The 72089-nt window shown below is 42.3% G+C and overlaps 1 protein-coding gene across 1 annotated transcript; it reads right to left on the reverse strand.

Annotated features, from left to right (window-relative positions):
• Positions 1-35709: 35709 nt before the first annotated feature.
• LOC147429621 (tubulin beta-1 chain) lies at positions 35710-37854 on the reverse strand. The gene is made up of 3 exons (XM_086495885.1): positions 37356-37854; positions 36663-36932; positions 35710-36544 (listed from the first exon to the last, which is right to left on the reverse strand). The coding sequence occupies exons 1-3, from the start codon at positions 37747-37749 to the stop codon at positions 35877-35879; spliced, it is 1332 nt and encodes a 443-aa protein (XP_086352011.1). The 5' UTR covers positions 37750-37854; the 3' UTR covers positions 35710-35876.
• Positions 37855-72089: the final 34235 nt, after the last annotated feature.

The raw sequence follows: 72089 nt of genomic DNA on the forward strand, positions 1-72089 counted from the left end.
TGATGGAAGTGGGATACTCACTAACTCTCCCCCTTGCATATTGAAATGCTACAAAAACTTTTGAATGTAGGATTCTTGAGACAATTCAAGAATTCCACGCTTTCTATCTCTCTTGATATGCATACCAAGGATATCATGTGCTTGGCCTAAATCTTTCATAGCAAAGTTATCACTTAAGTTCTGCTTCAAATTGACAATCTCTGAAATGGACTTTCTTAGCAATTAACATGTCATCTATATATAGGATGAGAATCATGAGTAACCAGCACTAATCTTTTGAGTGTACCAGTAGCGATCCTCTTGACTCCTCTTATACCCTGAGACTTCATGAAAGCATCAAACTTTTGATACCACTGTCTTGAACCTTTCTTCAAGGCCTAGAGGGATTTATTGAGTCTACACACCATGTTCTCATGACCTGGATGTTCAAAACCTTCAGGTTGTTTCATGTAAACATCCTCTATGATATCCCCATGAAGAGAAACGGTCTTCGCATCCATTTGGACAAGTTCCATGTCCTCCAAGGCTACTAAACCAAGAACAACATGTAGAGCGGTCATATTGACAACAGATGAGAAGATTTCTTCAAAATCGACTCCCTTCTGCTGCTTGAAACCTTTAGAAACCTACCTTGCCTTGTACTTAGTCTTGGGATCACTAGATGTGTGTTTCAACTTGTAGACCCATTTGCATGGTAAGGCATGTTTGCCCTCTAAAAATTAAACTAAATCCCATGTTTTGTTCTTCATGATCGAGTCGTATTCTGATTACATAGCTTGCTCCCACTTAATGCTATCATCCATGTTCATAGCTTCTTGGAAGCAAGTAGATTCACTGCAGTCAGTCAGCATAATCAATCCCCGGCTGAAACATATCACGCGGATGTGAGACTCTAAAATGGCTATAATTGCTCTCTATCTAAATCTTTGTGCACTGCTCTAGTCTGCTTGCCATAGGCCAAGCTATGCATGCACAAAGCATGGTCCGGGATGCAAGTAGGTAGTAGGAGAAAGACCTCGCCCAAAGAGGATGATGTGTGAGTGCTCCGAGATGCCCTCAGATCAGCCCGCACTCGTGTCTGCTTAGGGATGCAGACAAGACAACTTGCATGCACAAATCAGCCCCACACAGTCTCTTTCTTCTCTCTCTCTCCTCTCACTCTCCAAGCAAGTATGTCAAAACCTATCCTAGAAAAATAGTCTCTTTGTTCTGGATTTTCGGCCTAGCTGTACTCTAGATAAGCTCACAATTTATTCTACAAAGTTGTAGATCTCAAAGTGAGCTACATTTTGATCAAAAAAACTTTTGAGATCAGAGCTTGCTAGCTCAAGTTATGGCCAAAATAGTGAACTGTTGTCAAACTGCCAAAACTGAGTGACCTACTTCTCTCTCTATCCGTAAGCTTATAGAAAGCTCAATATCTCTCCCCTTGTGTCTTGTGACATGCAAGCCCCTTGCCACCTTGATGAGTGAGCTCTATGTGTTGAGCTAACAATGCCTCCATAGCCATGGAAGCATTTTAGCTTGAATCGGTTACTGATGTAGCAAATGTGAAGCTTGTCAAGAAAAGAGAAATGCCGAGAGAGGAGCACTGCAACCAAAGCTCTGATACCAATTATTGGGATCTCCCGGGACGGAGGTGTGTGTGTGTGTGAGTGCAGGAGAGAAGAAGAAGACACACACAATATTGGTGGAGCTCTCAGTGGTTCAAATGTAAACCACACTCCTTATTTTATCTATATATCCAAACAATAATATCCGTTAGTGATGGATTAGTGAGTGGGTTACAGCCACATGGCCTTTATCCCAACAACTAACAAGAGTCTTGGTATGTCTATAGACGGTGAGTAGGACACCGTTTGCGTGGCATTTTAAAGACGAAATCCTTGAGGTTGTGTTTGAGATGATGGACATAAATTGGATTAGAGAACCACTGGGACGAAAAGTGATTTTGTGAGTTGCAAATACGTTAGATGTGTGTGGAGATGCTTCTTTTGTATGTTTATATGTAAATAAGCAACTAAATAAGCTCTTAAACACGCGAATAAGCTTACTAATCGCGAAACAAAGAGTGCATAAATTGCCACAAATCTACCATCAATTAGAAGAGAACCAGGAGGGGAATACTCACAATCAATCATTGGAGCAATGCCCTGCGATTGATGTGCTCCATGAGCTTCACAATGCACTTCAAAGAAGAGGAAAGAGTAGTCACACAAAAACGTTAAGTTATCTCCACTTAATAATAATCCTCCTTTACAAAAATAAGCCTTATGCTTATAAACCTAGCCTTGAGAAGGTTGTGGGTTCAAATATTATACAAATTGGAAGCCCACGGTCCCATTCTCCTCATAGACGGACCCATTTATTGAATTACACAAGCAAGTAAGCCTTTTAGCTTTTAGAATATAAGAAAAACCAATCCCGTATTTTCCCATGGGTTAAAATCCAGCTTTTAAGATGTAATTCTTGTAGCCTGCAACCACTTGGTCTACTTTCTTCCATTTGATAGCTTTGTAGCTTCTATATCATTCCATTCTAGGCTCATTCCTTCCCAAATACTCAGTATCTACTTTGTATGTGCTCTTGTTTTGTATTTCCCAGAACACTCCTCCCTTCCTAAATTGGTGACCATCTTCGGACACCGTGTTTTGTGGCACCTGGTGACTATTGAAGTGATTGTAATGGGAGTTTTGAAATGTTGAAGGCTTGAACTTCTTGGGTAGTCAATTTGTGTCAGAGAAGAACCACTCTCTTCTTGAATAGTGTGTTGGATTGATTGGAGCTATGAGTGGTTGTAGAAGTGTGATGCCTTGTGTGGTTATGGTTGATATTTGCTTGAAGCTCCGCTCTCCATAATGAGATTATTATGCTTTAAAAAAGAAAAAAAATCTTTAGTGCTAGTAGACACCGAATTTGACTGAGGGGAAAAAACCCAGTGACTTGTCCATCTTATTGCATATGTACATATACTGGGGTTTTCTTGAGAGTGTTTGCATTAGCAGTGATAGTGCAAGGCTTAGCTAATAAAGAGTGCTTAATGCATGCGTCCAAGAGTGGGACACCCTATTTATGCCACACAGTCAATATATTGGAAAATGTTAGCGAGTCGCCGCGACGGACGTCTGCAGCATAGCTTTCTGGGACTAACATAATGTCAATACTCAGGGAAAGTGACTCGGATGGGGCACGGAGACTCTATGAGATCGTCAATCTTACGTAGTGAACCTTACCAAGCTAACATAACAACTCTACAAGCAAATCAACACTCAATGATCATGGAAATCTACCTATGTCCTTTCTCATAGCTTTAGGTCATCACGCCATTTCGGCACTCGAACGGACTCGAAATGCAATGAAACTTTAGGAGGAGGTTTAGGACACCTAGGGGCACTATCCTAGCAAGTCTGGCGGCAATCCAACAAGGTACCAAAATCACGATCCATCATGAAAAAGGTCATGAAAACTACAACATAACTATTTAGAACTGTCGTCCTATGGTCTATGACCACTCTCCTATGGTCAAAACGACTTAAAAAAACGATTTAACACTCAAATCTGTAATTATAGCTCACAGACGAGTAGTTGTGAACCACGGCAAAACTGACAATGCTTACACTTAAATTAAAGAGCAGAGAGAGAGGAACACAATGCAAGTTTCTGAATCAAAAACGGATTACCAAATCATTAGCTACGATGATTACAAGTTTGGAGCAGCTCGTAGCTTGAGCGTACGTTTTTTGAGCTCCCACTTCTTCTAAAGATAAGCCTCCTTTCACATTTAAAAACCTTCTCTTCTAGTTTCGAAGGAGTATCTTGGTAATCGAGGCGGCATGAGTTAAAGTTATTGACCTTTATACCTAGGGCATTCTAAATGGCTAGTGGCTGGTTTACATAGACCTTTACAAATATCATTACAGCATTACAACTCAGGGAATTAATCCATTACTCTAGAATCAGGATTTACACAGAGTATCACTACACTAGCTGGGACAAAATAATAGACTACAAATGTGGTGTCCGGCTACATTCCGACCTATTGGGCACCCGTTTGATTTATCCTCAAACATTTCCCCTTCCTAATTCGTGTCGTCCCTTGACACGACCTTGTACAGTCTTGTCATAGGGTTGTCTTCAGTGTTGTCTTCAAGGTTGGTCTTCAGCTTGGGAAGTGCTTTGTCGTTGATGACACTCCCCCCTTCCTTGAGTGATTCATATCTTTCGTGTTGTTGATACATGATTTGAGCGTGATTTTTGAGGCAACTTTTGTTCTTGTTGCACATTCTCCTCTTTGTTGCTAGTCTTGGCCACCAGGAAGATGGATGTTGATGTGTCTGAGCTTACAGAACTGAACCTCTTTGGGGCGTGGACTTTATGATGGATTTTCTTTCAAGGTCCGTGCAATTTGAGTTGTCTACAATAGGCCACCAATGTTGAAGCACTGTGTGAGCTACTTTTGATTGTTGTGGATAGCTCGCTTGCTAAATTTCTCATTGCTTGTTGTTGTGGGCCATTCTTTGACTGGCCATTGTTTGATGGAGCTTTATTGTCGCCCTTGAAGATAAAAGATGCTCTTGATAAGCATATGGAGACCTGCAGTGTTTGCTCCAAGTTGTTGTCGATTGATTTGGGTAGCCATTTCTTTATTGCTGATGTAGAAGGAATATATACAAGAATTCGATGATGAGGGTTTCTAGATTAGGGTCTTAAAACCTAGATGATCAAAGGGAAAAAACCCAGTGGGAAAAAAGCCCAAAATACCCTTCAAATTTTCCAAAATTCCCAAAATACCCCTGGCTATGAGATTAAATTTCTCCAAAGATAAACAAATTTGTAGCTTTTCAGAAGAAGACGATTGTCTATCAATACAAGAATCTGATGCTAAATTTAGAATTTGAGTTGGTTATGTAAGCTTTGGAGATGAATTGCTTCATTATTTTTAGACATAATTGCTTTTTTTTGCGAGGGAATTTGTGACAAATTACATGCTAAGCACTCAGAAACGATCCTCAATTGTAAAAAAGGAATAAAGATTAGAAAGTCTCCAACAATCCAACCAAAATAGATACAGGGTTCTTTTGGGAATTCCCACAAATCAGAGGAGTATTTCGGTAATTTTTCCTAGATGTAATTATGGGCCGGCACCCACATGTGCGTTCTTGCGAGAGAAGAGGAGGGAGAGGGGGCCTTTTGTTGAGCCTGTAAAATCAAGGGAGGAGGTGGGGCCGGCAGAGAGGCAATACCGGGTTCATCGAGGGGTGAAGGGGAAAGTTTAATTATATTATATAGATAATATGGACATTCCTTGAGCTTAAAGCTCATACAAAGCAGTATCCACATTGTACCAAGCCTCACCAATATCGTCATGATATGGTATTCTATAGTTTTTGCTTTACCTTTGAAAATATTGGCCTTTCAATTGATAGCAAATCTGTAGTGCTAATAGCACTTGAGTATCGCTAGCCAATTGGCAATGTTGAGGTCCAATTGAAGCCAAGAGAGTCTTTTGAGATGTGGATCGTGGTGTCACAATGAGCAATGCCCAATAATCGTAGACTATTTTGTGAGTGAATGCAGAACAGGGGGGGAGGGACTTTCGAAATGTGATAGAATGTATGTGGCACTAGGTTTGTTTTAAAATATGATCAACCATGACAGCATCTAGAAGGCACGTGGCAATAGCCAAGGGGTTTGGCGTAAGTGAGTGTATGCTTAGTGAGGTATCTCTCCAAATATGATGACATGTGCTTACATCTTCAATAGACACAAACGCTAAATTTGGAAAGCTTTTTTTGGATGAACTCCCTATTTGACATGTGGTCTTCTGGGATGCATTGATCATTGCAGGGTACACAAACAAAGCAAGCCCAAAAAGTAGCGAGTGGTCGTGTTTGCGACAAATATGTAGGAAAATACCTATCTAATTGTCAAAGAGCTTTTGAAGTGACCAGGCAAAGAAGCACTAGGTTGTTTTGATCGAATGCAAAGGGAGGATACCTCTTGAATGTGATTGCCTATGCTTGCATCTGGAAAGTATGTGGCACTATGTGTCTTTGTGATGCAAAATGAGGGCCTCTCCCCAAATGAAGTCAACTATGAAAATTTTGACAACATCAATAAGTTGTAAAGAGCTACCAACCTCATGCTAGATCTCCTTCATAATGTTGTCACTCGGAGTGAATTGAAATTTAAGGTTATGCCGAATGCAGGTAAGGCCACAAAGTAGTGGTTTGATTTTCTATTTGCATGCAATTACCTATGCTTGCATCTTAAAGGCATTATAAGTTATGCAAGAAGTCGATTGAGGAAAATAATTCATGATAAGAGGGGATCTTGAACAAAAACATCGTGATTGGGTGAGGAAGCTGTAGGTTGTCTTCATCATATGTATAGTGAGGGCCTCTATCCAAATGTAACCATCTATGCATGCATCTTAAAGAGACATAGATGGATAAATATATGCAAGGTGGATTACTTGAAAGGGGAAAATATTTCAACAACCTGTTGATCAGTATGTATGCCAAGTGCAGTGTACATATGTTTTTATTCGATAAATATTCAATTTGTTCTCTACCCACCATTCACCAACATTCCAATCACCCCCACCCACCTCATACTAAGGATGTCCAATTGTGTCTGAGCTGGCATGCATCACCAAGTTTCTCAGTTGACATCAGGTAGCATTGTACAGTGACAGAGCATGGATTGGATATGTATAGAAATAGACACATATACACAATATACATGTACTACTGGTAAGAGCGAGCGAAACCCGTCGATAGGCGGATCGCACGAGCCTGTGTGTGTGTGTGTGTGTGTGTGTGTGTGTGTGTGTGTGTGTGTGTGTGTGTGTGTAGAGAGAGAGAGAGAGAGAGAGAGAGAGAGAGAGAGAGACCTATGTGGGAAGTTTTTGTAAGACACATGAAAGAAATCAATTGAACACAATAAGCATCTATACTATACTTATGCAGCTTAAAAATTTCAAGCAAGAAGAAGACATCCATGTGCCATGCATTGGTTCACTTCACAAAAGTTTAAACCAAACATCTAATGTAAAATGCAAAAGTGAAGGGTCATATTTGACATGCATAGGGAAATGAAAAGCCTTTCAAAATGAAAAGACAAAAGACTTTCAACTATACATAGAATAAATGTATAAATTTAGTTTCACTCCAATTAAGCAAGCAAACATAATTTTGGTAGAGATTTTGTTATTTAATAAAAAATTAATTTTTAATGATATATTTGGCTTTGTTTTATCAAGGGGATTTTTTCAATATCAATATTCATACCTTTTATAAATTTAGCGGTTGAGAAAAAGGAGAAGGTTCGCATGTTCGCGAATCAATTTAAGTCGGTCTCGCTTTGAGGGCATGTATTCAAAGGTAGGGGTTGTTATCTACATTATTGAGAGAGAGAGAGAGAGAGAGAGAGAGAGAGAAATTTTACGATTGAGCTCATGGGGACTCTTACTCACTAGGGACACCCTTGCCCTTAAAACATTGTTATTTTCTTAATATTATCATGTATTTTCAAAAGAGTAGCTAATATTTTTTTCATATAAAACAAGAAAAATATCTTGAAATGGGTAAAATGTTTGAAAAAAAACAACCCTAACATTGGCATCTCAAATGGGGAGAGATATTTCCCAATTGGCGGGCCTTTTATCAAGACTAAGTTATTAAATCCTTTTTATTTTTGAGAGTTAAACCATGTGCCACCCAAAAAAATCTATAAAATTTCTATATTATAATGGACACACACACACACACACACACACACACATACACACACTAACTAATGTCAAACATATGTCCCTAGAAAAAAAGGAGAAGGTTTGATTGTTTGTGAGTCGACTTCATTTTGTATCGCTTTGGGGACATGCATGCAAATGATAGGTTGTTTTACATGTCATTGGCCATAAGATATATTTATTTATTTATTTTATTATTTTATTTTATTTTTATTTTTTTACGATTGAGCTCATGGGGACTCCTACTCACCAAAGACACCCTTGCCTTTCAAATTTCCAAGAAATTGTTATTCTCTTAATATTATCATGTACTTTTAAAAGAGTAGCTAACATTTTTTCCCACACAAAACAAGAAAAATGCCTTAAAATGGGTCAATGTCTAACAAAAACCCAACCCTAACATTGGCATCTTAAATGGGGAGAGAGATTCCCAATTTACGGGCCTTTTATTAGTTGAGAGTTATTTGATCCTTTTTATTTTTTAGGGTTCAACTATGTGCCACCCTAAAAAATCTATAAATTTTCACATACACACACACATATGTATATATACACTAACTAATGTCAAACATCTATCCCTAGAAAAAAAGGAGAAGGTTGGTCTGTTTGTGAGTCGACTTCATTCTGTATCGCTTTGGGGACATGCATGCAAATGATGGGGTTGTTACACATGTCATTGGTCATGAGAGAGAGAGAGAGAGAGAGAGAGAGAGAGAGAGATTGTTCCATCAAGTTCATGGGGATTCCTACTCACCAAGGGGACCCTTGCCAATTTCCAAGAAATTATTATTTTCTTGGAATTATAGTGTATTTCTGAGAGAGTGGCTAACATTTTCTCCCATAGAAAACAAAAAAATATCTTAAAATGGGTATGTTTTCTCCCATATTTTTTTGTTTTCTCCCATAGAAAACAAAAAAATACCTTAAAATGGGTAAAATGTATGTAAAAATTTAACCGTGACACTAGCATCCCAAATGAGAAGAGAGATTGCCCAGTTGACAGGCTTTTTACCTGTTCAAATATATTTTATCTCCTTCTATTTTTAGGAGTTAAACTATGTGCCACCCTTTAAAATTCATAAATTCTCTCAATTATGACGAGCCTAAGGATATATATATATATATATATATATATAAGAGAGAGAGAGAGAGAGAGAGAGAGAGAGAGAGAGAGAGAGAGAGAGAGAGACCGGTGCCAACTTCTAAAGTTCTGAGTAATTATGTGTGTGTGTGTGTGTGTGTGTGTGAGAGAGAGAGAGAGAGAGAGAGAGAGAGAGAGCTCTACAAAAATTGACGCGAGAAGGATCGTGTGTGGGTGTATTTTCATCCTTTGAGCCAGCAGTGGTGTTTACGAGAGAGAGAGAGAGAGAGAGAGAGAGAGAGAGAGAGAGAGAGAGAGAGAGAGAGATTCCAAGACGAGGGATGGAGGGAAGCGTTGAAGGCGAGAAAAATCAAAGCGGAAGACAAGCGAACCCAAGGTGGGATGTGCCAATCCGAAGAATCCAAAGTGAGGGAATAGGTGGGAAAAAGGCAAGCAAACCCACGTCGGTGTGTGCACAAATCCAAAGTGGAACAAGAAAATCCGAGGTAGCAAAGGCGGAACTAGGAGAAAAATCTTGATGATATTTGAAGGTTTTTACCGTGAATTTCTCTAGGATTTGTGCTAAGCTTGGGTTTTTTTCTCGCCTTCCAAGTATAATTTATGGCTAAGTTTCAAAATTGATTGGTAGGATTACACTAAACCTAAATTTACTTTGAGCATGCGCATACAATACAATGCTTTTTTCACAAAAGTTTAAAAACCGACGAGCAAAATCAATGTGAAAGACAAGTGTTTTTGCTAGGGAACCCAAGGCGGCATGCACAAATCCAATGTGGCGAGAAAATTTGAGATGGCAAAAAGGGGGAGCGAACCCAAGGTAGCATGCACGAATTTGAAGTGGCACGAGCAAAACCGAGGTGGCAAAGGCAAGAGGCAGAGAAAATTTACACTAAATTTCTGTAGGCTTTGTGTTAAACTTGGTTTTTTTTCTTGCCTTCAAGTTAGAATTTTGTTGCTAAATCTATAGTAGCTTCAAAAGAATACAATCCCGTCAAGTTAATATAAATTCTCTCACTCACAATTGTGAGTATAGCCAAAAAAAAGAGAATTTATGGCTAAATCTCAAAATTTATAGGTAAACCTAGGTTTACTTTGAGCATTTGCACACAATACAATGTTTTTTCAAAAAAGTTTAAAAACCCACTTATTGAAAAATTAAAGGCAATTTTGCTATGTTTCATCAATGATTTTTCCCTAAAATTTGTAGGTTTTCTCATCTTCAAAACTAGAATTTAAAGGTGGATTTCAAATTTTCATATGTGAGAATACACAAAACTTGTGTTTTTCTTTCAAGCATCTGATAGCCACTCATATACACAATGCTTCTACTGAGACACTTGGTAAACATGCATATGAAAAATTTTAGACGCAATCTACTTCTACTATATGAGCATTGGAAGCTATGTATTTGAAAACAAATCCGAGGTTTAACGTTGAGCACAAGCAAAACCGAAGCAGAAGGTGAGTGAACCCAAGGCGGCATGACCGAATCCAAAGCAGCACGAGGAATCCGAGGTGGGAGGGCAAATATGCCGCATGCCTTCAAGGTGCAAGTGTACGTGATTGCATTTGGAAAGATGGCATCTCTCTGCATCTGCTGAAAACAACTCTTTTTCTTCCTAACCCTGACCCTGTTGGATATATCCTGCAATCAAATGCACTTCATGAGACAACATGCACCTCGAGAGATGCCCTCGCTTCACATCAGCTGAAAACAACCGAGAGCATATGTGATTGCATTTGGAGAGACACCCTTGCTTCGCATCCACTGAAAAACGCCCAGAGCTCCTTAACCCTGCCCATCCCGCAAATCATTTGAAGAGATGACATCCTGGAGAGGAAGCTCCTCAAGTACTTTTTGCGCTTTATGAAGTGCACCACATTTGGCATACATGTCGACCAACACGACATTTTCTTTCAACAACCCCTTTTGGACGTATCCAACAATCAATGCACTCCATGAGACAACATGCATCTTGGGAGACACCCTCGCTTTGCATCAGCTAGTAACAGCCCAGAGCATATATGATTGCATCTGGAGAGACACCCTCCCTCTGCATTCACTAAAAAAATGCCACTTCTATACATATCTTGCAATCAATGCACTCCTTGCGTAACCCGGCGACACGCTTGTGTAATGCCACATGCTGTCAAGGTGCAAGTGTACGTGATTGTAGTTGGAGAGATGCCCTCTCTCTGCATCTGTTGGAAATAGCTCTCTCTCTCTTCCTGGCCCTGACCTTGGCCCTGTTGCACATATCCTATGATCAATGCACTCCATTAGACAACATGCATCTTGAGAGACACCCTCGCTTCACATCAGCTGAAAACAGCCGAGATCATATGTGGTTTCATCTGGAGAGACACCCTTGCTTCACATCCGTTGAAAAACGCCCATAACTACTTGGCCCTCCCATCCCGCAATCATTGCATTTCAAGAGGAGACGACATCCCGGACAGGAATCTCCTCAAGTAATTTTTGCATTTTATGGAGTTCACCATATTTGGCATACATGTCAGTCAAGGCAGTGCCAAGCACGACGTCTTTCAACAACCCCTATTGGACATATCCTGCAATCAATGCACTCCATGAGACAACATGAATCTGAAGAGACACCCTCGCTTTGCATCAGATGAAAACAACCCACAGCGTATGTGATTGCATCTGGAGAGACTTCTTGGCCTCGCATCCGCTTAAAAATGCCCAGAGCTCCTTTTCCATGAGACAACATGCATCTGAAGGGGCGATGATAAATTTCGAGCACTGCTACCTATGTGGCAGCAACCATTGCCATTAAAAAGCTCAACATTTTTTAAATCAACGGCGACTGTTAGTGCCACGTAGGGAACTAGCGCTCGAAATTTAACCGCAGGTCATCTGAAGAAACACCCTCGCTTGCATCAGCTGAAAACAGCCCAGAGCGTATGTGATTGCATCTGGAGAACCATCCTTGCTTCGCATCCGCTGAAAAATTCCCAGAGCTCCTTTTCCCTTATCATTTCACAATCAATGCATTTCAAGAGACGACATCTCGGACAAGCAGCTCCTCAAGCACGTTTTGTGCTTTATGAAGTGTACCACATTTGGATATATCCTGCAATTCATGCACTCCTTGTGTAACCCGACCACATGCTTGTGTAATGCCATATGACTTCAAGGTGCAATTGTACGTGATTGCATTTGGAGAAAGGCCCTCTCTCTACATCTGCTGAAAATAGCTCTTTTTCTTCTTGACCTAACCCTGTTGGACATATCCCGCAATCAATGCACTCCATAAGTCAACATGCATCTGGAGAGACATCCTCGCTTCGCATCAGCTGAAAACAACCCTAAGCGTATGTGATTGTGTAATGCCACATGCCTTCAAGGCGCAATTGTCAGTGATCTCTTTTTCTTCTTGACCCTAACCCTATTGGATATATCTTGCAATCAATGCACTCCATGAGACAACATGCATCTGGAGAGACACCCTGGCTTTGCATTAACTAACAACATCCAAGAGCGTATGTGATTGCATTTGGAGAGACACCCTTGCTTCGCATCCGCTACTACTAAAAGCCACATTTAAACATATCTTGCAATTCATGCAGTCCTTGTGTAACCCGACGACACGCTTGTGTAATGCCACATGGCTTCAAGGTGCAATTGTCGGTGACTGCATTTCGAAAGATGCCCTCTCTCTGCATCTGCTGAAAACAACTCTTGTTCTTCTTCACCCTGAGCCTGTTGGACGTATCCTGCAATCAATGCAGTCCATGAGTCAACATGCATCTGGAGAGACACCCTCGCTTTGCATCCGCTAAAAACTGCCCATAGCTCCTTGGCCCTACCCATCCCGCAATCATTTAGTGCAACGCATTCGGCTTTACCACTTGGATATCCTCGGCGACCTTTCAAAAAAGGCTCAATGTGACAGTGTTTTCGATGGCCACACACAAATTACCTACCCCAATCTCACACAGGCATAACTAAGCCAAGTTGCTAATCTCGACTTTCTTCCTCCTCCTCCTCCTCCTCCTCCTCCTCCTCCTCTCTCTCTCTCTCTCTCTCCCCCCCCCCCCCCCTCCCCGTCCGTGTGCGCGCACGCATGTGCATGTGATAGATTGGTCTTCAGTTTATCAATCAAATTAGATTCCTTGAATACGTCATTGAGAAATCGGATAGGGTGCATCAACAGCCATTCTTCTTCTTCTTCTTCCTCTCTCTCTCTCTCTCTCTATTTGAGGTCTCTTGGAATTGTTCCTAAGCCGTGAAAAACTTCTTTTCTTCTTCTTCTCCCCCTCACCGCCCCACCCCTCTCTCTCTCTCTCTCTCTCTCTCTCTCTCTCTCTCTCTCTCTCTCTCTCTGACATTTCATATAACATTTCATTTCTCCATCCAAGTTCAAGACTCATTGGACATGGATCTATGAGGTCTCTTGGGATTGTTCCTTTGACGTTGCAAATGCAAGTCTTCTTCTTCTTCTCTCTGTCTCTCTCTCTCGTGCTCGGCTCTCATGGTGGGTGCATCAATAGCTAGTCACCAAACCCATTGCTGCATCCAGCACATCCGGGTGCCAAGTTGCATATTAGTGATGGTGCAATACGTAGTCCTCTGATTCGAATACACAAAGAGACTTGTGAGGTCTGGTGACTTGCTTGGAGTACTTGTGGATTTCATTTTGAGCATGACACACATCATCTTAACAGCTACATGGGTTCTTTGCAACTGATTGGATAGTGTATTGGCTACCGTTCTCGCTACTATTGCATTAAAAAAGCACACAATCTACCATATCCCTTGCTCTGATGAGAACAATAGCTTCCTCACCACATGTAAAGTATGAGGTTTCCTTCAAGGTCGCTTAATCCACTGAGCTCCTATGCCGGTACAGACCTCCCTTGCAAACTTTCCTTGAGTAGTATCGCTCAAGCAAACATCAAGAGCTGTCATACCTTCCCTACAGCTACTGCCTTTGGAGGTGTTTTCTGGCTTACATCATCCAGCTTCGGAGAGAGTACTCTAAGCTACACCTCACATCTGCAAAAAGACAGGGCGTTGCCATGCATCTTCCTTTTACATCTGATGAAATAATTGGCATATAGTACAGTGTATCTCAAAGATATCAGGTGAACGGGTGGCGTTAGTGGCTAGGGCATCACTCTTCTTCACCTCTACCACTACCCCTTTAAATAATTGGTGGCTATTTTCTCAATTGCAAATCGCATTCTCATCAGCCCTGTTGGCCATAACACTAATGAGAATTGTTCCCCTTCCGAGAGAGAGAGAGAGAGAGAGAGAGAGAGAGAGAGAGAGAGCTCCCTGTAGACAATCAAGCTCCTTGCATCGAATTCATGAGAGACACAATATGCTTGTGATGCTTGCGAAAAGAGAGAGATAAACGATAACTTCTAAATACTTGTACCTCTACGTATGTAGACATAGGCCAAAAATAAGGATATCTGCAAGTAGTGAGCAGTGGCTAGCACTATGATACAGAGCCACGCAAAGAATGGTGTGAGCTAGTTTGTGGTTTGTGTGTATATAGAGTGTGCATCTCCTGTAACAAAGATAAGCAGGAGAGAGAGAGAGAGAGTCGTTACCTGCTTGCAAGAGAGGCAACACATCTGTGTATATAATGTGCATCTTCCTGTATCTAAATGCAGACAGGAGCGGAAGAGAGAGAGAGAGAGAGAGAGAGAGTGAGTCGTTACCTGCTTGCAAGGGAAGGAGGCCAGTTGTATTTGTCACCTGAGAGAGTCGTTACCTGCTCGCCAATATAGTCGAGGACTCGAGGAGCTGCTGGTCAATACGGCTGGATGCGTTTTTTTCCCCTATTTTGTTCGTAGCCTTCGGCTCACAGCACACTGTCTTGGCTCAAGCCTATGTCACACTGGGGCGGTCTCCCAAGCTCTTTTTGGCTTTCTAAAAGAAACCCGTTAGGTTTTAGAAACCAGTTAGTGTTGGGCTAGGTTAGGGGCTAGGTTAGGGGGCTTGATAGTTTTCAGTGCATGATAAAGACTTACCTTTCATTTCACATCCTTTGTTTATTTTTCTTTGCATTCTATTGTTTCAGGCAACATTGGCAACATTTACTTTCTCTGCATGCTTGAAAATGACTTTAGAGATCAAAACATTAAACGAAATATTCATAGGAGTTTGATCTTATGATGCAATACTTTCCCATGGTTTATCAGGAATAGGTAGTGGTTGCAATAACCCTGGTGCCTTTTGCCTGTCAAACTTGACCTTCTGGCAAATTAGGCAGTCTCGCACAAAGGCATCCACATCTCTTCTCACTGTAGGCCAGTAGAAGAATTTCTCAACCGCTTTAATTGTAGCATCGATACCACGATGCCCTGCATACGGTGGGACATGACTCTCTTCCATAACTTTGTGTCGCAATGGCTTTGTGACACACAATCTGCCATGCATCATCATGAACCCATCTTTGAGAAGATAGTGTTCATGACGTTGTCCATCCATTAGCTGCTCGAAGACCCTTGCAAAATCTTCATCATTTGCATATTGTTCTCTCATATCATCAAGTTCATGATGATAAGGAATTGACACAGCTGAAATTTGTGGCTTCCTTGACAAGGCATCAGCGACAACGTTCTTCTTGCCTTCCACATGCACAATCTGAAAATGGAACATGGACAAGATATTTGCCCATCGCATATGCTTCTCAAATAACTTTGTCTGTGTCAAGAAGTATCGCAAGGTCTGATGGTCCGTTTGGACAACGAAATCTGCACCTAGCGGGTAGTGTTTCCAACTTAAGAGCGCATGAATCACAACCAGTAACTCTTTCTCATAGACCTTCATGGTCATCTCTGGCCCTTGCAAAATTCTGCTCTCATAGGCTACTACCCTGCCATCTTGCATTAGCACTGCACCAATGCTACTACCACAGGCGTCACACTGGACCACAAATGACTTCCTAAGATCTGGCAACACAATGACTGGATCTGAAGTCATCTTTTCCTTTAAGAGATTAAAAGCTGAAATCTCTTTCTGTGTCCATCTAAAGGTGACTGCCTTCTTTTGAAGAGCATGTAAAGGTGAAGCAATCTCAGCGAAATTTCAGATAAACCTTCTGTAATAGGAGCATAGTCCCAAGAAGCTTCGGACATCGTGCACCGTCTTCAAATCTGGCCATGACTTGATCGCTTCAACTTTAGCAGGATCCATTCTGACACCATCCTTTGAGACAATGTGTCCGAGAAAATGAATCTCTTCCAAAAAAAATTCACTTTTCTTTGCATTGATGAGCAACTTATGACTGCGTAGCTCTTTGAACACAATGGCCAAGTGATGCCTATGCTCCTCTTCATTCTTTGAGTAGACTTATCATGTCATCAAAGAATGTACCAACAAACTGCTGGTGTGGACGGAAAATTCTGTCCATCATCCTATTGAACGTAGCAGGAGCATTTGTGAGACCAAAGGGCATCACTAAAAATTCGTAAAGGCCAAACGTTGTTCTAAAAGCAGTCTTGTGCACATCCTCTGATCTAATGCGGATCTGATGGTACCCACTCTTTAGATCTATCCTGCTAAACATAGCTGCTCCTTCTAATTTGTCCAGAATGTCATCAATTCTAGGTATAGGGAACCTATTCTTGATGGTATTCTTGTTCAGTGCACGGTAGTCGATGCACATACGCCATGAGCCATCCTTTTTCTGCACCAACAACTCTGGAGAACAGAATGGGGATGAACTGGGCTGAATCAGCCCCTTTTCTAACAGCTCCTGTACTTGGCCCATTATCTCTTTCTGCTGAGCCGCACTAACCCTGTACGGAGGCTTATTTGGTGGGCTACTGCCTGGCACCAAATCTATCGCATGGTCCTCGGGTCTCTCTGGCGGTAATTGAGACGGTAATGAATCGGAAAAACAGTCACTATACTGTTGTAAAAACATTGACCTTTCTTTATCTAGCACAGATAAATTTGATTCATCACAATCTGACACTTCACTTGCAAAAACTAAGTACGCAGAAAGATGCTTTTTCATTACAGAAGTAATAGCAGAAGCTGATACAGTGGGAATAGACTCCCCTTTAAGCTTTACATCCAAAATGTGAGTCTTTCCCCTGCTCTGTACAGTGATCTTTTTGTTGTAGGCATCCATGATTCCCTGTACACGAAATAGCCAAGGAATACCTAACAACACATCACATCCGTCCAGTGGTATGATGTAAAATTCTTCAACATCTACATAGGACTGGATATGTAGGCGCAACTTTCCGATAATGGGTGTCACAGCCTCTGTATGGCCAAGACATGCCAAACCTGCCTCTGCTGTATACCCCATCTCCTCAGGTCTGATTCCCAACTTTGAAGCCAATTCTGGGGAAATGAAGTTGGCTTTGGCACCTGGATCAAAGAAGATAAGAACTGTTTGATCCCTGACCTTTCCCCATGCTCTGCAAAGCTCACTTGCATCTGAATTTGGCTTGTCGCCCACAATATCTGGCACTAGACCAGCCATGGGCTTCTTTCCTTTCTTGTCCTCCTTGTCTTCAGAATCAGCTGGCCTTTTCTTTGTAGGACAATTGTAAGCAATGTGGCCAGGCTGCTCACAGATGAAGCATTTGTTCTCTGACCTCAGGACCTTCTTTTGCTCTTCCGACTTGCGGGGAAAACGTCTTTTCCATGTCTTTGCAGGTCCCTTTTCTGATTCAGCCGTAGCTTTGCCTTTCCCCGCATTGGCTGGCTCCTGAGTCCCTTTAGGAACCTCATTGGAAACGTGCTTCTTCGCTGAATTTTTCTTGGCTGATCCTTTCTTGACGCAAGTATTGAATTCAAAATCTTCTCCCTTGAGCAAACCATTGTCAGTGTTTGCTACCTCGATGAGCTGCGTCAAAGTAGTGACTTTGGTCTTCGCACAGTACTTTCTCAATCCTTTGGGTAGGCCACAACAGTATTTTTCAATCTGTTCTGTCAATGGCACAAACCTATAGGAAGTTACTGGAAGTAGAGCTTTCCAAAACTTCCGATTGTAGTCATCCACATTCTTGCAAGTGGCAGCATTAAGCTGGTGCCATTCTGTCATGACATCTGCTTCAAAATCATCAGATAGCCATGCTGCTGCAAAAATCTGCTTGAAATAAATCCATGTGGACGGAGCTTGCCCTTCAAGCAATAAAGTTGTCCACCATTGTCCCGCATTCCCTGTCAAGAAACTGGCTGCCTTGCGGACCTTTGAAGCCTCTGTAAAGTTTCCCCCTGCATAGGCCTTGTCAAACTGCTGGAGGAATGAGAGAGCCTTCTTCCTGTCATCAAACCCTGTAAAGGTCGTGAATGTCATACCTTTGCCACCTTCTTTGTATGGAGTTGGCCTCTCCAGCGGCGTTAAATTGTCATATGGAAGTGACTGAAACATGGGAACACTGTTAGGGTTCATTTGTGTTCCCTGACCGCAATTAAGTTGACCTGGAAATGCCATATTTGGCTGCTGATTTGTAATTCCAGCCATACCAAAATTTGCCTGTGGCATCCCAAATTGGCCCTGACTGCTTTGAAACCCTGGTAGCATGCCTGTGACACCATACATGGGGTTAGGCATCATTGTTTGAGCACCCCCGAACACTGTTCATGGCGTGTAAAACTGATTTCCAGGTGCATGACCAGCCATGCTTTGGAATACCGATCCACCTCCAAAATAGCCAGGGTGTACTGAAGGTGGTGGGAAGACTTGTTGCATAGCCTGTAGGTTGCTTCCCTGCCCATTAGAACCAGCTATAGGCTGCTGAAAAGTGGATGGCTGAACTGGTACAGCTTGAAAGACTGGCATCTCAGTCACCTGTTCTTGCACCTTAGGCACAGGTTGTGGAGATTGCATGTTCTCCGTCAAGTGTACAGGTGTTTCCATCGACTCTGCAGTATGAATCACCTATGTTCGAGCCTTAACAGGCTTTTGAATATGATCCAGTGACCCAACTTGCTGAGACGGAAGAGAAGGTTGCAGAAAGGCTAAAAACCTTGGGTTCTGCATTACTTGTGTGAACATAGCCACAACAATAGCCAACTGGGTCCTGGATATATCATCATCCGTCTGTGGTGGTCTTGAAGACTCACCTACTTCATGTGTCTATTGACCCTGTAAAGAAGAAACCTCTTCAGTCACATCATCTGGTCTGTCATCCATAATTGCAATTCCCTGTGTCTGGTCTATGATCCCATGTGTCTTCAAGCCCAAACTGACCAAGGCTCACTTCTATGGGAAAAAGTGATTTAATCCCGGCAATGGAACCATGAAACCGGCCTGTACTTTCAAAAAGGACGGTAGACTTTAGACTTAAACCTTATTTGCTTTCACCCATTTAATTTGTCGCCCACTTTACCTGTACTTTCAAGACACAACAAAGGGAAGAGGGATACAGGCTGCTAGATTGCACCTGTATGAGTAGACCGACACCAGATTGGCCCCTAACTAAGGCGCCCCTTTCGGTATTTCTTTATTGTTTAAGAGAGGGAATAAACGTTGTGGTTCCCTAAAAGCTGCCCCGCACAAGCTTGGCTGAATTTCAACTGTTCCGGCCCGATTTCGACAGCATAACTGTACTAGGACACTTCACAGTCAGTATTCCCACGCATTGACTGACTTTACCGACGCATACGGGCACTTTGCAAAACCTGGCGAGAATCTGCAGCACGCTGAATTCTCGGTTTTTAGCCCCGAAAATGCGCCAGATCACCTGTACAGCGGTCCCCTCGCGTCCCCGAACCTCCTGGGGGTATTAGGGACCGTTTAGGGCCAAAACCCTTAACCTGCAAAAATACACAGCAGGCTGTAATTTACTGTTTCGGGCTCCGTTTCGCATGCCGATCGCATCCGTAGCAAGTCCTCGAGCTCCCGCACCTGTAGGGCTACTTGCCCTTTGAATTGGAGGAGATTTCTAGCGTGAAACCTCTCCGAATTCACCTTTACCTGCGGGGGATTAGCCGCTAGCTAATCCAGTACCTGTGCAAGAGACTCTTGCCTCGGCAATCGCGCATGAACCCACACAACTGTACATTGGTCAATTGAAAAGCCCACTAGAGGGGCATAACATACTGCCATAGGGGAGAGAGAGGGCAGTGCGTAGTGTGTAGGGCATCACTCCTGGCACCGCACTATACATAGGAGGGAAAGGAAGCACTCCATAGCTCTTAACCTGTGACAAAAATCTGCAAATGAGCCTCTTCCCCCTTCAAATTCAGCGCCACCTTCTCTTGCATGAGGAAAGTGCACAGAAATGTGCCACTTGGCACATTTACAAGTCATTTCCCGTTTCGGGGTTGCCGCCTAAAAATCTCCCAACCGGTTGCCCAGTTGACTTCACGGCAGAGTAAGAAAATGTTCCCCTTATCATTCCGGAGGTAATGACGCAAACACATTTTCAAGTCCCAAAATAGCAGTTCCCTAAATTTTAGGAGATGCTACCATTGTATCTTTCTAGGTCATCTGACCCCCTTTGTACACTGTAGCCACACCCAGAACTGAAATGTAGCCTCTGTAGCAAAGGATTCCACTTTGGCTAGTCAATGACCCCACTTTGGCTAACCATAGTCCTTGTCCAACCTTAGTGCTCTCTTGCCCTCAGGCCTGGACTCCCTCTGAACAGTTCCAGACTAGCTATGCAATGCAGGGTAGTTAGATTTCCTGAGGGGTGTTTCCAAAAAGTGAAAGTAAATAAATAATAAGAAAGAAATCAACAAAAAGGATAGATAGTAGTCACACGCTGGTGACATAGACCACTCTCGCCGACGAGAGTGGGGCCTTCGGAGGAGGGTTTTACAACGTCTCTGGTGTCGTATCTCTCTTCTCTCTCTATCTCTCAGTCTCATACACTTGCACGCACAGTGTCCCTTCACTTTGTTTGTGATCATAGCACTTTCCATTAAGAACAAAAGGCTCTCCCTTCCATAAGAACAAAAGGAACCTTGAGCACAGTTCGGAGCACTCATCTTGAGCAAAGAGCAGACAATCATTCCGCTGCTGATGAAGATTTTGCAAGGATCTTTGAACGGTTATAAGAGGGGCAACAACACGAGCACAACCACCTCAGAGACAGTTTTATGATGATGCATGGCAGACTTTGTGTCATTAGGCCACTACGACATAAGGTCATGGAAGAGAGTCATGTCCCACCATATGCAGGGCATCGTGGCATTGATGCAACAGTTAAAGCGGTAGAGACATTCTTCTATTGGCCTACCTTCAGGAGAGATGTGAATGCCTTTGTGCGAGCATGCATAGTTTGCCAAAAGGTCAAAGTTTGACAGGCAAAAGGCACCAAGGTTGTTACAACCACTGCCAATTCCAGATAAGCCATGGGAAAGCATTGCTATGGACTTTATCTTTGATCTTCCAAGGACGCCAACAGGGAATGAGGATATATGGACCAATATCTGCAGGTTCAGCAAGCAGGCCCATTTTATCCCTGTCAGGAAGAAGATAAAATCTGATCAGATGGCACGCTTGTTCATGTACAATGTGTTTAAGTACCATGGTATGCCACAATCGATTATCAGTGATCGTGATCCTCGCATGACCAGTTTGTTCTGGAGAGGATTGTTTGAGAACATGGACACTACGCTCAAGTTCTCGTCTTCGTTTCATCCACAAACTGATGGACAGTCAGAAGAGGCTAATTCTACTGTCTTGGATCTACTGAAATGTTATATGTCAGATAATAAGGGCAAGTGGGAACAATATTTGCCTATGCTTGAGTATGCATACAATAATACGGTGCATTCGTCTACTGGCAAAGCACCTTTTGAGATTGTTGAAGGCGGCAAAAAGGTTCCTCCCATTCTGCATACAAAGGACAAGATCTTTGAGGCATATCGATATGTTGAGAACATGGATGAGATGTATAAGAAGATTAAAGTTGCCTTGGACAAGACTCAAGCAAAGCAGAAAAAGGTTGTTGATCGTCACCGTTGTGAATTGCTGTTATCACCTGGTGATTGGGTTCTTTAAGGTTCGAAATGGCAAGGTTAAAGAAGATGAAGGGCAAGGAACGGCTGTTTCCTAAGCTCAGCATACGTTACTATGGGCCTTTTCAAGTGCTTGACAAGATCAGCAATGTGGCTTACAAGCTGAAATTGCCTGATGCATGGAAGATTCATAATGCGTTTCACCTGAGTCTTCTAAGACCCTTCGTGGGTGATGTGCCAGAAGATATGCCAGATGAAGATCAACTAGAAGTTGAGGAACTTGATGAGATCCTGGTACCTGAGCAAGTTTTGGCATATAAGGACAGAAAAGTTAAAGGACAAGTTGCAAGACGCTATTTGGTGAAGTTCAAGAACTATCCGCCTATGGATGCAAAGTGGATGGAAGAGCATGAATTGTCAGAGTCACCAAATGTATTGCGGCTTTACCTTGAAGCCTTTGGGTTACAGCCTACTTATGCCCCAACCCAACGTGTGCAAAGGAGGGGTAATGATAGAGCTAGTACATCAAATGTACATATGAATTCAGTGTAATAGATGGAAATGACAAAAGTATGAAGGCCTCATTAAGTCATTTGTATCTATGTGTTAAGACCTTTCTTGCGGATACATGCGATGATAAAAGAGTGTTAATAGCACAAGATCATCAGCGGCGTGTATTTATGGTATGCAATCGAGGACGTTTGCGATTTCAAGAGGGGGGTATGTCACGGGGACGTGGCAATTGTTAACTATGTCACAAGGACGTGGCAACTCCTAACTTTAGTTGTTGGTTTCTTTCCAATGGGTTTTGTTTTATTTTTGAGACCCTCTTCTTGAAGTACCAAACGGTCGGACATTGTATGGCCAATGTGAACGGTAGGTTCACCCGCAGACGGATAGTGGTCGGCACTGGAATTCGTATGGTAAGAGGATTTCTAAGCTCAGAGCAAGATCATATAGGTCCCCCCAGTCGCACTTAGCAAGTTGGTGGTAGGAAGTGAACTCAATAAAGGGCTAAAGTCAAGGTGTGACTACTGACAGAAAGTATCCAACAGTTGGGCCACATTGCACTTTTGGATGCGGTCCCAATGAGGATAGATGGTCAGATGACCACAAGGAGCCCAACGGAATCATTTCCTAAAATTTAGGGAACTACTATTTTGGGCCATGAAATGTGTTCGCGTCATTACCTCCGGTATGACTAGGGAAACATTTTACAGCTCTGCCGCGGAGTCAACTGGGCGACCAATCGGGAGATTTTTAAGCAGCGAACCCGAAACGGGAAAATGCTTGTAAATGCGCCGAGTGGCACACTTTGGTGCACTTTCCTCATGCAAGAAGAGTTGGCGTTGAATTTGATGCTGGGAGAGGCCTCATTTTCTCTCTGCCCACAACATAGTTACCCGGAACGCGGAACGGGAACGGCGACGGGATCCCCGCGGAACGGGGGAACGGCTAGGGGTTCGGAACGGGAACGGCGCGGAACGGGAGGTATAAAAAACACCCAAATAGTGCATTTTTTAGCTTCTTGTGTTTAAATACAAGGAGTATTAGAGTGCTTTGACTCTAATACTCACAAAAAACTCGTTTTGAAGACCATTCAATCTTGCTATGACTAGATGATGTGAGAGAGAGAGAGAGAGGGAGAGAGACTCGAGAGAGTGAGAGGGAGAGGGAGAGATTTGAGAGAGTGGGAGGGAGAGGAAGAGAGCTTGAAGGCTTAAAGCCTTGAGCCTTGAGAGAGTGAGTCTTGAGAGGGAGAGATCTTGAGAGTGTGAGAGGGAGAGAGCTTGAGCCTTGAGGATTAGCTTGTGGAGAGAAAGGGGGAGGGGGGTGCATTTTATGAGTCCTTGAGGCTTGCACACTTCAAAAAGAAGCCCAAACATTTACTTCAATTTTTTCAATTTTTGCCAAATTTGTTTGTAGCCGTTGGCCGTTCCAGGGGCATTCCGGAACGTTTTGGGGGCGTTCGGAACGTTCAGGAACGGCCGTTCCGGTTTGCACTGGCCACCTGAAACGTCAAACGTTTCGGGACGTTTCGGAAAGTTCGGGAAGGGAACGGCCGCCCCGGAACGCCGGAACGGGGGCTAGGGGGCGTTCCCCGGTAACTATGGCCCACAGGTTAAGAGCTATGGAGTGCTTCCTTTCCCCCTTATGTACAGTGCGGTGCCAGGAGTGATACCCTGCACGCTACGCACTGCTCTCTCTCTCCCCTACGAGTAGTATGTTATGCCCCACTAGTGGGCTTTTCATTTGACCAATGTACAGTTATGTGGGTTCATGCGCAATTACCGAGGCAAGAGCCTCTTGCACAGGTACTGTATTAGCTAGCGGCTAATCCCCCGCAGGTACAGGTGAATTCGGAGAGGTTTCACGTCAAAAATCTCGTCCGATTCAAAGGGCAAGTAGCCCTACAAGTGCGGGAGCTCGAGGTCTTGCTACAGATGCGACCGGCACGCGAAACAGAGCCCAAAACAGGGAATTACAGCCTGCTGTGTATTTTTTGCAGGTTTAGGGTTTCGGCCCTAAACGGACCCTAACACCCCCAGGAGGTTCGGGGACGCGAGGGGACCGCGATGTACAGGTGAACTGGTGCATTTTTGGGGCAGAAAACAGAGAATTCAGCATGCTGCAGATTCTCGCCAGGTTTTGAAAAGTGTCCGTATGCGTCGGGAAAGTCACCTATTGCGTGGGGATACTGACTGTGAAGCGTCCTAGTACAGTTATGCTGCCGAAATCGGGCCAGAACAGGTGTTTCTTAGCCTAGATTGTGCGGGGCAGCTCGTAGGAGATCACAGGTTTTATTCCCTCTGTTAAAGAATAAATAAATACCGGAAGGGCCGCCAATTTTGGGGCCTACAGGTTGTCGATGTCTGCTCGAAGCATTCTAGCTTCCGAGCCGTGTGTGTACTTAGGTGTTAATTCCCCGTTACAGGTTACCTTCGCAAAATACTCTGTGTGTCTAAAGTAAAGAATTTCGGGTGAAAGCCAACTCTTACCGCCCCACGGGCCGGTTTCAAAGACACCCTGGCTTTGCATCAACTGAAAACAACCCAAAGCATATGAGATTGCACCTGGAGAGACACCCTCGCTTCGCATCCACTGCTGCAAAAAGCCACATTTCGACATATCCTACAATCCATTAGGAAGCGAATGGGGTGTAGGAGGGTCCCTTTATTTGCCATGAGCTTATGGAGGTGATTAACATTTTGACGAATAGGTGTACGCCATGTGTGCAAGAATGGTGGGTGTGTAAGATATGTGTAAGAGTGGTCAAAGGATGCACTCTTCCCTCCGAAAAGGTGGACAATTTTACGATTTTCGGCCTTCCATAACTCCTACATATGATCTCCGATTTGAACGGAGATCATCGATCTGCAATCTACACGTTGAGCTCTTTCCATAGATATGCTACATGATATGGTTTTACCTGCTAGATTTTAAATTCCATTTTGCGGGAAAACTTTGAATTCAAATAAACTAGCCGTTTTGCCTGTATGAATTCAAGAGTTGTCCTTTCATTACTTTCTTAATACTAAAGGTTTGACTTCCTTAAATAAAGAGGCCCTCCTAGACCCCATTCTCTTCCTAATGCCATGCACTCCTTGTGTAGCCCGACGGCACGCTTGTGTAATGCCGCATGCCTTCAAGGTGCAAGTGTACGTGATTGCATTTGGAAAGATGACATCTCTCTGCATCTGCTGAAAACAACTCTTTTTCTTCCTGTCCCTGACCCTGTTGGACATATCCTGCAATCAAATGCACTTCATGAGACAATATGCACCTCGAGAGATGCCCTCGCTTCACATCAGCTGAAAACAACCGAGAGCATATGTGATTGCATTTGGAGAGACACCCTTGCTTCGCATCCACTGAAAAACGCCCAGAGCTCCTTAACCCTGCCCATCCCGCAAATCATTTGAAGAGATGACATCCTGGAGAGGAAGCTCCTCAAGTACTTTTTGCGCTTTATGAAGTGCACCACATTTGGCATACATGTCGACCAACACGACATTTTCTTTCAACAACCCCTTTTGGACGTATCCAACAATCAATGCACTCCATGAGACAACATGCATCTTGGGAGACACCCTCACTTTGCATCAGCTAGTAACAGCCCAGAGCATATATGATTGCATCTGGAGAGACACCCTCCCTCTGCATTCACTAAAAAAATGCCACTTCTATACATATCCTGCAATCAATGCACTCCTTGCGTAACCCGGGGACACGCTTGTGTAATGCCACATGCTGTCAAGGTGCAAGTGTACGTGATTGTAGTTGGAGAGATGCCCTCTCTCTGCATCTGTTGGAAATAGCTCTCTCTCTCTTCCTGGCCCTGACCTTGGCCCTGTTGCACATATCCTATGATCAATGCACTCCATTAGACAACATGCATCTTGAGAGACACCCTCGCTTCACATCAGCTGAAAACAGCCGAGATCATATGTGGTTTCATCTGGAGAGACACCCTCGCTTCACATCCGTTGAAAAACGCCCATAACTACTTGACCCTCCCATCCCGCAATCATTCAATTTCAAGAGGAGACGACATCCCGGACAGGAATCTCCTCAAGTAATTTTTGCATTTTATGGAGTGCACCATATTTGGCATACATGTCAGTCAAGGCAGTGCCAAGCACGACGTCTTTCAACAACCCCTATTGGACATATCCTGCAATCAATGCACTCCATGAGACAACATGAATCTGAAGAGACACCCTCGCTTTGCATCAGATGAAAACAACCCACAGCTTATGTGATTGCATCTGGAGAGACATCCTCGCCTCGCATCCGCTTAAAAATGCCCAGAGCTCCTTTTCCATGAGACAACATGCATCTGAAGGGGCGATGATAAATTTCGAGCAATGCTACCTATGTGGCAGCAACCATTGCCATTAAAAAGCTCAACATTTTTTAAATCAACGGCGACTGTTAGTGCCACGTAGGGAACTAGCGCTCGAAATTTAACCGCAGGTCATCTGAAGAGACACCCTCGCTTTGCATCAGCTGAAAACAGCCGAGAGCGTATGTGATTGCATCTGGAGAACCATCCTCGCTTCGCATCCGCTGAAAAATTCCAAGAGCTCCTTTTCCCTTATCATTTCACAATCAATGCATTTCAAGAGACGACATCTCGGACAAGCAGCTCCTCAAGCACGTTTTGTGCTTTATGAAGTGTACCACATTTGGACATATCCTGCAATTCATGCACTCCTTGTGTAACCCGACCACATGCTTGTGTAATGCCATATGCCTTCAAGGTGCAATTGTACGTGATTGCATTTGCAGAAAGGCCCTCTCTCTACATCTGCTGAAAATAGCTCTTTTTCTTCTTGACCTAACCCTGTTGGACATATCTTGCAATCAATGCACTCCATGAGTCAACATGCATCTGGAGAGACATCCTCGCTTCGCATCAGCTGAAAACAACCCTAAGCGTATGTGATTGTGTAATGCCACATGCCTTCAAGGCGCAATTGTAAGCGATCTCTTTTTCTTCTTGACCCTAACCCTATTGGACATATCTTGCAATCAATGCACTCCATGAGACAACATGCATCTGGAGAGACACCCTGGCTTTGCATTAACTAACAACATCCAAGAGCGTATGTGATTGCATTTGGAGAGACACCCTTGCTTCGCATCCGCTACTACTAAAAGCCACATTTAAACATATTCTGCAATTCATGCAGTCCTTGTGTAACCCAACGACACGCTTGTGTAATGCCACATGGCTTCAAGGTGCAATTGTCCGTGATTGCATTTGGAAAGATGCCCTCTCTCTGCATCTGCTGAAAACAACTCTTTTTCTTCTTCACCCTTAGCCTGTTGGACATATCCTGCAATCAATGCAGTCCATGAGTCAACATGCATCTGGAGAGACACCCTCGCTTTGCATCCGCTAAAAACTGCCCATAGCTCCTTGGCCCTACCCATCCCGCAATCATTGCATTTGAAGAGACGACATCCCAGACAGGAAGCACCTCAAGCACTTTTTGCGCTTTACGAAGTGCACCACATTTGGCATACATGTCGACCAAGGGAGTGCCAAGCCTGATGTTTTGGTTCAACAACCCCTATTGGACATATTCTGCAATCAATGCACTCCATGAGACAACATGTATCTCGAGAGACACCCTCGCTTTGCATCTGCTGAAAAACGCCCAGAGATCCTTGGTCCTGCCCATCCTGCAATCATTGCATTTCAAGAGACGACATCCCATTTAGTGCAACGCATACGGCTTTACCACTTGGATATCCTCGGCGACCTTTCAAAAAAGGCTCAATGTGACAGTGTTTTCGATGGCCACACACAAATTACCTACCCCAATGTCACATAGGCATAACTAAGCCAAGTTGCTAATCTCGACTTTCTTCCTCCTCCTCCTCCTCCTCCTCCTCCTCTCTCTCTCTCTCTCTCTCTCTCTCTCTCTCTCTCTCTCTCTCTCTCTCTCTCTCTCTCTCTCTCTCTCTCTCTCTCTCTCTCTCTCTCTCTCTCTCTCTCTCTCCCCCCCCCTCCCCGTCCGTGTGCGCGCGCGCATGTGCATGTGATAGATTGGTCTTCAGTTTATCAATCAAATTAGATTCCTTGAATACGTCATTGAGAAATCGGATAGGGTGCATTAACAGCCATTCTTCTTCTTCTTCTTCTTCCTCTCTCTCTCTCTCTCTATTTGAGGTCTCTTGGAATTGTTGCTAAGCCGTGAAAAACTTCTTTTCTTCTTCTTCTCCCCCTCACCGCCCCACCCCTCTCTCTCTCTCTCTCTCTCTCTCTCTCTCTCTCTCTCTCTCTCTCTCTCTCTCTCTCTCTCTCTCACATTTCATATAACATTTCATTTCTCCATCCAAGTTCAAGACTCATTGGACATGGATCTATGAGGTCTCTTGGGATTGTTCCTTTGACGTTGCAAATGCAAGTCTTCTTCTTCTTCTCTCTGTCTCTCTCTCTCGTGCTCGGCTCTCATGGTGGGTGCATCAATAGCTAGTCACCAAACCCATTGCTGCATCCAGCACATCCGGGTGCCAAGTTGCATATTAGTGATGGTGCAATACGTAGTCCTCTGATTCGAATACACAAAGAGACTTGTGAGGTCTGGTGACTTGCTTGGAGTACTTGTGGATTTCATTTTGAGCATGACACACATCATCTTAACAGCTACATGGGTTCTTTGCAACTGATTGGATAGTGTATTGGCTACCGTTCTCGCTACTATTGCATTAAAAAAGCACACAATCTACCATATCCCTTGCTCTGATGAGAACAATAGCTTCCTCACCACATGTAAAGTATGAGGTTTCCTTCAAGGTCGCTTAATCCACTGAGCTCCTATGCCGGTACAGACCTCCCTTGCAAACTTTCCTTGAGTAGTATCGCTCAAGCAAACATCAAGAGCTGTCATACCTTCCCTACAGCTACTGCCTTTGGAGGTGTTTTCTGGCTTACATCATCCAGCTTCGGAGAGAGTACTCTAAGCTACACCTCACATCTGCAAAAAGACAGGGCGTTTCCATGCATCTTCCTTTTACATCTGATGAAATAATTGGCATATAGTACAGTGTATCTCAAAGATATCAGGTGAACGGGTGGCGTTAGTGGCTAGGGCATCACTCTTCTTCACCTCTACCACTACCCCTTTAAATAATTGGTGGCTATTTTCTCAATTGCAAATCGCATTCTCATCAGCCCTGTTGGCCATAACACTAATGAGAATTGTTCCCCTTCCGAGAGAGAGAGAGAGAGAGAGAGAGAGAGAGAGAGAGAGAGAGAGAGAGAGAGAGAGCTCCCTGTAGACAATCAAGCTCCTTGCATCGAATTCATGAGAGACACAATATGCTTGTGATGCTTGCGAAAAGAGAGAGATAAACGATAACTTCTAAATACTTGTACCTCTACGTATGTAGACATAGGCCAAAAATAAGGATATCTGCAAGTAGTGAGCAGTGGCTAGCACTATGATACAGAGCCACGCAAAGAATGGTGTGAGCTAGTTTGTGGTTTGTGTGTATATAGAGTGTGCATCTCCTGTAACAAAGATAAGCAGGAGAGAGAGAGAGAGAGAGAGAGAGTCGTTACCTGCTTGCAAGAGAGGTAACACATCTGTGTATATAATGTGCATCTTCCTGCATCAAAATGCAGACAGGAGCGGAAGAGAGAGAGAGAGAGAGAGAGAGTGAGTCGTTACCTGCTTGCAAGGGAAGGAGGCCAGTTGTATTTGTCACCTGAGAGAGTCGTTACCTGCTCGCCAATATAGTCGAGGACTCGAGGAGCTGCTGGTCAATACGGCTGGATGCGTTTTTTTCCCTACTTTGTTCGTAGCTTTGGGCTCACAGCACACTGTCTTGGCTCAAGCCTATGTCACACCGGGGGCGGTCTCCCAAGCTCTTTTTAGCTTTCTAAAAGAAACCCCTTAGTTTTTAGAAACTAGTTATTGTTGGGTTAGGTTAGGGGGCTTAACAGTTTTCAGTGCATGATAAAGACTTACCTTTCATTTCACATTTTTTGTTTATTTTTCTTTGCATTCTATTGTTTAAGTTAACATTGGCAACATTTACTTTCTCTGCATGCTTGAAAATGACTTTAGAGATCAAAACATTAAACAAAATATTCATAGGAGTTTGATCTTATGATGCAATCTTTTAAAAAGTCTTTTTGTTTAAGTGGCAAGTTTTCTCCTTATACAAATACAAAATGAAAATATTCGTAGAAATTTTTAAATTTGTAAAATATTCGAACTATTTTTTAGTATATTATATTGGGTTTTTTTACTTTGCCATCCTTTGCAACCGGCTAAGTTCGATTTTCAATTGGTTTAAGCTTAAGCTCAGGCACATCTTTCTCAAACAGTGAGGTATTGATAAACGATTCTCTCATTTGAGGATTTCAAAAAACAAAACTACTTCACTAAATTGTTTAATTATTTTTTATTCTTATTTGAAAGCATTAAAATATTCTTTTGTTTTGATTTTTAATGTGTCTTTTTATTCTACTTCCTTTTTGTTTTATTGTGTTTCAAAATACTAATGTGCAATGTGCACCATTTATCTTATTATTGGGGCCCTTTCATAATATATAAGCCATTTGTTTTAAAAAGCCATCGTGATCCTTTCACTTGTTTGGAAGGAGGCCGGCTGTTTTGTGTCACACCAGGTAATATTATAAATGTCACAGCCACAGGACATCAAATCGACGATAGCCAAATGGTGGGCTTTTCGGTTTCCACGCTGCATGTCACTGTTCAAGCCCTATCGGTGCTCTTCCCATGGTCACTTTATGCAGCTGGCCACAACCTTCAAAAGTGGGATGGGCAACATAGGCCGTCCCTCTCACAACGCTCGTGGCCACCTGCAGCTTTTGGCGTGCGCGAATACATGCATGCCAACTCAGCTTGGCCTGCTTGTGCCTGTCCCAGTGTGACATAGGCCTCAATCGCATGTGGCCGTTTCTCTCTCCCTCTTTTGGAATGTAGCTTTCATCTCACAGCTTGAGCCACTTGTAAAGGGCACTCCCTCATCACTATATCACACAGACATGGTCAAATGGGATCAATGGTGGAGGAGAAAAAGGCGACGTGCGTCAATTATGGACTGTCAGATATGAGGTTGCCTCGAATTTACAAATTTGTCCCGAATTTACTAATCGGCCCACATTTACAATATGACATACTCAAATCGCCTATATTTCAACGTATGCATAAGGGCATAGTGGTTAGTGCACATGGCTCGTGGTAGGGAGGTCGGGGGTTCGAGACATGGGGTGCAGATCGACCCGAATTTACAAGCTTGCCCGAATTTACTTTGCTTCCCGAATTTACCAAACACCCCTAATTTACCAAATGCGCATCCAACGGCCCAGATCACCTCAGTCGTCGATCCCATTTGAGCATGCCCGTGCGAGATAGTGTGGAGGAGGGCCCTCCCCTCCGCCATATTATGTTAAGTAAATACAAGAATTTTTGGGCATTTCCCCATGTAGGAAACTTAGAAAGGGCCCTTTTCCCTTGTTTTTCGCATAGTGTTCAACATCATGAGCTTCTGCAGAGGAGGCACCATGTACCTAGCTAGATGCGGTTTGGGGTAGGGGACTCCCAGCCCCCGGGGGGGGGGGGGAAGGAGCTCTTTTTCTACCATTAACTTTTCTAATTCCGCCCTCAAAATATACACCCATGTCATGTGGCTAAAATCACCCATCATGTCCTCTTGCCAACAATTTTCTTGGCTTTCCATTATGGAACTATTCAATGAAACATTTATATTGCATCCCTCAAAATGTACACCCATGTCATGTGGCTAAAATCACCCATGGTGTCCTCTTGCCAAAAACTTTATTGGCTTTCCATTATGGAATTATTCAATGAAAGATTCATATTGCATCCCTTGATCTTACTAATTGACGCTAAGTTTTTACACTCGGGGCCATGTATGTGCATGTACATACATATACATGTACATGTATATACATTTACAATTGGGGCCATGTATGTGCATGTACATATATATACATGTACATGTATATACATTTGATCTTTTACAATTGCATGCCCACATATATGCTTTGAGTAGTTGTCGAAAGGGACTGTCGATGGCTATCACAACAAGTTTTAGCATTTTCTCACCCACGAAAAAATGGTGTAAATATCAACATTCATACATATGCCCATGAAAATGAATTTTTATACCTATTCTTAATGTGAATCTTACATTTGTAACTGGTGCTAATTTTTGTCACCCCCATTTTTTACATTGGAAATTTTTTTATGTACCTAATTCACACTAGTAACCACAAATATTTTCTCTATGTAAAAAATTTTCATGTAAAAATATTATGAGTAAAAATACACAATACAAAAATATACTTTCTCATACACTTCATTTTTCACCCCTTAGCACACCCGGGATATCCGGGTTGCAATAAGCGATTTCTGAAGTGATAATCACTCATTACATATGTTAATTAATCTCCATTACTTACTGCCTTAAGGTATGAAGAAGAACTTATGTCATATTCTATATGTTGGCATATACACCATCGCTTGTTGGTAGACTCCATGCTACTCTATTTGTTGAAAGGCATTCTATGCCATCTTGTCCATTGATAAACTCTCCCACAAAGAAGAGTTGTATGTTTCTTTTATGCTCTTGTGAGAGGAGCAACTTAATACTACACACTCCTTTGACTTGGCATTGAAGAGCTAAGTTCACATCAGGATCTAGATTCACAATGATATTATCATATGATACATATACATTTTTTTGTAAAAGGACCTTCGAGTAGAAGATTGTCCTCACCCCAATAGTCTCTCAAGCTAGATAACTGCCACTCTTTTAGTACTGTAGTTTTTTTCTTCAAGGGACTCTCGACGATTCCCTTCTTGTCAATTGCACGAAGACAAGGACATGGAGAAAGTCTGTGTGCACTCTCAAAAATATCCACAGCTCTCTTTTTTGAAGTTGAGAGTACTAAGCATATTGTGTGCTAGTTTTCACAATTTAAAGATTACTTGGAATGATACATGGAGAGTAAATGGACCATTTGTAGAAATTCAATGTATAATATTATTTATACATATATATATATATATATATATATATCAAGAATTATTCTCAATATGTAGCCGATCATGAAGATAGTATGTTTCTTATGTTAACAAAACCTGGATGAATTTTTTTAATCCTCATATTATTTTACAACTAATTTGTATGTTATGGAGCCACGAGAGACAATAAGTAGTGATCTACAATCAAGTTTTTTAGAAATTTAAATAAATAGACTCATAATTCTATATGAATTTAATTGACAAGTACACAAATTTTCTATTGTATAATCAAAAAATGTACAAAAGAATCTTAGCTTTCACTAAAATGTCATCAACATGCTTGCCAATTGTAAGATTTCGAATCTAAATAGGGAGAGAATTGTAATAAACTATGGAATAATGTATATTCAAATTTGTTAGAAAGTACCATCAGTAAATTTCCATTGGAGAAAAAGACACAAGAAGTTGTCAATACAAAAGCCAAAAAAATATCTTTCTCAAGCTTTTGTTAATACAAAATGCCAAAAATCTTATCCACAAACTACAATTAAAAAAACTCCTTAATGCTCTCTAAAGCGAGTGGGAATGCCATCTTCTTGACTCACACTATTGCCAATTGGACACCATCCTTCCAAGATGATATTGCATACACTCCAATCATACCAAGTGCTCTCTACATCTTCTAAAGTCCAACCTAGCATACGTGAAGAGAGAGAGAGAGAGAGAGAGCGAGAGAGAGAGAGAGAGAGAGCTTCTCTGTGAGAAAAAAGGAGAGAAATTGTCATTTTTTTTCCTTCTTAATTGTTCTCACTGTTTTTAAAAAAACATTTTTAAGGAGAAAACTGAATCAAATAAGTTTTTTTTTAAGTGTTGAGAAGGATGTGGTTCTCACATGCTATGATCTCCTCGTTGTGGCTTCGGCCTTCCCGCCTAGCAAGAGCGTTTGCACACGCTGAGCCAAGAACTCTACGGCCTTCTTCTTCCAAAGGCTCTTGCCCACGCTGCGGCCTGTCGGCTGTCGGTCCCTTGTACTCTAACCAAGCGGCCATGCTCGCCATGAGAGAGAGAGAGAGAGAGAGAGAGAGAGAGAGAGAGAGAGAGAGAAGACATGCAATAAGCCATGCAAAAGCAAGCCCCTTCTCCTTCCCTCTTCCATGGCCTTCCCCTCCCCTAGCTCTGATACCAGTGTAAGACAAGGGGAACTAGAACCTAAGAGTCCACCACCCAACCCTTTGCCCTAGTTGGACTCCCTTTGCCTTAGTTGGCTTTAACTTGTCCTGACAAATACTATCAAGCATTCGCAAAAACTTTATACTAAGAATGCTAATAAGCGCATCACAAAGCACACGAGTTGAACGAAATTGATTATGTTATGCTTCAAATTGAAAAGAGAAAAATTAAAAGCGTTCATACAAATATTTTTGTAAAGTGTGCTCTTTGTAAAGTGTGATCATAAAAACAAAGAGCACACTTTACAAAAATTCAAGATTATTGTTGTAATAAGCAATAGCAAAGGAGCATGCTTGATTCCATTCCAAAGGATCTAAATCGTCCTTGAAAAGATCTATGTCAAAAATAGAAGAGCAACATCTCCACTCTAGAACTTCATGGTATAGGACTCTCTCTATGATATATCGGGTGTAAAAAGGACGCATTTGGTAAGGCATCACATTAGACTAGCGATGGAATCTATCAATGCAAGAGCAAAGATCAAGTATTTCCATTTTTTACTCTCAATTTAACATTCAGTTTATAATTGAGTATCATAACACAAGGAGCATCTCTATTGAGTCTTCTCCTCTCCTCTCTCATGTGGATTTGTTGGGAGGAACAAGGGCTTTGAAGGTTGTTTATATACTCTAAATGCATTTACTTATCTATAATATTTACTCGTCTTTTACTGTCCATTAAGTTCAGCATTAGTTAAAATCAAAGCAACTCTATATTTGCACGTGGTTCACTTCAGATACTGTTCGTACATTTCTCTTCTCATAAATTGTTGTAGGTCCCTGTGCTTTGTTGATGCTAAACAATGTATTCGATTCCATATTCTCTTAATAGTATCTCCATTTCTTTAATTACACAGATCTCTCAAACTAGTTTCGATTACAGAATTGCTAGAACAGCGAAAGCTACAAAATTCACCTCATGAGAAGTCTCTTAAGAATAAACGTTTTCAAAGATTACCTGATGAAAGATGCATATGCTAAAACATGTCAAGCAACCAACATGGCATCGAGATTGACGCATAGATGATTGATTGCATATGACATACATGACTTGTAGATTTAAGCATAGGTGATTGATTGCATACAAAGAATGCTACATGAATGGATTTAGTAAGATTCATGCAAAAGCGAGAACGTTCAAAGAAAGGCCTTCGCCGCTCACTTGGAAATACATAGATAGAAAAAGTCCAACACATCATTCTTAATTAATAAACAAACCATTTAGCCATCCGATACAACAAACAGTCTATGGGGCTTTTACATGGATGTTACAAATAACAACTTTTCAAGAAGTAAACAGCTGCAAGCAGCAGCTCATCCTCGAGGCTCGAATCAAAGAAACCTATGCCTCATCATATTCTTCCTCGTACTCACCCTCCGGCTCCGCACTAGCATCTTGATACTGTTGATATTCAGACACAAGATCGTTCATGTTGCTCTCTGCTTCAGTAAACTCCATCTCATCCATACCCTCACCTGTGTACCAATGCAAGAAAGCTTTCCTCCTAAACATAGCAGTGAACTGATCACTAACCCTTCTAAACATTTCCTGAATGGAGGTTGAGTTCCCAATGAATGTGCATGCCATCTTCAGCCCAACAGGAGGAATGTCACAAACACTTGACTTCACATTGTTTGGAATCCATTCCACAAAGTAGGAAGAATTCTTATTCTGCACATTGATGAGTTGCTCGTCAACTTCCTTGGTGCTCATCTTCCCTCTAAACATAGCGGAGGCTGTGAGATAGCGGCCATGACGAGGATCGGCAGCGCACATCATGTTTTTTGCATCCCACATCTGTTGGGTAAGCTCTGGCACAGTAAGAGCTCGGTACTGCTGTGACCCACGAGATGTCAAAGGAGCAAAGCCCACCATGAAGAAGTGCAGACGTGGGAATGGAATGAGGTTTACAGCGAGCTTGCGTAGGTCTGAGTTAAGCTGCCCAGGGAACCTAAGGCAACATGTGACTCCACTCATTGTCGCAGAGATCAGATGATTCAGGTCACCGACTGAAAGACAAACAACAAAGAGGTCAGAATGGCAATCATTAAAGACAATCCTGAAGCAAATCAGCAAACACACACACACACACACACACACACACACACACACCAACACACAACTTACATGTCGGAGTCACAAGTTTGAGGGTTCTGAAGCAGATGTCATACAGAGCCTCATTGTCAAGAACCATGCACTCATCTGCATTTTCCACAAGCTGATGCACAGAAAGTGTGGCATTATAGGGCTCCACCACCGTATCCGACACCTTTGGAGATGGGAAGACAGAAAAGGTCATCATCATACGATCTGGGTATTCTTCCCTAATCTTGGAAATGAGAAGGGTTCCCATTCCAGATCCAGTGCCACCACCAAGCGAATGACAAACTTGGAAACCTGGGAAATAGAAATCATCAGAGGAAACCTTCCTACCTCACAATGCGAAAAAGGGACCAATTCCAGATTAAAACACAATGGCACAACAACAGAATTAAGACAGAAAAACAAAAAGAAAGCTAATACACAGGCAAACTATTCATATATCAAAATCGAACAAGATGATGGTAGACCAGATAGCGCAGGTCATACTCAAATAAGCATCATGCCGGAAAAAAGAATGTTCAAGAAACACAGAAGCCACTGATGTAGACCGAATGTGTCCTTAAGATCCACGTCCATAGCAACTAGCGAGAAAAAAAAAATTCTGAGAAGGTAGGCAATGGAATGAACCATTGCGCAATGCAATGCAGAAAAATCAAAGAAACCTGTTCACTTGCTCCCTACTGCTTCAATGCAAGTACTAACAGAGAAGAAGTGCACCTTGGAGACAGTCACAGTTCTCAGCCTCTTTGCGCACAACGTCAAGAACGGAGTCGATAAGCTCAGCACCTTCAGTGTAGTGACCCTTGGCCCAGTTGTTTCCAGCGCCGGACTGTCCGAAGACGAAATTATCAGGGCGGAAGATTTGACCGTAGGGGCCACTACGCACACTATCCATGGTGCCGGGCTCCAGATCCATCAACACAGCACGCGGGACATAGCGGCCGCAGCTCGCTTCATTGTAGTAGACGTTCACTCGCTCCAGCTGAATGTCGGAGTCTCCGCTATAGTTCCCAGTGGGATCAATGCCGTGCTCTGTGCAGACCACCTCCCAGAATTTGGCCCCTATCTGGTTGCCACATTGGCCTCCTTGCACATGCAGAATCTCACGCATGGTTGCAGAGCTGTGGAAAGAGCAGAATAGGAAAGAAGACGAACGGAGATGATGATTTGGCAATGGCAAGCACTGAGGGACTTCTGCTGACTGTGGCCTGACTTTTACCGGGTTGTGAGAGTTGATATAGAGCGTCAATCGAACCATCCAACGGCTCTCTGTGACTCACATGCCTTCTTCACATCTAAACCGTCGATGATCCTTTCTTGGATCTGACGGCTATTGATGGCTTTCTAACACCGCAACGGGCAGCTTTTTGAAAGGACCATCTTTTGCCGGGCTTTCCCACCGCCTCATTTCAAACAAAGGCCTCCCCTCATCAACGGTTGCAACTTCCAAGGCAAGCAAAAATGTTGGCCTACCATAGGCTAAGGCCCTTGTCACACATGACCACTGGTGTGGCATATGGTGACCACAACGCGGAGGAGAGTAGCGCAATGTGTGCCCGTTGAAATTGTCATATGAGGCAGTACATAATCAGCGTAAAGAGAACATCGCTCGGGCAAGAGAGGGAAAAGGTGACCCCTCGGCAAAGGTGCAAAAGCGTTGGCCATGAGCTGCACATCCACGTCGGCTCTTCTTCTTCATGACCATCGTGTTGTGTGACAGCAGCAAATTTGAAGCATACAACATGATTGGACCAGCTCAGCATGCAGCTCATTCGTCCAGACTAGTGTGATACAGGCCTAAGACCCAATTCACACAGCATTGTAAAAGAAAAAGGCACACTCATGCCTTCTAAGTGGAAGTACTATGCAACAAGCTCTTTCGCCCAAAACAATTCATGCATGGCGGTGGAAGAAATCATGAGTATTGCTTCCATGGAAGAATCGAATTGGTCAGTAAGGGGCTTGTTAGGATTGAAGAGTGCTTTGGGCAAGGGTTGGGGTCGGAAATGTATTGAGGGGAAAGCCATGATGTGGACTCGCTTTTTCCCTCTTATGTGATCACTATTGTCCACATGGAAGCTTGTCATTGGCCATGATGTGGGCTTTCTTTTTCCCTCTTCCACCACCCTATGTGACACTATTGTCCACATGGAAGCTTGTCATTGGCCACAGCCATCATGTCCCCCTTCCACCGATTTAGTGTGAATACGGCCTAAGGCCCTTGTCACACATGTCCACCCAAACGTGTGTGTGGATGATATGGCAAAAAGGCATTGGCCAGTAGGGTGCATGTTTGTGGGCAGAGTGAGGCAGCTCTTCCCCCTCATCCATTTGTAGCTTCTTTTGGGGACATGGAAGAGAGTGAGTGTGTGTGCAAAGACGTTCAAAATGCTTCAACTTCTACTAAGAGAGTGAGTGTTCGAAGTCGTTCCAATACGCTTCAACTTCTGCTACTCTCGCTCAAACCACCAGCTTGTTTGCACTACAAATATGAAATTTTTAGCCTCCACCTCTCATGTGCACAACCAACACCCAAACACACCCTTTTAATGCTTGTGCAATGTCCATGTGTGACACGGGTCTAAAGCATGGATAAAGCTTGTCGTTTAGTGCCACTCGGTAAGCCAATGATGGCAATTTGCAAATCCTTTTTCTTCCTTTTAGGCGTGCATAATAAGGCCTTACACTTTGAATTTAAGAGGCAACCAACCCTCGTGACTAAGTAACACGGGTTCTTGATGGAACCTCAAGTCATGGGATCGACAGCAAGAAAGCAAGGCACGAAAAGCTAAACGTTTGGCAAAACCTTCAGATTTGTCCGAGTTTCCTTTTTACGTCCGAGTTTACTTTTCAACATTTTTGTTCAATTTATATATTTATGTTTTCCCATCTTGGACAACCAAACGCTCGCATGCACGTGGATAGAGTGTGTGCCTCTCCCCGTAGTCGCCCGGGTTCAAATCCTGCTCGCAACTCCAAGTTGACTTTTTGTCTGTCGTTCGATGTCCTCGAGATTCCCCCCACTCAACGCCATCCATAGATCCCACCGCTTGGGGTCATTTAAGACCTCATATTAGTCATGTGGGCAGCAAATGAATATAGACCATAGACTAGCTCTTTTAGCACGTTGAAGCCTATGGGGGTGCCTTGCTCTCATGTGTTTTACCCACTGGTGTCCATGGGTGGGCAGGGTGTAACCTCCGTCTTCTTTTTGTCTCAGAAAACAAGTCTTGTATAATGTGTGAGCTTTAACCAACTCTACATCGCACATGCGAATGTGTGACACGGGGCTTAGTAAGGTAGCTTACACACCGGCTACCTAAAGATGGGCGTGTTAAAGTTTATGCAATATCAAGTGAATGCCCAATGTGGTCTCGATATCTAGTATGTCTTTTAGGTATTTATTTCACTTATTTTACATGATTCTAGGTAGGGAAATTTACTAGGATGAGGTACTTAAGGTCCCCAAATTGCTATATAAAGGCACCTCTACCCCTATTGTATAATCATTTAATTCATTGTTGTGTTGGTTGGTTCTGAGCAACTCTCTCTCTCTCTCTCTCTCTCTCTCTCTCTCTCTCTCTCTCTCGTGCATTCTTTCCCCTTGTCTCTCCCTACCTCTACGTGTTCACATCATCAACTTTGTCATCGTGTCGGAGCCTCATGCTCTTGGATTGTGAAATGAGACATGGCATGGCGAAGAGGAATAGAAGAAGAGGGGCAGTGACTTGTGATGGTGTTTTAAAACACCGGTTAGTAGTTTTTTTGCCTCGTAGAAAAAGTGGGGTATTTCTTCTTAAGAACACTAATGTTTTCCCAAGTGCCTCACTCTCGTGAACTCTCTCCCCACTTCTACGTGTCCACATCGTCAACTTTGTCATCGTGTCAGAGCCTCATGCTCTTGCATTGTGAAGTGAGACATGGCATGGCAAAGAGGAATAGAAGAAGAGGGGCAATGACTTGTGATGGCGTTTTAAAACACGGGTCAGTAGTTTTTTTGCCTCGTAGGGAAAGTGGGGTATTTCTTCTTAATAACACTAATGTTTTCCCAAGTGGTACCTTCATCAAGTTTATCTTTTCACTTAACTAATGCTTGATGACGCACATGGTGATGATGGAAGGGGGAAAGAGGAACACACCTGACAACACACACGTTTTTCTATAGCTCAAGTGGAATCATAGCACCCGCATCCTGATCCTCTCCAGAAAACACATTAGACAACAAAATTTCACTGCAAACACTCCTCTGCACATACTCAAGCCCACAATCAAACACAAAAGCACAGCTTATTGTATTCCAATCGGTTTGATACCTTCTCCTCATTCTCAACCACAAGCATAACTTCTCTCTCTCTCTCTCTCTCTCTCTCTCTCTCTCTATATATATATATATATATATATATATATATATATATATATATATATATATATATCTGTGTGTGCGTGCGCGCGCGCATATCAATTGGCTCCGAGGGCTCACACACACCAACATCGTTGCACAATAGAAGAGAAGAGAAGAAGGAATGGGAGAGACGACACCATAGACGATGCAATTAAATCTTGCTTCTTTCCTCAAGTGATTGGCTACGGTGGAGCATACACAAAAAGGCTTTCTTAGAGCTTTCTCTCCTTCTCTGTCCTAGTATTAGCCTCCAAAAATAGCAGATTATGAAAACTGAAATATCTCCCAAGCTGGTGTGGAATTAGCCTACATGCGTGAGACATGGAGACGTGTAAATATCTTCCAGCTGGTGTGGAATTATCCTACATGCATGAGACATGGAAATGTCTAAAATGACCTTTTCCTTCTTTAAGAGAGCCCCTTATTACAGGAAACAAATTTTAGAAAAATTTTATAGAATGGGACTTTCGGCCTCCCTCATGTAGTAAAGTTAATTCACTTACCCACTTTTCTTTCTTTCACTAACCACATGGCATCCACTATCCAACTTGCCTTGCGTATCCTAAGAGGCTTTTCACATGAAAACCCTTTTTTCCAAGCATCCAACCCCTCCACTTGGCCTACATAACCACATAAGTCATACACATCATGAACTGCTTTGCTTGCATTGGGTCTTCACTTGCTCTGACATTCTCGTACACATCTATAATCACCCTTGACACTGCTTTCCATTCTTTCTAGCATTTACACTCTTTGGATGCACCAACGATTATGTAGATCATGGAAGTCAAGAATATGCTCGGGTTCATGTGGTTGGGTGAAAGGCTCAATGAAATAAACCAAAACCTATTAATCAACAACGTTGTCATGAAAAATTGGATGAATATGAGAGGGCACAAGCAAAGAAATTTTGTAGGCAATATCTCCAACTCGCTTGAGTATTTTGAATGGGCCCCAATATCTAGGATATAACTTGAGTGTAGACCCTTTTTTAGAATTTATGAATGCTCTAGAATACATAAAAATATCTCTCCACCTTCCGTGAAAGTGATTGGTCGATGATTCTCATCAACATTCTTCTTATATCTATCCTATGCTTGTTGAACATTTTGACGATCAATTTTTACAATATCCATATGGACATGGATAAAGTCCTTGACTTGTTAAATTCTCCCTATAGCCAACCTCATCATAACTGGTGAGCTAAGTTTCAAAACAGTACAAAAGCATGAAGGGACTAAATCGTGCAGTGACATTATTTACACTAGTATAAGGAAATTCTAGAGTAGGAAGATAATCTTCCCAATCAGATTGATTTTTGTTAACGTATGCTCATAGCATATTCTCTAGCATCTGGTTAACTTATTTAGTTTTATCATCCTCTCTAGATGATGTGCAGTCTTGAGTGAGTTGTGTTCCCAACCATTCAAAGACAGTCCTCCATAAGTGTTTATTAGATTTGGGATCATGATCACTCACAATATTGCTAGGAAAATTATATAATTGATGCAGATTGTCAACAAATAACTTGACTAACTCTGGAGTTTTAGTGGTGGATTTGGTTGCATAAACTTACAAAGTTTATTCAACCTATCTACAATCATCCATACACAGTCATTACCTTGTATGGTGGTTGGTAGACCCACAATAAATTCTATATAGATACTTTTTCATTTACCATTGGGAATCTCAAAAGAATGTAAAAGACCTCCTATCTTCAAGGGCTCTACTTTATTAACTTGACATTTTTGGAAATGTAAGATGTAGTCTTAAACATGTCCATGTAATCCCAGCTAGTAAAACTGTCGTCATACAAGTGCATAAGGATTTTTTATGCCTAGGTACCCTGCACTTGGATTGTCATGAAATTCATAAACAGTTTAGCATCATCGAATGTTTGTGTTTGTTGGTACTACACAAAGCCTCTCCTTGTGGGATAGGTACCCATCTTCAATGGAAAAATCCATCCAGTTAGTTCATCACTCAAGGGAGGAGAATCGGGTGTTGAGGAAATAGATACACTACCAACATTGGAGACCCATTAGAGTGGAAAGGATACCTCTTGTTGACATGAATTCACTCCTTAGAGTATGCATCGTCATGCTCGCATTGACTATAAAAACTCACTTTTAAATTCCATGAACAAAAGAGAGTTGATCTTAGGCATTCAATTGAATTAATCCTTTATAATACGGAAGCTTTACATCATACTCCTAAAGAATCTCGGGCCATTCGGCCTTTTGATCCTTCAAATAAGACTATTATAATGTTGAGATAGGCATGTCCTTCTTCTTCTACTGTGGGAAACACCTCTACATGTGTATACTATTTGCTATTGGCATTTGTCCTATAAGTTGTAAGCTTTTAAGAAGGGCCACAAGGAGAGTCATCAACCAGATAGCCACTCCAATTTTGTACATAAATAAAGCCCAAGCCTATGCTGTACATTACTCTATTCTAAAAGTATTACTAGCCTTTTTTTGTGTATTGAGTACAATTTTGAAAAGTGTGTGTTTTTCTCTCTCTATTGTATGAAGCTATGGCTGCTCTAGCCTTCAAGCCACCTTGAGCTTATTGCCATCAAACCCTAACTGGTATCAGAGCTTGGTGCATCCCTTTGTCACCCCCCTTGTGCAGCACCTCCTTGGTAGTAAGCTTAGATTTTAGATCTCTATGGAAAAAGTCAGGCAATAGAAGGTCGAGAGTGAGAAGTAGAAATTGAAATCTCTTGAGCTTTGAAGCTAAGCAATTCAAGGTGCGCTTTTGGGGAGCATAGAACTGTTGTGTAAGGCTTCAAAGAGGATTTTCCTTGGCCTTACGAGCATCTAGTCTTTCGGGCATTGATGCGAATACAGCTCAATGCATATTGAATTCTCAACAGCTTTCTATTGCTACGGAGTCCATATTCCCTTACGAGCTTCAGTTCTACATTGAGCCGCTACTTCTCATAAGGACGGAGGGGCTTCTTGAACGTCTTTAATGGTTGCGGTAAGCTGCAGCGCTGGATTCAAGCTTCACAGTAGGGCTGATTTCAAATGTACACACACACACACACACACACACACACACAAAGTCCTGTGGCTCAATGGATAGATCATATTCATGATCGGGCTTCATGGATGAAAGCACAAGAGCGAGGCGACCTCAGTTGAAGCCTCAAATCGCTCAATAGCTGAAGAACGCCATCGCCCCTTCCATGGACGGTACCTGCTTCCCTGCGACATTTGCTACTCTTCGAATTCGTCAACTTCTTGTGAAGCTTTATAAAAAAATAATTGTTTTCAAACGGCTGCATATCCCTTGGCTCCCTTAAACTCCTTAAGCAACGTGTCCCACATGCATTGCGCATTGCAAAGTAAAAAAAAAAATCCTTCACAAGCGTATACACAACATTGTGGAAATCCTCATCTCGTGGCAGCTCGACAACATCAACAACACTCTCCACAACACATAGCTACAAGCGACAAGCTCCTTGTTTTTTGTTTTTTACTCATCTTCTGTGAGACGCATGTCTAACCTCACCATCCTATCTTATTGCAATATTAGCGAGAACCACGATTAAATTGTCAATCCATGGGACGAAACTGACTCGACTAGTGCGTAGAGGCTACAAGAGGTTGTCAATCTCTCGAAAAACAACTAACAACTCGCATCTAACTCAAGCTACACTCAAGTGATTGAAATCACCAAAAGCCAATCGCTCATCGGCAAACAAATCACATCCGTTGTAGCATCAAATGACATCCGAACGTAACGAAACTTCTAAGACATGTTTATAAGACCTAAGCACACATGCTTATAGTCTCAAACCCCACTTTAGGTCAAGTTACAACATCGCCATTATTAAAAATAGTGGATTTTTGACCTAGTCGTTTTCGACCCAGAATGCATCTAAATGCTTAGCAATGATGCCCCAATACCGCGCCTCTGCTTAGTTTTTGATTTGAAAGTGTAAATTCCTAGTTATGAAGAAATTACGCCGCGGGTCAGCGACGCCAAAAACTACGAATTACTGTGATGTGTTTACGTCAATGCGTAGAGCTCTTACCTGCGGTTGCAATGCAACAAACGCGACTACAGTGTGACAACCGGGGAGGGAGTAGGAAGCGCGATAAGGAGAGGAGTGAGCGCCGTTAGCTCACGCTGTATATTTCATTATCCAAAACTTGATCAAAACTTTACAAAGTTGGCTTTTATACTTTAGCCACGGTTTAAAATGTGTAATGTCCGGTGCCCAAGACCTTTGAGGCTCCACACTTATTGTATCTGCAACCCAGGTACACTAAGTGACCTATGCTCTACATCTTGGAACTCTTATTGAGTGCGTAACATGTTACAATGATCACAATGGCTAAATAAACCGGGAAATTACAATACATGGCCATTTTGAAAAAAAATGTGAAAAGTGTGTAACTCCAATCTTCACTGCTTCTTCATATTCATCTTCGATGTGCATTCATAAGGCTTTGATCTTTAGCAGCTCCTATTAACTGATGTCGGCTCAGTTAACATCTTCTATATAAAGTTTTTAAGCTGTAAATTGCTTACAAGCAACTAGAGCCTCACAAAGTGCAAAGCGAATATTCAAAACTCTCTCGGCTTCAAGACTAAGTTCTTTTTATGAAGAGGTACTTTGCAAAATCCTATTTGCAAAGAGTGAATTCACAATTAGGCATAATCCCGCATTCATGCCACCTCTTGTAAAGGGCAAGACACTGCCATAGAGAGAGTATCTCTACTGGTAAGACTGAGACCCTCCGTGTTTGCAACCACTTTGCATCATGGGAGAGAAGGGGGTTGAAAAATTCAATGGGGACAATTTTCACACTTGGCAGACCAAGTTGCAAGCTTATGAAAAAGCAACTATGGTCTGTTGTAAAACCAAGGGTAAGCGAATCATCCACTTCTGTCAAAGGCACTCTCACTAGTGCCCAAATCACACAAGTACAAGCTAAAGATGAACAAGCACTCGACATAATTATCACATCACTCCACGATAATTATGTACACTTTACAGATAGCTGCACCACTGCAATCCAAGCATGGGATATTCTGGAACATAACTTTGGTGCTAAACAAAAGCAAAGTAAGATTAGCTTAAAGAAAAATCTTTACAAACTTACTATGCGTCAAGGGGAGGATGTTTCAAGTCTCGTTAACAGACTAATAAGCATAATCACGCAGCTCACTTACATTCAGTGCCAAGTCCTGAAAGAAGACCAAGTCGTTGTGCTCCTGAGTGCTCTACCTGAAAGTTTTGACAACATAGTCACAGTCTTAGAGTAAAGGAACCTATACCTTCTTTGCAATATGTTGCAGGGGCAATCCATGAAGAAGAAAAGAAAAATAAGAAGAAATCTGAATCAGTGGGAGGAGCTTATTTTACATCATCATCAACATATCTAGGGCGTCATCATCATCACCTAGATTAAATAACAAGAAGTGTTATGAGTGTGGCAAGCCTGGACACTTCTGCAAGGACTACTACAAGGAAAAGTATTGTAGCAATTGCGGCATCAAAGGTCATCCACATCAAATGCATCTCAACATGCAGAGAATCCTCTCCATGTGTGTGCCGTCCCCAACTACTTTTGCGAGTATATTGATGTATAATAAATAGTCTTCCATCTTGTTTGTTTAAGGGGAGGATTTCTTAGTCTATGTGAAACCATATGATGAGACCACTCAGTCTATGTGACTTTAGTTTGTGTGGCGTTTAGGTCTCAATCCAGCTGCATTCAGTATAATCCATGCCTAAGGGGAGGATTGTTGAGATAGACATGTCCTTGCTCTTGTACTATGGGAAACACCTCTACATGTGTATATTATTTGCTATTGGCATTTTTCCTATAAGCTGTAAGCTTCTAAGAAGGGCCACATGGAGAGTCATCAATCGGATAGCCACTCTAGCTTTGTACATAAATAAGGCCCAAGCCTATGCTGTACATTACTCTATGCTAATATTACTAGCCTTTTTTTGTGTATTGAGTACACTTTTGAAAAGTGTGTGTTCTTCTCTCTCTACTGTATGAAGCTATGGCTACTCTAGCCTTCAAGCCACCTTGAGCTTATTGGCATCAAATCCTACATATAAACCATTTGATACTTTCATTGTCAAACACTATTTTAAATTGAGCACCATACAAATAATGTCATTTCTTCTCTTTTTCAAAGCATACATTGTTGCATATAACTCCCTTTCATAAGCAAAATAAGTTTGCTATGAAAGATCAAGGTTCTTGCTTTCAAAAGCAATTGGCTTTCCTCTTGAAGAAGAAATGCTTCTCCAATAACTTGATTGTTAGCATATAAGTTGCATATGTCTCAAGCACAATCAAGAGCACAATAGGTTTCACTGGATCCACAATAGCTCATATGGGTGCCATAACTAGAGCGACTTTAAGTGCATCAAACTTTGATGTTGATCCTATGCTTAATGAAATGCTTTACCCTTGGTTTTGAATGTCGTTTCATAGTTTTTTTAAAACCTGCTATAAAAACTTGTAAATTGTAAGAAAATTTAGAGCTCTTCCATTTTTTTACGAGAAGACCATTACTGGATGGTTTTCACTTTGGACTGGTCCATATGAAGGCCTACAATAGAAATTATATACCCAAAATAGTAAACTTGGATCTTCAAAAAATCACACTAGGACTCCTTAGCGTATTGTTGCCGAAGAAGATCAAACACCTCTGCTTCAGATGTTGTAATTGCTCTTCCTTCTATACACTATAGACTAAAATTCCATCAAGAAACATAACGACAAACTTGCCTAGATAGGTTTCAAAACATTATCCATGAGTTTCATGAAAGTAGATGGAGCGTTGATTTAATCAAAAGGCAAAACCAAAAATTCTTAAGATCAAAACCTTGTTTAAACAGCAATTATAGGTATGTCAACAAGTCTAATTCTTAGTTGATGATACCTTGATTGTGTCTCTATTTGTGGTAAAAAAAAGTACATGTGTGAGTTTATCAAACAACTCATTGACCCTTGGCAGTAGATACTTATTCTTAATAGTAGATGCATTAAGACCATGATAATTATTATGTACATGCACATTCTACTGTCTTTTAACTTCACTAATAAAATGGGAGAAGCCCATGGTGAACTTGATTGAGATATTCAACAAGTTGATGCTCTACCTCAACAGCCTCAAAATGACTCAACCTATAAGGTAGTTTACTAATGGGCTTACTACATGCAACCACATCTATGTTGTGTTGCACATAACGTGTTGATAGTAACCCAAGCGATAAATCTTGTGGAAAATCATCATTGTCTTCTATTAAGAGTTCCTTTAATTTATTAGCCACATTTGCTTGTTATAATTACTAAGAAGTAGTCCTTGAGATGGAGAAGAGGAAAGAGAATCATGTGGTGTTGAGGAATTTTCAAACGTAGCATAGATCATTATCAACATTTGATAACAAATGACACAAAGAGTAGCACAAAAATAGCTCTTCTATTTCATGATCAAAAGAGAGCCTCATAAGCTCATTTGTACCAATCATTGGTAAGGAAGGCACATCTTTTTCCTACAACAATAGTAACTGTGTACCATTAAATTTAAACATGATATTGTTATACTCATAGCTATGACGTAATGATGGACATAACCCATGCAACTACTCCCAAATCAATACCATGTATAATCTATCTATGCTTATCACCCAAAAATATAAGGTTGTATGATATCCTTGGATCTCAAAAGGTACACCTTTAACTTGGATGTCCCACACTTCAGCATCATCACCATTTATCATAACTATCTTGTAGTGGTTGGAACTAGGAGTCTGAGGTACATTGACACATTTCGTAACTTATAGTCAATGAAATTGTGAAAAGCTCCATCAACAACCAGGATTCTCACCTTGTGACCTTGAATGTAGCCATGCATTCTCACAAGCTTGTGTGGGCCAAATGTGGACTCCACATAGAGAGAGTGATACAACACTCATAAACTGCTTCAGTATGTATCACCTCCACATTGAATAACAAGGAGAGGATTCCAAGGGAATCGATTGCACTATGTGCACCATTTTCCCCTTACCCTGAGCAACCAATTTTCCCTTTTGGGACAATGTTTTTTGCCATGACCACCTCCCATGCAAGTAAAGCATAACTTCTTTCTTTGCCTTTTCAAATTTCTCAATTGAAAAGTGGTCTTAAGGCCCCTTGGGCTTCTCGGATTCATTAGATGAGGCTACAACAATTTTTCTTTTATTATGTGCTTGATTATTACTATGAGATGTACATGCATGCAAACTATCAGGCATATGCAAGCTATGCAATGATATATCATCAAGATTGTTGTGAATATGTGCTTGCACTATATTTTCCTCAAGTGTTTTGGGATCTTGGGTTTTAACATGCTTCCTCCATGCTTCTTAAGCTCAAGAGTTAACCCACGAATAAACCCTAGTACTTGCTGGATGTCCGGGGGGATGATTAGCCATAGAAAACTTACAAAACATAGATAAAGCAAGGGAGGTTTTTTTAAATAGAAATGATAGACAATCATATAATTTAGGGATAGGCCCCCAACAATTATCCTTATGAGCTTAAAAATAAATGAGAGGATATAGTATGGAGTCCCAAAAGGGTGGGAAGGGAGAGGAAATAAGCAAAAATATATAGATGTGCAATATAGCTACTAAATTGTCTAACTAAGCACTTACATTCTTTCATGGTAACATGGATGAGGATATCATGGATGGTAATACTAAAGAGCTATATATGTGTGTGTGTGTGTGTGTGTGTGTGTGTGTGTGTGTGTGTGTGTGTGTAGGAAAGTTATCAATGTACAATAGGAAAGCTATCAATGTACAATGAGATACAATTAGTTCGATTTATGTCTTTTTAATGTCACCACTAAGAGAAAGGTATTGATTGAAACCAATTTTTGCGTGCAATACATGAGGCACTTGGAAGCATGGAACCTTTAACCAAATGCATAAATCCTCTTTATGGATCATAATAAATAAATTTGATTGCAACCATCACAAAAACTTACATGTAAGATATGGGTCAATGAATTTTTGAACCACTTGTCAAATAAGTGTAAAAATGGGAGGCATATTTACCTTGCACATGTTGGAAATAGGGGGTTTTCTTAGACTCTTTGCTTGCAAGTGACATGTATCCTCCTATGAAGAGTGAATTCCCTAGGTTGGAAGTCATCTAGACCCTCCAATTTGAGGATAACATCTTTATAATGTAGCATATATCCAAACAATGTTTTATGTTGTCTCGTAGAACACTTATTCCATGCTATCTAGTTTCTCTCCTCTTCATTAATAGAGATAAATTCTTTTCAAAATGCATTCTCAAAAGCAGTTGATGTGTGTGGTATGATTACCTTCTCCTTAAGAGATATCCACCATTTATAGGCTTTGCTTTCTAATGTCGAGCAAGTTGTGCCTTAACCACATCTGGAGTTTGACAAAGCTAAAGAATATCATCCCATTTACTAAGAAATATATTTATCATATCTTTGTATAGAATACATGGTAAATGTAGAGTGCAAAGAAAAAGAAAAGCATGAGCTCAATGTGAATATTAACCCCTCACCTCTCCTTATTGTTCTACACGATCAAAAGAATAGATTAAGTTAGTACAATCAGTGTGATGGATGTTCGACTAGTTGGCTCAAACGCTAACAATCTCCCACTTGGAGGCCAATATGGCCCAAGTGGCCTATGTATGTACAACTAACAGTCATTTTTTGGAGGGCTGTGTTTAAATGATTGGGTACACAACTCAACCTTGGTACATCAGATCATCCCGAAATGGATTGTCAAACTGAACGAGTTAACCAAGTGCTAGAGGATATGCTACGAGCATACATTAACAAGAAAAAAACACACAGGGAAGAGTACCTACCTCTTCTTGAGTTTGCTTACAATAGTGCTAAGCGTGTCACGACGACTGGATTTAGTCCTTTCATGCTAATGTATGGTTTTCAACCTAGCTCACCAATTACAGTGGGGTTGGCAACCAAAAAACTCCAACAAGTTAAGGATTTTATCCAAGACCATATGGATATGTTGAAACTCTCTCGTCAAAATGTCCAACAAGCGCAGGATTGGTATAAGAAGTACCCTGACGAGAAACGTCGGCAAGTTACCTTTGAGAAAGGGGAAGAGGTATTTTTGCGTGTGCCAGAGTATTTTGAAAGTCTGCAGACTAGGCCATCAACCTAAATTATCTCCAAGATATTGTGGGCCTTTCAAGATACTCAAGCGAGTTGGTGGTCGTGCTTACAAACTCTCGTTATCAACACACTCTTGTGTCCATTCGGTATTTCATGTAAGCCGTTTACGTAAACGCTTGCATGGGGATGACAATGTTGTTGAAACCAACAAATTTTGGTTGATTTCGTTGAACCTCCTACCCCACCGCATGAACTTGAGCAAATCCTTGACTATCATGATTTGCGTACACATCATCATGTACGTCGTTAAGCTTTAGTCAAGTGGAAAGATCGACATGAAGAAGGTGCCACTTGGGAAAACATTATTGTTCTTAAGAAGAAGTTTCCCACTTTTGTTTTGGGGACAAAAAACACTTCTCCAAGGGGGAGAAATGTCATGCCAAGGGCATACCCGGGGGGGGTCATGGAATTGGGCCAGGTGGCCGACTGCCAGTGTGGACTAGGGGTAGGGGATTCAAGGGCCAAGGGCTATATATGGGGGTTTGGGCGGTGAATCCGGACCAGGCAGTCCTTTGGGCCTCTCAGTTTTATGCAAAGGTGAATGCAAATGGTTTGTGCAAAAGCATGGTTAGTGGGGTTTTCAAAATCTCGAGATTAAATTTTACATACATTGCTTGGTCTTGTGCTTATGTGCGCAATGCCAAATATTCTCAAATGTTACATACATTGGATGTGCAAAAATTATCTTGCTTTGAATCTCTCATAGCCTTGATATCACAAACCTTTTCTCTACTATTGTGGAAACCTCCCTTGCAAGGGATTGGGGATTTTCTCTTCAAATCCGTGGGGATGCCTTCTTTGCTAGGTCAAACAAGGATGTCGGACGGGTGAAACTATGCTTAGTAGGGGCTTGAAGCTCGTGTGAAGAGGATATTTAGTAGAGGCTTGTGCATGAATCCATCCTTCAGACTTGCCATAAGCCATAGGCTCTATTGAGTGGGATTTGAAGTCTTTGTGATGTACACAAAGCAGTTTGAAGCATGGGAATACTCCCCTATGAGCAGAAGAAAAGTGTGTGATAAGCAAAAAGCTATTTGAAGCACAAGAACACTCCCATACTACAGACCCAAAGTTGCAATTAGTGAAATTGAGCCCCTGCCACAGTAGGAGGTAGTCGTAGCATAGGCCAACTCCGACAAAATCATCAATCCAGAGATATCATCACCCAGCTAGGGCATGTAAACATCACACAGTGAAGTGTGAGGGCATCATCAAACACAATGAGGAAGAGGATTCAAGAGAATCCTTCTCCAATGCAAATAGAAATTAGTCATGAATCAACAAACTCTAATCAGACCCTAATCATCAATCAAGCATCACCTATACACATCAAGCCCACCAAGTCCTACTTGCCAATAAATTGAAGTTACAATCACCACTTGGAGTTGGCCTCACCACATGCTAACTAAGGTACTTGATCAAAATCTCCCCACACAAGGGTCAATGGTACTTGAATCTCATTAAACCTACGCACTTATGAGCACACAAAAGGTCACATACTCCAATCAGAAGATCAAGAGTGCACACACACGTCACTAATCAACCTAATTAGGGATGCTAAATATCACAAATTGAGTACTCATAGAATGTTAGGAGTCATTCATCAAAACAAGAAGTCATTACCACACCTAAATTTAGAATAGTGAGAGGGTAATACTACTTCATGACATGAATGTAATGTAGAAGAAACAAGAGTAATGAGCAAAGTAGAGATTAGATTAATCAAGAAAGAGCTTCTCTAATTACAAAGGGTTAGCACTAGCCTTCTAAGCATGGGCTAATATTAAGCTCAAGGTTAGGCCATCCAAAAGTGATACTCAAGAATAGACTATAAAGGATAACTACTCAAGAATGAATCCTCTTTGCATAAAAGAGCTTCTTATAAATCATGGACTCTAAGCCTTTATCTATTACAATTAAATTATGCTCACCTCCATGTGATGTACAAATGTAAGCATAAAACTATAAAAGAGTAATAGGAAATGTAGCATGTCCTCCTATGCTTGGTGCATCCTTGGTCCATGTGTTAGTCGCTGCTAAAATTTCTCCCTTCCTAATTTGGTGCACGTCCTCGTGTGCTGTTGAAGGAGAGCACGGTGACATGTTGGAAAGTACACCCTTGGAGGAATGTTAAGCCATGAAAATGTAAAGCAAGTCATAAGTATCAAAGACCAACAAAGATGAATAGAACATGAAGTGCAATGATCAATCACACAAAGTGAATATTGCTTCCAAAAGATGGGTCCATCATAGCCAAAAACTAAACCACATAAAGCAAAAAAACACCTAAACTATTATGAAGATTAAACCACCAAAAAAAATCAGAGTTATGCATGTATCACAAGCAATCAATTATAACCCTAGGTTAATGCAAGTTCATGAACCTACTAGCCTAAAAACATGTCAATGCCCAATTTCATCCAATTGACCGTACCCCTTCAAAATAAAGCTTAACCATTAGTGCATGAAATCATTTTGCATATAAAATAAGAATTAAAAAATCTCAATCCATAGTCACACCAATGATCAATGCTCAATTTTAGCACATTTAGCATACATGTCAATAAACTTGAAAAAGATCAAGCATTAGTGAGTGCAAGGACCTATCATTCAGTCCAAGCACCAATGTTCAAAACCAACCAAATCTTGCAATTTTATTCCAACCCATGCAAGACATATGGCACTTCACCAGAAATTGATACTCAAATGAGCACATATGGCTTATGAAGAAAAGAAAAGAATTTTTTTCATGAAGAGCTTGTTTTATTTCTTGCAAGCTACAAGCCAAAGGTTTTTGTCTTGACCCATTTTCCCATTTTTTGTTTCTCTAAAAAGTCTCCAAAAATGGCTCAAGGCAAATTGTGTGTTGGCAAGGGCGGCCAAGAGAGTAGAACATATGGTTCAAAAGCTTTTCATCTTTTCTTGATTGCAAAGGTATCACACCAAAATTCATATCGATTACACATGATTTTACACATAAATTTGGCCAACTTCTTCATTTAAAACTCTCATCCATTTGTGCACAATACTAATCCATTTTTGATCCAGTTTTCTTTCAATTGGAGATTAGTTGAGCGCACACTTTTGATTGGAAAATATTAATGTATTAAAGATGATTTACAATCCCTCAATCAATTAATACATGCACTTCAATCAAGTGATCAAACTTCATTGGCATGATTCAAGTCCAATTTAGAATTCATTGCAAAATGAATTGCTGGATTTGGCATTTTGGTTTGTATGGCTACACAGACTAAATTTTGAGTATAGCTACACACAAATGAATGCAACAGTGCTATGTTCATCACATTGATCAATCATTAGCATGGGAATACACTAAAAATCCTCACAATTGAGCATCAATTGAGTGATCTATTTCAATCCTCAAAGACGATTTGTGATACACACATCAAGTATTTGGCTAATTTATCATCATAATTGGTAAAAAAAACCAATACCATTGATTGGCATACACACCCAAAGTTAGAGGAAACCAAAACACCTAGAAAGGCTTTTTGAGAAAACAAAATTTTGAGCAATACCAACTATGTTATACTCACTAAAAGGAATTATAACTTAGGTGGAGCTTTTCTAAATTAGTTGGTTGATAGAGGAAAAGATAGGGATTTTTTGTTGTTTGGTTTGAGGGATGACAGTCACACTTTTAGATGAGAAATTTTGGGATGTTGTGGTGGCTTGGCATGCAATGCGAAGAGGCTATGATGTTTTGGTGGGTTGACCTACAATTGGAAGAGGTTGCGATGGGAAGAGGAGATAGTGAAGAGGGAACAAGTTAACTGCGGTAGGAGGGGGGGAGGGTGGCTACACAAGGGTGGAGCCATGGATGGGCATAGATGATTGCATGCTTGAATCAAGTCCACCTCAGGGCTTGGTGTTAATAGTCTTTAGGCTGCAAGGAATCTTGCTAACAAACTAATTAATGAGTCGAACATGGACCTAAATAGGAGTGTAAGTGGGCTAAATTTTGAAACCCATTTCTTCAACAAGAATCTAAGAAGATCCCTTTGACTGAAAAAGGGAAAAGGCCTTTGAGGTGGCCTGTCATTGGCTTGCAAGATACCCTTAGCTAAAGAGAAGCAAAAGCCAAAATGACACACTGGCAGCCGTGGTAGTTAGAGAGTGGAAAGAGCACCAAGATGGATACCGCGTTTAAAGACAAAAAAGGGTGAGGCGAGTTGAGACATGGACACTGTTTGGCAGGTAGTGCGGGAGGCTGAGGCCGAGGGGCTGGTGGTGAGTAGCAACTAAATGCATTGGAATAGGTGGTGGGGCATACATGGGATCTAGGGTGCTATCAGCCAGAGTGGTTTAAGCAAGAGACCTGTCTAGGACTACCAATTCAAATTTTTTGATGCATGATTAGGAATCACCAAGATTGACTATGCCATGCATGGATGCATATGAGGAAAGCCACTCTCTATGCGGTGTGACATGAAAACTTGCACCAGAATCAAGAATCCAATTCTATGCATAACCCTCATCCTGTGTAACCAAAGCATTTGGAGTGAGATCTGAAGTGAAAATGAGAACATCTGAGGGATTTCTGTCACCTCTGTATGAATCTTGTTGGCATAATGTTCATCATTAAAGGAACTCCTTAAAGCCCTGAGATGTCAACTAACTGAACAAGGAGTTGAACTCGTTTAAGTGACTAGAAACTGTGCTACCTTCTTTCATGTTGAACTTCATAATCTTTTTCATGGGAAAAACTTTGTGTTGATGCACTTTTGCTCTCCCATGTTGAACATAAGATATCCCAAAGTTCTTGGGTTGTTGTCTTCCCTATGATAGAGAAGAACACTAACTCGGCTAGATGTAGACATATCATAGCCATGGCTCTCGCATCCAAAAGATCCCATTGAGCTTGTGTATAGTCATCATCCTCTGCAGGCTCTTTCAACGTTTCTAATAGGCCTTTGTTTGTCAAACATCTTTCATGCCCTCTTTCCACGTGGTGAAGTTGCTGCCATCAAACTTGCGAATGAAATACTCCTCCTTTTCTGAAGAAGAAGCCATCACTGACAAGAGGGTTTGAGAGGTGCCAAACTATGGTGAGAAGATGCAAAAATTTGGGCATAGTAACCTTTGTATAGGGAGTAAAATCTCAACCGAAATAGGCTCAAAAGGGGCCAACAATGAAAGTCACGATTCACGGGAAGGAAATCCGACAAAGTCTCCTTTGTATGAGGAGTCAAAACTCAACTCAAAATACGCATAAATGTGCCAACTTCACTAATTGGGCATTAAAAAAATGATACTTTTATTGCCAATGTGATCGCTAACTCGGCATCAAAAGCATATGAAACCGTCTAGATACATTCCCTATGGCGAGGGTACCGAAAGTGGGGAACTCTAGCTACCTGTATCACCGAAGGTGTCTCAATATTTGAGCACACCCTAGCTCAAAGAAACCTCACACTGTCGACCCTCCAAAGGCTAATGCAGACACAAATGGACTAGCCACAGTCTCAGAAAGGGCTCTTCTGGTCCAAGGTGAAGGGGATCGGGGAGCACCACAGACGGAGAGTGAGAGAGAGAGAAGGAGATTCACACACGATGTGGGTGGGGAGACTCCAAAGAGTGAGCAGCCCCCTATACACTTATGCTATGTATAAGGTATACAAGTCAATGGGCGCCCAGACTCTGGGCGGCCGGGCAAGGCACAGACGCCTATACCCCAACAACCTCCCACTTAAAAGCGACTGTGCCTTTAAGCAAGAGAACCTAGTCTAAAGACTACAAAAGGTGAGAGAAAACCGCTCTCAACCGATGCCCACTGGCTGGCTGTGATCGTGTGCATCCGGCTCTACTGATAGACAAACATCCCTCTGCGGAAGCCACACAGAGCTAGCTCCAAGCTCTGCAAATAGTCTATAAGAGCTCATGCACTCCTGCAAGTATCGGTCCAATACCTGCAAACCTCCCCTATGCTCTATGCCGAGATCAGTCATCGAACAACTAATCAACCCTGCTGCAAATGCTCCCACTGCAGCTGCTATGTCGGGCCTCGAGATCAGCATCTCGTACATGAGGACACTGAACGTTGATGCAACCCTGGCAACCTCTGCCACCTCCAACTCAGAACTCAACTCATGGCAATCCTGTCCCCTATCATAGAGACCATGGCACTCTGACTCCGAGCTCTGGAGTGACTCCTCGTGCCCACCACATATCACATGTGTACCAAGAGTATCCATATGTCCTGAATCTGCATCAAGCTCTGGCATAAGCATATCAAGAAATGACTCCACAATAGCCGACATCTCAGCATCCATGTGAGTCATCTCTGTCATCACCTCTGATGACTCATCCTACTGTGACTCACTAGAGCTGTCCCGCTCTACCTGTGCATCCGTAGACGCAACCTGCACAACAAGGTCACTGCTCTGCACTCCATGCAAAGCATCCTGCAACCCACAAGCAAAAGAGACTCGCCTGCTCTCTCGCTCTCTACCTGGCTGCATGATCACAGAGACAGCACCGTCTCTCGCGTGATCCACATGCAATGGGTAACCTGTACCACTCCTGGCACCTCTCGCAATCACTAGCGAACCCAAATGCATCATAAAATCTCGCTCTCGTAGCGAAATCTGATATCCACTATCCCGTAACTGTCTGACTGAGATCAAATTTCGTCTCAGATCTGGCACATAACGCACATGACGCAGGGTAAATCTCATACCACTAGGCAAGGACAAACATACGTCTCCTGCACCCTCAATGTCATACAAAAAACCATCAGCCATGTGCACACAACCAAGTCTCCCACTAGAAAACGTGCTAAATCACTCACAATGCGACGTGACATGGAAAGTAGCATTTGAATCTAGTAACCAATGTGAAGACAATGTGAAATCCGATATGCAATCCGTAGACATAAGATCGTCTGAAGACAAGCTAGATGTAAATGTGACATCGCCATCACAAGCATACTCAGTAACCACCGTACTGATCTCACTAGCATCTGTCATGCCCAAATCTGCATCACGCATATGTCGTCTCCGTTGTCTCAAACGCCTGAAACATCGACGCCTAATGTGCCCTCTATGTCCACAATGCCAACATGTCAAGTCTCTATGCCATCGAGACTTGCGTGTGGGACCAATCTCTCCCATGGACATAGAAGTGGGACTAGACTCCCCTGTAGACATGGATGTCGCGTACATAGCATGTAAACTTTGTCATAAAGCATGAGTTGTAGTCTCCCTCGAGACGTGGCAGTAAACAGACTCAACCAGATGCAAACGAATCGTAGACATTGCTAACTCATCAAGATCCTGCCAATCATCATCACGCATAGACTTGGGCTTCGCCGATAAACCACACAAGGGTTTATCCTGCCCCAAATCCGCCAATGCAACAAGCATATGCTCCTTCCAAGCAACAAAATCTGCACCATCAAACTGTGTCAGACCATAACGCTGGAAGTCAAATGAAAAATCAGCCATAATGCTCGCAAAAGAGCAACCAACAATGAGTAGCAAATGTCAACCAAATCAGCCCTAAACTGGCTCGAATCGCATCAACAAAAGTCTGCAAATATGGCTCAAAACCTGATGCAAAGTTGCACCAATAACCGTGCAAAACCTTGCACAAAATTACAAGTCAATATGACTTAATCGCGCATAAATATCGAACAAAATTTTGGCAGAGTCTCCTTTGTAACTGGAGCAAAATCTCAACAGTAAACCTCAAAGAGACAATAATATATGCCACAATGGCCAATCCGGGAATAAACTCGACCGGAATCACCTCACAAAGTCATACATATGAGCATACCCGCTCTTGCCGGAGTACCACTCAAATAATCTCAGCCATAAACAAATACACAAATCCATATATAGCATATATAAACCGCCAAGACCATGGCAACATAGCTCAGTCTCGCATGAGTGGCTCTCTGGACAAATGCATATCCAAAAACCTGTGTACACCTATGAATTTGCTGGTTGCTGCAGTAAATACTCCGTGTGTGTGAGATATACCAAAAACAATGTTTTTGGGACCCGAAAGTGCATAAATAGACCTGCTGCTGTACCTGCTATAATTCAAAGCATAATTTCAGCAAATAGACATCACCATCGCGTCCGGAGCATGCCAAGAGCCTGACCTAGACTCCTGGATCTGTTGGAATTAGGGTTGCAGAGAAACACACACAGCTTGGAGAAGACGAAGGAAGCTCAAGGCACACAATAGAGAGTGTATTCCTTAGTGTGCAATGGAAAGATAGATAGCCCTAGAGTGATGGGCGTATATACAATGCACGGGGGAAAAAACCTCCTAAAGAGGGAAAAAATGCCCCGGCGGTCCTAGTGTGTTCACACACATCACTACCACATGTATATGGTAACAAATCCCCCCTGGAGTGATGCGGTGAACGAGAGCTGGCACATGAGTAAAGGGAAGTGCCATGCCCTGAGGACAGGATCAGTCCACAAAGGGGAGTAAGCCCAAAGCTTTGCGGAAAGCTTCAAGCTTCTCACGAGACAATGCCTTTGTGAAAAGATCTGCAAGGTTGTCCTGTGTTGGCACATAAGCCAAGCTGATCTCTCCTGCTGAGAGCCTCTCCCTGACATAGTGGTAATGCACCTCAATGTGCTTTGTGCGAGCATGAAAAACTGGGTTCCTCGCAACTGCCAATGCGCTCTGACTGTCAGTGTAGATAGTGTTGGCAGTGTCCTGTCCAACACCCAAGTCAGCCATAAGGCGTCTGAGCCATACACACTCAACCGTAGCTGTGAAGACTGCCCTGTACTCAGCCTCACAACTCGAAGTGGCCACAGTAGGTTGCTTCTTGCTCAACCATGATATACATGAACTGCCAAGCATGAAACAAAAACCACTTGTGGACACTCGCGTGTCAAAACAACCAGCCCAATCTGAGTCCGAAAAAGCATGTAAGTCTGGCGGCAATGATCCCCCCTTGGGATAAAACAAGCCAAGATGTAAAGTGCCACTAAGGTAGCGGAAAATCCTCTTGACAGCCTGCCAATGCTTAGACCCTGGGCTATGCATAAATCTGCTGACCTGCGAGACTGCAAACTGAATATCTGGCCTCGTGTTGCATACATAAATGAGGCAGCCAACAGCAGTTTGGTAAAGAGTGACATCAGCAGGATCGCCAGCATCATGTAGACTCAACTTCAAACCTGTTTCCATGGGAGTGGCAATAGGTTTGCAATCCTCAAGTCCAAACTTACATAGCAATGTCTCTATGTAACTTTTCTGACACAAGGCAATACCACCATCACACTGCTTAAACTGTATACCCAAGTAATGATGCAACAGCCCCAAATCTTTCATCTTGAAAGTAGCATTTAGATCAACCTTAAATTCAGCAATATGTATCTCATTTGGTCCAGTGATCAACAAATCATCTACATAAAGAACCACAATGAGAAGTACATCATCCTCACGCTTTACATACAATGTGCTTTCTGTTGGACTGTTACGAAAGCCTCGTTTAACCAAATGAGTGTCAGCTTTCTCATACCAAGCACGAGGAGATTGCTTCAACCCATACAAAGCCTTCTTACATTTGCACACTTTGTCCTTTTGTCCTTTTATGACAAAACCGCGAGGCTGCGTTACATAAACTTCCTCAAATATGTCACCATTCAAGAAAGCAGTAACAATGTCTGATTGATGTACATCCCAACCAAAATGAGCTGCCAATGCACATAGAAAACGCACAGTAGTCATACGACAAGTGGGAGCAAAAGTCTCTTCATAATCTATGCCTTTTTGTTGTGCATAACCCTTTGCAACAAGTCGAGCCTTATGGCGATTGATCTCACCATCCGGCTTGCGTTTCAACTTGTAAACCCACTTGGTACCAATGGCCTTTTTGCCAGGAGGCAAATCACATAAAGTCCATGTGTCATTCTCTATAAGTGCATCATATTCTGATTTCATGGCAGCAATCCAATTTTCTGAATTCTGTGCTTCATCAAAAGACAGAGGCTCCTCAACATCATGTAAACTAGACACAGCCAAAGCATAACAATCTGATGCATAAGATGCATGGCGAGAGCCTGAACGAGTACGACTAGATAAAGGTGCATCCAATTTACTGTCAAGCAAAGTGTGCACCAGCCATTTTGGCATACCTCTAGCCTGCTCATTTTCAGCCCTTTCCTCATCAAGTACATCATGTACATCTGCATCAGTAATAGGCTGTTCTAAAACATTTTCAGAAACCCCCATAGGCTGTACATTTGCCTCATTGGAACTTACATTCGTATTTCCACCACTGAAAAGAGGCAACAAAGTGTCATAAATGTCCTGTGAGCTTACATTACTGTCTCTAGTACATGACAGCAAGGGTTGAACAGAATCTTCCACAAACACTACATCCCGTGAAACCAAAATACGTTTTGTTTGCGGATGATACAACCTGTAACCTTTGCTTTCAGCACTATAACCAACAAAAATACATTTGACAGCCTTATCATCCAATTTTCTGCGCTGCACTTGTGGCACCAAAGCATATGCCAAACAGCCAAAAACACGCATGTGCTCAATAGAAGGTTTTCTATCATGCCATGCTTCATATGGAGTAATAGACTGCAAAGCTTTCGTAGGACACCTGTTAAGTACATAAGTGGCACACATGATGGCCTCAAGCCAAAAAGAATGCGGCAAAGCTTGACTTTTGACCATACATCGTGCCATTTCCGTTAGTGACCTGTTTTTCCTCTCAGCAACACCATTTTGCTGAGGTGTATAAGGCACTGTACATTGGTGTTTTATCCCACGACTAGCCAGAAATGCATTAAATTCATGAGACATATACTCCCCCCCTCGATCGGAACGGAGGGTGCCCATAGTACATTTTGAGACATTTTCAGCCATAGCCAAAAATTGTTTGAAGCACATAAAAACTTCGGACTTCGCTTTAAGCGGAAATACCCACGCATGCCTGGAGTAATCATCAATGAAAGTCACGAAGTACAGGTAATTGCCCAAGGACGGAGTTTGCATGGGCCCACAAACGTCACTATGCACAAGCTGCAACCTGCATGTAGCCCTAACTGAACCATCCTTTGGAAACTTAGAACGCTGCATTTTACCCAGAATACAGCCTTCACAAACATGTTTGATAGGTGCTTCAAGAGGCGGCAAAGAAGCAACCATATCAGATTTCTGCAAACGCAGCAAACTGGCAAAATTCAGATGACCAAAACGTGCATGCCAAAGTTTTGCATCTGAAATAGCCCTTGAATCTGCAACAGCATTTGCAAAATTTTGTCCACACTTGTCATACAAAGTGAGCTTATACAGCCCACGGCACAAAAGCCCAGATGCAACAATTTCATCACCAAAACTGAGATCATGAACTGTACATCTGTCATCCACAAATTTGACTACAAGTCCAAGTCTAGCAAGTGCGGATACAGACAATAGATTCTTCTTGATCCCAGGTACATAAAGTGCATCAACAAGTGTGAAGGAACTGCCATTAGCAGCAGTGAGCACAATCTTTCCAACTCCCTGAACTGGATAAGAGGCGTTGTTGGCACAAGTGACTGAATTCCCATGAGGGACAGACTCGAGAGAGGTAAACAATTCACGATGTGAGGTAATGTGCTTTGTAGCACCACTGTCGAAATACCACACATGTGAATCTGCAGCAACTGACAAGCATGCATCATGGACAGCAGGATTGTAAGTGCACTCTGCGCTAAAAGCCCATTCTGCATCAACATCAGCATCAAAATCTCCTTTCACAGAAGACTCAACAATGGCTGCATCTGTAGTGGAACCAGCATTTGCAGTGGAACCACCCTCTTTCTTCTTAGCCTCTTTGGCCTTCAACTTAGGACACGACTTGATCAAGTGATCATTGGCTTTACAATAATGGCAACGCATCTTCTTTTTGCCCTTATCACCAGAATTGCCAGACGAAGTGCTGCCAGCAGAAGCATTAGGAACAGAAATTTTGCCACTCACAGCAGAACCATAAGAAGTGGCTGCATTACTGTTACCACCCTTTCTTTGAGAAGCAATAAAAGCCTGTTCAACTGCACGCTGCCTAGTCCTGTTTTTTCTAGAAAGTGACTCTTGCAACAGCAATGTGCATAATGCATCAAACTTGACAACTTCAGGATTTCCTTGGGTCATCAGTCTCCAAGTACTAGCAAAAGTCTGGTAGGAATCTGGTAAGGCATCAAGAACAGTCTGCACAAGGGAACTGTCAGAAATGACTTCACCTGCAGAAATGAGTTGCTCATTGATATCCTTGACACTAGCAAGGAAAGTGTCCATATCATCTTCCTCATGCATAATCTTCGACTCTAGCTCTTTACGCAGCAAAGCAATTTTAGCCTCATTGCGGCTTGCATAAAGACCTGCTAGAATATCCCAAGCCTGTTTTGCAGATTTTGCTGAACGGATGTGAGGAATAATGGTGCGCTTCACAGACAACGCAATCAATGCATGAGCCTGCGCGTCCTTAACATCCCAACGAGCTTGTTCTGCTGTAGGCAAAACAACTCTAACAGCTGCAATCCTTGCAGCAAGACCTGCAACATCCTCAATATCGCCTACATCTTCAGAACCAGGACGTACATCAATGCCCTGCACAATGTTCCAGACACCTTTTGACACAAGAACGTGTTGCATCATATAAGCCCACATAGGGTAGTTGTCCCCATCCAACCTGTCCTCAGCAGCAAACATCTTGAACACATCTGTGTTGTTGTTGTCAGCCATGGTAAATGCTGCACCTGATGTGAAAACTGCCCGAAAATAGGAGAAATGGAGCGGGAACAACTTGTGCTATATAGCACAAACCGTAGAAGACTATAAGGCACCTGTTATGCAGAAAACGGCACTGACAGAAAATCAGCACAAAATGACGAAATAACCTGTGCAGTACTGCCCGTAGTGGAAACGGAGGCCGAAATGAGCCCAAATCAAAATTCTGAGCAGACCGAGCTCTTCGAGCTCGCCCAAAATATTTGTCGACCTGCGAACGCTTGCCAAAGCTCACTGAAATCGGAGAAAGTGAGCAGGCGTGTGCTGGAGCAGCTGGCGACTAAGCCCGGGAGGACGTGACCTGCTCTGATACCAATTGTTGGAATTAGGGTTGCAGAGAAACACACACAGCTTGGAGAAGACGAAGGAAGCTCAAGGCACACAATAGAGAGTGTATTCCTTAGTGTGCAATGGAAAGATAGATAGCCCTAGAGTGATGGGCGTATATACAATGCACGGGGGAAAAAACCTCCTAAAGAGGGAAAAAATGCCCCGGCGGTCCTAGTGTGTTCACACACATCACTACCACATGTATATGGTAACAGGATCATGTAGATCTGACTCTGTATGACGGAGCTACGCAAAAAACTGCGTTTTAGAGCCCGAAAATGGCAAAAACGAGCTGCACACAGTCTTGAACCTGCTCCTGCTCCACCCTGCGTGATGCAATGTCCTCTCAATGCAAGCTCCAACGCAAGAGCTCTGCCACAACAGCATCCAAGCACTCGAATGTCAAGCTCTCCTCCGCCGAGCACTTCTCTAACGAGCTCCACTGAGCTCAAAAGCTCCTCTCACCGAGGAAGCCGCAACCGCCTCCTCGACCAAGCTTGACCACACCAAGCTCCTAAGCTCCAAAGACAAATCTCCTCAAGCTAAAATCGCTCTCCGTGAAACTCCGCGATCGAACTCCACCGTCGAGAGCGAGCGAGCTATCGTCTCGAAGCTCTCAAAGCCGTCGTGCTCTCCGCGGTCACCATAGCTCTGATACCAATTGAAGGGGATCGGGGAGCACCACAGACGGAGAGTGAGAGAGAGAGAAGGAGATACACACACGATGTGGGTGGGGAGACTCCAAAGAGTGAGCAACCCTCTATACACTTAAGCTATGTATAAGGTATACAAGTCAGTGGGCGCCCAGACTCTGGGCGGCTGGGCAAGGCACAAACGCCTATACCCCAACACAAGGCTCAGAAACGGCCGAGAAAAAACAGCCAAAAGAGCCAAAAATGGCTCCACATATAGTACAGTGGATAGTGTTCGAAAACGTACATGAGTGAACCGCGCTTAAACAGGCGCCAAGAAGTGCTGCATGCAGTAAAAGCGATCCCTGTGAGGATTTTCGCTCTCAAAAGAGCTCAGTACCACTAGGTGTGCTCGCACAAAAATGCATCTGTCAACGCATCTGTCCGTAGAGAATCTGCTATCGAAATGACTGCCAAATCGCATGTGAAAGTGCTGTGTTTGGAAACCTGAAGAATCTGTGTGTGAACAGACCGAAAACCCCCTTGTAACCTGTAACCTACATGTCGGTGTTGCTATGTGCCAATTTCTACCGCCGAGCAAAAAGACGCTAGTCAAATAGCCGCCAAAGGTGTCATAGCCAAAAACCATGCCATACATCGTGATCAGTGCGCTCAGTGCCGATGTCGGATGTCACTCCTCTATGGAAGAGGCACCTCACCCGTGCATGTGGCAAGTACAATTGTCGATCACAAATAAATGTCGTCCGCGTGAAACTGGTGTCAGGTCGGATGTCATAAAACCCGCATGCAATGGTAGTAATGCGAGCAATGCCGACACATGAGAGTGTGGGATGGGTGTCTAACCTCACTCCTATCTTATTGCAAACATAGCAAGAACCACAAATATAATTGTCAATCCATGGGACGAAGCTGACTCGACTAGTGCATAGAGGCTACAAGAGGTTGTCGATCTCTTGGAAAACAACAAACAACTTGCATCTAACTCAGGCTACACTCAAATGACAGAAATCACCAAAAGCTAATCGCTAATCGGTAAACAAATCACATCCATTACAGCATCAAACGACATCCAAAACGTCACGAAAATTTTAGGACATGTTTATAAGACCTAAGCGCACATGCTTCTGGTCTCAAATCTCACTTTAGGTCAAGTGTAAAAATCACAATTATTAACAGCAGAGTGGTTTTTTTTTAACCTAGTCATTTTCAACCCAAAATGCATCTAGATGCTTAGCAATGATGCCCCAATACCCCGCCTATACTTAGTTTTTGATTTTGAAGTGTAAATTCCTACTTATGATGAATTTAGACCGTGGGTCGGTGACACCACAGAGCTCTTACTTGCGGTTGTGACGCAATAGACATGACTGCAATGTGACAACTGGGGAGGGAGTAGAAAGCGCGAGAAGGAGAAGTGAGCACCGTTAGCTCACGCTGTGTTTCTATTATCCAAAACTTATGAAAAACTTACAAAAATAGGCTTTTATACCTTAGCCAAGGTTTTTGGTGGTCAAAACTAGTAGTTGGGAGCTCTAACTAAAGACAAGATGATACAATCTAGAAGCTTGTAGCCGCTGCTCATCAATTACAAAATTTATATGGAAAGTAGGAGTTACAATATTCCCGATTCATCAAAATAGTAAAAGTTTTTACAATGAAAGCTCCGAGAAAGGGTATCCAAGCTAGCTTGCTGCTAACGTTCTCCCCTCCTCGCGTGTGTCATCCCTTGACACAACTTCATGGGCTAAAGTAATCTTCGGGTTGACGGCTGGCGAGGCGGTCTTTAAGCACGTGGAGTGCCTTCTCATATCTGAATCTTCTTTCTTTGTCAGGAACCTGCAAGAACTGCATGGTGACCCTGTTTTTGAGTTCAATGGATGAGTAGCCAACAAATCTGGAGGTTAGGTTGCTTATCACACTGACCCAAATATCTTCGTTTGCCAAGTGAAGAACCCCAAATAAAATGCTTCCTCGAATGCCAACGTATTGCTAGATGGCAAGAACATGCATCGGGCGTAGAAGCCATAAAGGACTTCTTCGGAAGGTTGGCCTCTTGGTTGTAGAAAAGACCCTTATTACCTTCAAGGAATGACATCCATGGTGCTCCTGCTTGCTTTGGCTTATGAAAAGCTTCAATACATGTGAACAGCATTTGGCAAATTTTGTAGAGCATGGCACATGAGATATTAGGGAGGCTTTTGAAGAATGTCATGGCGCATGTTAGGGTTTTCACCATGTATTCCTCTATCGGTGTTCCCTGCTCTGAAGCTGGAAATCTTGGATAGTTCAGCCATGTAGGCCACTTCTTAGTTAGTGCTTCATATGCTTGCCATGTCCTTACCGGTGGTACAAGACAAAAGGTTGGGTTTTTTGAAGGGCTGCAGATGCTCTTGTGAATAGAATCAGATATCTAGGATTCTTGTTCAACCAGCTCTTTCTCCACTTGGGGTGGACATCCTCTATGCCTTTTGTCTGCATATCTTTATATCATCTTTCTTTGATTTGTAAAAGCTCTACCTTGATCAAAGGATATGGCAATGATTGTTGATGACATTGTGCATTGATTTGGTTGGGAGTGAGTTGAGTGACGTTGACTGAATGGAGAACCCTCATCTCCCAATCCATTGTTGCTTTCATTCAGCATCTGTCTCTTGGGCAACTTGCTCCTTGAGTGCATCTTCTTCAGCTTTAGACAGATGGACCATGGGCACCCCATGGGCACTTGCTCAGCATCTGTGAGTGGTACTTGAAAGTCTTCCTCTCCTCCTATCCCTTCTGCTGGCTTTGTTTTCTTCTTAGCAAAAGAGACTGATGGAATTTCAACAGTTTGTTGGTCTGAGGTACTAGCTTCTTCTTGTGTCTCTGGTTGTCCCTCTCGCAGCAGCAACTCATTGACTCTCTTTATCTCGGTTATCTCCTTGAGCATTTTTTCTTCTCTTTGTACCCACATCAGTGCAAGGTCTCTTCTTTGGGATTGCTCTAGCTTTAGCTCGAGTTCAAGATCCTTGTTTTTCTTTTCCAAAGCTTTATATACTTCATCTGTACCTTTGATTGAGGCAATCGCAGGATTTTTTCTTATCTGTCGCAAAAAGGTTGCTTGATCATTGATCCTTTGCTGTGAATATTGTAGAGAGGCATTTGCTATGTCAAGCTGCACTTGGATCTTCTATACTGACAGAGTCGTGGTTAAGAGTTCATTTGTTACCTCTGTTAGCTATTGGTCTTTGATCTTGCAGGCATCTGTTAACTTGGTGAGAAGTTCACCTAGCTCCTCCATTTCTTTTTGTTGGTTTTCTTTGGCCAGCTGGTGTTGTTCAACTCTCAACTCTTGGATTTGTCTCTGAAGACCTAAGATGACATTATTTTGTCATCTAATTCTCCTTGTAGAGCATCGATGACCATCTCTAGCTCTCTAGCCTTAGCACTACGACTAAGTGATGCTGTTCGCATTTTCTCGATCATCACCTGCATCTGCTTGGCATATTCATTCACCTATATGATGAATTCATCGTTTGTCTGCCAATCTTCAGGCTCTATAGGCTGTCTGGATGTTTTAGCCGTTTCAGCTTGTAGCTCTTTGGGTGGTTCTGGGGTAGTTTCTTGCGGTTGCGACGGGGGTTCTAACTCTCCTTGAGGCTGTGCGGTTACCTTTGCTGCTTCGGTTGCTTGAGGTCTTGTGGTTGCCTCTGTGGTTTCTTGTTAGGTGGTTTTAGAAGGTGTGGCCTCTCTTTGTTCAGTTGGCCTCTCCTCCTAGCCCTTTTGCTGGTTGTTCAAAACTTGCTGCTTCCTACGGTTCAAGCTCTTTTTCCTTGGCTTCCTCACCCTCATTGGTTCTAATTGTTGGTGAAGGGGGAGGGCTTGGCATTGGGTGATCTACATATTCTGTAGCGGGTGAGGTAGGCTTTGGAGACATTTCTTCTTGGTCATGATGGGTCCCGCTTTTCTCTGTAGCCTCTGCTTGTCTTTGATGCTTTGCTACCTCTTCTCTTGCTTGTCTTTGATGCTATGCTGCCTCTTCTCTTGCTTTTCTCTCAGCTTCTTGAGCTTCTTTTATCTTGAGGGATTCTGCCTCTCCATACATGCACTCAAGGAAATATGTGGGGTCCTCTGCTTCTTTCTTTGCAGGGTTCTTAGTTCTGGGACCCCTTATCTCTTTGGGAACTCACCTTTCTGGGTCCTCACCTGCAGCTTGGCGGCTTCTTTTTTTGTAAGTTTGTTTTTCCCTTTCAAACCTCGCCTTTTTCTGTTGAGGTTCCTCTTGGTGTGCAGCTACTGCTTTCTTCTTCATCTCTTCAATCTTGGCTCGCCTTTCCTTGTTGTATGAGCTCTCACTACTATGAGCTTCATGAGAGCTTTTTGTCGATTCTTCATCTGACTTTGACGATTGTGTGGTTTTGGGAGAAGGCTTTGTAGACACAATCCATGTGTTCTGATTTGGGGCAGGTGGCAAATTGTTTGCCATGCCAATAGCATGGTATGCTATTCTTGTCAGTACCTCAGGCGCGCCCAGATAGGTGATCTTACCCTCTTTCTTGGTGCCCTTTTGCGTTGTCAGCACATACTGCACATGATCAATCGATTGCCTGGTTGTCGATTTCAACACTTGGGTGAATGTAGTTGCAATGCATGATTTGGTGTTGTGTACCGTGGCAGTCTCTTTGCTAGAAAGTGGAAATGCTGATGATACAAATGGGCTGGTTCTTCCACTTGCCTTTGGATGAGATCGGCAAAAGTTGCAGCACCAATCTCCTTGGTGAAGGTGCCTGCTGTCTTTCTATCTCGGATCCTCATTGTCATCCCTTCTGTCGGCAACTTCAGTGCCTCGGCCACAATTTCCTTTGTGATAATACTTCTACTTTGTGCCCTTGTTGGTCGGTGATTTGTGCTGATCCATCCTCTTTAGTTGTAAACAACAACAACTTATAGGCTTTCTGGAAATCTACGTCACATGGTTCCTGGTCATAAAAGTCCCTGAGGCCCAACCTTTTGTTGGCTTCTTTTGTGTCTGGCTTTGCCACGACATCATAGATCTCTTTCGGTAGCAGTTGCAGCTCTCCTTCTTCACTCTTGAACTTGCCTGTGAAAATTATTATATTGTTTTCTTCAAGCTGTGCTCTGGACACATATGTTGCTTTGGCCGTCTTTATTGAACTTGGGTCCAATTGGTAGGGACATGCATAGATGCATAGATGCATAAAAACATGTAAAGATCAAAACCATAAAGTTCAAGCAAGAATTTGCAACAAAAGTAAATAACTGCGATTATTTACAACTGAGGATTTTTTTTGCATTATGAATATGATAGGCTTGAAATATATAGCAATTAGATACTTTGAGTGAAGTGTGGGCTTATTTGAGTGCATTGGGTGAAGATGGTGCCAGATTTAGGCTTTTCGTCTCTGAACAGTAGATATAAAGGGATTTTGGGATTTTGAGATCCAAATTTACTCAAACTTGGTGTTTGGCAGCGCAAACACAAAGTAGCAGATGACCTTTAGCTATGCTATTTTTAGCATATGCTTATGATGTATTAGCATACATTTTTTTGAGAAACACATCATTTTGTATATGTACTTTTGACATATTTACGGGCTCTACATGAGTTCTAGCTTGTATATTTGATGTTACCATGATGCCTAGGAGCTATAGAGATGCACACAATTCTATGCATCTCATGGACGGCCGGACATATTTTTTATGCCCTAGGTATAAAAGTGAAAGTTAGGACATTTTTTAGGGATCCTCAGGTGAGTTAAGCTTTCATGGAAAGCTTGTAGAGAAGATAGAGGTGAAGATGTTTGGAGTTGGAGCTTCCTCTTGTGCTCACCTACTTTTTATGGCATGCAATGGAAAGCTAAGTGCTCTTGTTCTTCTTTCTCTTTGTCAATTGTGTTTATGGTGTGTAGTTAAGCATTGATTAGTCTCTAATTAGTGTTTCCCTCTCTCATTTATCTTCACTTTTACATTATTTGTGAGCTCATTGAGCTTTTGATTGATGTGTGTGTGTGATTGATGAGAGTGTGCACCCATTGTCCTCTTGATTGTTGAGATTAAAGAAGATTAGAGAGTAGGCATTGAGTGATTAGCCTTCTCCATGGCTTTCTCTTCTTCTTAACTCTCTTGATTAGGATCCTCTTCTTGTAATTCTAGTGATTCCATGCCTTCATGCACTAGCCGGGTTATCGATCCATCGGTTTGACATTATGTCAGTGGATTGAGCTATGCGACAACCCCCCAACATTGGCGCCATTGCTGGGGATCGATTACCTAAGCTAGAGGAGTCATTAGTGTGTTGAAGAGTCATTAATCATGTTTTAGAGTAGTTTAGATTATGCTTTAAGTGTTGGTGATGGTGAATTGTGGATTTATGGTGAGATTTGGTTAAGAAATTGTGATTAATTTGTATGTTTTTCTTTCTTTTTTCTCTAATTATTCACTAATTTTCTACTAATCCGCTAACAATTGGAGTGCTTTATATGTGTGTATGCCTAATTAGAGGCTTAAGCATCACTCTTTTGATAAGAAATTGCAAAAAAATTGAGTGAAATCGAGTGATTTTTGAGTGTGTAATTAGGGATTTTTTCTTAATTAGGCTCTCTAATTACTCTCTAATCACACATGATTTTTGTGTTACACATAGCTAAATCATTGATTTGAAGTGTGATTATCATTCTTATGTGTTTAATTTGATTGAAAATGATGCTACACATGAGATTTTGTGCTTGATTGATTGTAGGTGAATTGCGGTTAAGCGGTTGCTAGTACACACACTGTACACATGTGTGTGTACTAGCAATTGGAGTGGAAAATTGATGCGATGCTTATGTTATTGTGAGTGCATTAACCAATTCATTTGCTGATTTGATTTGCAAGTTTAAGTGCAATTAGTGTGCCTATGTGTAGGCAAAGTGCACATTTTTTTAGTGCAAATTATGGTTTAATTGGTGCCAATTGGGTTCATAAAAAGCATTGGATTGCTTGATGTTGTTATGATGATTATGGATCAGTTTTTTCATTGCTAAAATTGCGTCAAAATGCTGCCCAAATTTTGCTAGATTGTATGTGCAT

This window comes from Adiantum capillus-veneris, chromosome 22, assembly GCF_014529385.1.
Source record: "Adiantum capillus-veneris isolate H3 chromosome 22, ASM1452938v2, whole genome shotgun sequence".
NCBI lineage: Eukaryota > Viridiplantae > Streptophyta > Polypodiopsida > Polypodiales > Pteridaceae > Adiantum > Adiantum capillus-veneris.

Coding starts and splice junctions, on each gene's coding strand:
- LOC147429621 (XM_086495885.1), bottom strand. CDS start 37,749: ATGCGTGAGATTCTGCATGTGCAAGGAGGCCAATGTGGCAACCAGATA. Junction 36,933..37,355: donor GAACTGTGACTGTCTCCAAG/GTGCACTTCTTC, acceptor TCTATTTCCCAG/GTTTCCAAGTTTGTCATTCG. Junction 36,545..36,662: donor CAAACTTGTGACTCCGACAT/GTAAGTTGTGTG, acceptor TTTGTCTTTCAG/TCGGTGACCTGAATCATCTG.